The sequence below is a fragment of the Sorex fumeus genome, unplaced genomic scaffold, assembly GCF_029834395.1.
Source record: "Sorex fumeus unplaced genomic scaffold, SorFum_2.1 ptg000022l, whole genome shotgun sequence".
Lineage (NCBI taxonomy): Eukaryota > Metazoa > Chordata > Mammalia > Eulipotyphla > Soricidae > Sorex > Sorex fumeus.
Window position 1 is genome coordinate 2,930,444 of NW_026606079.1, and position 60,948 is coordinate 2,991,391.

At 62.4% G+C, this 60,948-nt stretch overlaps 1 protein-coding gene across 2 annotated transcripts; it reads right to left on the reverse strand.

The window, feature by feature from the left end:
* Positions 1–28,748: 28,748 nt before the first annotated feature.
* On the reverse strand, positions 28,749–57,271 carry TMEM179 (transmembrane protein 179). 2 transcript variants are annotated; one of them, XM_056113742.1, is made up of 5 exons: positions 57,182–57,271; positions 32,895–33,134; positions 29,927–30,064; positions 29,427–29,505; positions 28,749–28,949 (listed from the first exon to the last, which is right to left on the reverse strand). In XM_056113742.1, the coding sequence occupies exons 1-5, from the start codon at positions 57,208–57,210 to the stop codon at positions 28,770–28,772; spliced, it is 666 nt and encodes a 221-aa protein (XP_055969717.1). In that variant the 5' UTR covers positions 57,211–57,271; the 3' UTR covers positions 28,749–28,769. The 2 variants fall into 2 exon arrangements, with proteins under 2 accessions (XP_055969717.1, XP_055969716.1); XM_056113741.1 differs by lacking the exon at positions 57,182–57,271 and having other exon boundaries at positions 32,895–33,217.
* Positions 57,272–60,948: the final 3,677 nt, after the last annotated feature.

Below are 60,948 nucleotides of genomic sequence, written 5' to 3' on the forward strand. Positions count from 1 at the left end.
TGGCTGGAGCAATAGCACAGCGGGTAGGGCGTTCGCCTTACAAGCGGCCAACATGGCCGACCCGAGTTCGATTCCTCCGCCCCTCTCGGAGAGCCCGGCAAGCTACCGAGAGTATTCGATATGCCAGACACAGTAACAACAAAGTCTCCAATGGAGACGTTACTGGGCCCGCTCGAGCAAATCGACGATCAATGGGAGGGCCTTTTCATGGTGAAAACGTCGAGTGGCCAGGGCCCAAGGGAGTCCATTGAAGGGTCTGTGAACCCCTGTGTGCCGACACTGTCCCTGGCTCCGACCAGCCAGGTGCAAGGTGGGTCTGATCCTATGACATTGATGCTGTGGACCCGGAGGGAGTGCAGAGTTCAGCACAGGAGCGGGCAGAGCTGCAGAAGCCCCCCTGATGCCCCAGCCCCCTAGAACCAGCACACCGAGGCAAGAAGCACCCCCTCTCAGGCACCAAGACAGCGCCAGGCCAGGGCTGGGAGCGCCCCAGAGAGCAAACAGTAACCACTGGCCAGCGCAGTCGCCTAATGACGGACAGGATTGTTTGAAGCTTGACCATGGTGGCACCCGACCTGTAAATACATAAACAAAAGCCCGGCGCCTGGGAATAACAACTGAAAACTGGCTTTAAAAATAAACTTCAGGGGCTGGAGTGATAGTACATCAGATAGGGCATTTATCTTGCTTGTGGCAGACCTGTGTTCGGTCCACGGCATCCTATAGGGTCCCCCAAGCACCACCAAGAGTAATTCCTGAGTGCAGAGCCAGGAGTAACCCCTGAGCATCACCGGGTGTGACCCAAAAAGCAAAAAAGTAAATAAATAAGTCAGGGTGCTGAACAGCAGGGAGGATGCTTGCCTCACATGCAGCCAAGCTGGGTTCAATCCCCAGCACCCCGTGTGGTCCCCCCGAACCTCAGGAATGGTCCCTGAGCACAGAGCCAGGAGGAACAAGCCCTGAGCACAGTCCGGTATGACAAAAATAAATAATTGTTTTTTCCCTGGAAGGGTCAAAACTGCTTCACCCGCCCTTGCCTGTAGAGGATTTCCATGCTGCTCCGACCACTCTGGAAATGGGGAAAGATGAGAAAATGTGGCCTGAGAACAGAACACTAGAAACCGGATTGCTTGTGGGCAGAGGTCCGGAACAGTCTAATTGCCAACAGAGTGCAGAGGCATTTTGAGGGCTAGGGCACTTCCCTTGCAAGCAGTCAGCCCTGGTTCAGTCCCCGGCACCCCATAAGATCTCCCAAGCCCCCGCCCCAGGAGTGAGCCTTGAGCACAGAGCCAGGAGCCACCCCGAGCATCGCTGTCTTTGAGTGTGGCCCCAAAACAAGACCAGAAGCATCTTGAAACATCAGCCATGGCCAAGCTCAGCCTCTTTCAGGAACGTGGCCCAGCCCAGCACAGCATCGGGGGACGCTGGCCCCACCTGTCGTCGACCAGAGTGCCCTGGTGGCCAGGCGCCTGGCACCACCTGACAGAAACAGCCGCTTGCAAGGCACCATGAGGGAGTCAAGGAACAGCTGAGCCCGCGGCTGCCCCGGGGTGCTGGGCCCATCGGCTATCCCCGGCTACAGGGTGCTGCACCTGCAGGCTGCTACAGGGTGTTGGGCCCACAGGCTGCCCCCGGCTGTTGGGTGCTGGGCCCGCAGGCTTTGCCCGGCCGTGGAGTGCTGGGAGGGGCCTGGGAGCTGAGCGGCAGTGCTGGGCGGTGGCTTCACCTGCAGCATTTGTGCCAACCCCCCAGACACTCGTCATCCCTGGGGGTCCGCTGTGGAATGTCACAGAAAGAAGCCCCGAAACGCAGAGACAGAATCATGCGAGCACCTGCCAGCTGAACATTTCCACTGTCCTCCTTTGCTTCAAGGCTCAGAGGTTCCTGTGCTTCCCCCCACCCCTCAGGGATCGCCAGGAAGGCTGCAGACACCCCCCAGGGTCATCAGGAAGTCTGCAGACCCCTGCCACCCCCGGATCACCAGAAAGGCGCAGACCCCCCCCCTCGCTGGGTCGCCAGAAAGCGCAGATCCCACCATCTGATTACAGCCCCTCCAACAGCGTGCCTGGGAGGTGGGTGTGACTGTGTGATTCCCCTCTGTCCATGCGCCCAGGCACCCCTCCAAGGGTCCTCGTGGGGCTGCAGCAGCACCAATGTGGACCAGGCCAGAGCATCCACACCAGGATCTCACTGGGCCCCAGGGAGCGGCGTGAGAACAGAGACGCGTCACCCCACAGCACCGAGACTCGCTCGACAGAGACTGGACCTGAGCTCCACCTCCGAGTCAGAGCCCAGCTGACCAACCGGACACATGAAGCCGCAGCGGCCCAGCCTGGCCCGAGAGGTGGGGAGAGTGATGTGGTGGGGGTCTCCCAGGGGGCGTGTGCTACCTGCACCCATGCCCCCCTGCCACACCTGCGGAACCAGCTCCCTCCCAGCTCTGCCCGTCCCCGACCCGCGGCTGGGCCCAGTACAGCTTGGAGGAGGCAGCGGACCCTGGGCTGCCCCGGGACCAGGCTTGTCACAGCCTGGGTAAGGAGGGTGGGGCTGAGGTCGCCCCAGGGGCCCCTCCGGGCAGCCACTGCTGTCTGTCGGGGGGCTGAGGACACGGGGTCACACGTGCAGAGCCTCTCCCGGGCTCATGCGGGCACCTTCCCCCTCTCTTCTCTCCTCACATGACAAAGTGCAGCCGCGACTCGATTCCGGGCTGGATCAGAGAACAGGGAACCGGCTGTCCCCAGTCAGGCTGCCCCAGGTGGCCGCCGCATTCCTTCACCGTGGCACGGCCGTCTGGCAGGGCGGCTGCTGCTCGCACGCGCAATATGTCCCGCGGGCGTGCCAGGGCGGCTGGCTCCGGGCCCCTGCCTGGCACCGCCCGCTCTGCACCCAGCCAAAATGCGGCTCATGCTGCGCTCCCCAGAGGCCGCCGGGAGGGGCAGCCGCGCTCGGTCCACCCCGCCAGGCCCCTTGCGGTCCACATCCGCACACCCTCCGCTCCAGCCCCGGGCCGAGCGCCGGCCCCCCAACCCCGGCACACGTCCGCAGCTCCAGGCTGGACACACACCCGGGGGAGCTGGAGCCACTGACCTCAGCCTGCAGGTCCTGAAGGCTCCCACCCGGCCGGGCACAGGGACCTCCTGGGGAAGCGACGTAGCTCAGGCCAGACCTCCCCAAGTGGGGTCGGCGAGGCACAGGCCCCAGGGGGCCAGTGGAGGCGGGAGGAGCCACCGGGCAGCCCAGTGGGGTTGGCACACATGGGGCCACTGACCAGGGACTGAGAACAGAGACCCAGAGTGGCCAGGGGCGGGCCCGGATGGAGATGCAGCCTGGCCATGCCACGACACTGCGGGGGACAGGGCGGGGGCAGGGCTGCCGGGTCAGTGAGGACCCCTGGGAGTCTGCAGGGAGCACCCCTGCCCTAGACCTGGCTGCACTGCCCTGCACTGGCCCCTCCACTCTGGAAGCCAGAGACGGCATTAGGGGGCCTCACTGCAGGCTCTGAGCCCCCCACCCTCCAGGCACTCAGACACTCACTCACCAGCCTCCTCCCCCACCGCTGTCCCCGTTTGCCAGGGACCCCCCCACTCCAGGGCCCACATCAGCTACTGCGAGCGTGGGGCCCGCCTGGAAGGCGAGGGGTTAACCCGGCGGTGCCTTCACTGCTGACAGTCCCGGCAAGTGATTTATTGATTTCTTAAAAATAAAATATGTCGTCTTCTCTGGGGTGGGTAGAGACCAGCCGTGCGCACGGGCCAGCTGGACGGGCGCCACGTTCCCACAGATGCCAGCGAGGCCGAGCCAAGTGGGCGTGGGGCCACACTCCGAGGAATCCGGGCGAGCCGAGCGCCAGCCTGCCGTGCCCCGGGCCAGGCGCCCGCCACGTGCAGAGCACGCCAGCCCAGCCCCACGCCTGTGCCGGGGCAGAGAGCCCAAAGCGGGGCCCGAAGAGGAGGGCGTCGGCCACACTGGCCGTCGGGAGGCTGAGCGGGCGGGATAGGCAGGCACAGGGGCCAGGTGAAGAGCAGGGGGCGGGGCAGGCTTCCCGGGGGCAGCCCTTTCGTGGGGCCTTTAGGGGTGATGAGAGTCCCGGAACTAGAGAACTGCTCAGCCTGGTGGTGTGCTTGGCGTGGGGAGCAGGGCCCTGGAAGGACAGGCGGGGAGGGCGGGCAGGACACCTTCCTCGGGGGGGAGTAGGGGTGCGGGCAGCCACGGGAGACCCAGGGCCGCGGACCGGCTCAGCAACCCAGCGACTGAGAACAAGCACCGAGGGCAGGCACCGCCCTGACCGCATAGTCTGGGTCCCTGAGCAGAGCGCGAGGGACCCCAGGCGAGGTATGATGGGACTGGACCCGTGATACTAAGGTCACATTTACGCTGTCATAAGCCACGTATCACCGCCAGAAGCTTTAACAGGGTGTTAATAACTACAACGTCTCATACACGCCTCCGGTGACACAGGAGCCAGAGAGCACACTCAAAGCACGCGGAAATGAATGCTGTCACGGAGAACGGGAGCGAGAAACCCCGGGACTGAAGCGAGCCGTGGACTTGGCCCTCCTGCCACTGCCAATTACCTTCCAAACGGTTTGAATTCCCGATGGAGAGGCACAGCATGGCCGAGCGACCTTGAAAAACGTCTACGAGAGGTTTGCTCTGCTGCAAGGTCACACGGCCTCAAGATGAAAGAGCAGGAAAGAAATCCCCGCAAAGGACCCCAAAAGAATGGGGACGGGGTCCTGGGACCAAGACAGCGGAGAGGAAACCCAGGTGAAAACATGAAGGCCGCGCCCAGTGACGAAGGAGGGTCCAGCAACCACCGCAGACAGGCCCCCAGCCCGGCACAGGTAGTGGCAGGTGTGCAGGAGGGCGGCGTGCATGGGCAGGACCAGGAGGTGTGAGGGCGGGGCCAGGCTGTGTGGGGGCGGGGCCCAAGCAGCGTGAGGGCGGGGTCTAAACTGTGTGTGGGCGGAGCCAGGAGGTGTGAGGGTGGGGCCATGCTGTGTGGGGGCGGGACCCAGGCAGTGTGAGGGCGGGGTCTAGGCCTGTGAGGGCGGGGCCAGGCTGTGTGAGGGCGGGGCCAGGCTGTGTGAGGGCGGGACCCAGGCAGTGTGAGGGCGGGGTCTAGGCCTGTGGGGGCGGGGCCAGGCTTGTGAGGGCGGGGCCAGGCTTGTGAGGGCGGGACCCAGGCTGTGTGAGGGTGGGGTCTAGACCTGTGGGGGCGGGGCCAGGCTGTGTGAGGGCGGGGCCCAGGCTTGTGAGGGCAGGGCCAGGCATGGTCCAAGGACACACTGACTTTGAACTCCGTAGACATAAGCAATGCTCAGTGAAGGTCCTCAGGGGACAGCGCTGTAATCACTGAACAAGTCTTAACAAATTGTTCAAAGTATCTTTGTCAGAACCTAGAAACCAAACTACAGAAGCCACAGAAGGAAAAGAAACAAAGGCAAACCACACCCAACGCTACCTGCCAAGAACCATACAGAGCAGCCTTGAGTCCATCACCTCGCCCAGAGTGCGGAGGGCCAGCCCGGACACCCCCAGAGACACACACAGGCCAGTGGGTAGGCCACAGGTCAGCTCTGAGTGAGCAGACAGCCCGCGGCGCAATGTCGCAGCAGGAGAGAAGTGAGCCAGCTCTGCCGTGGGTGCCCAGGGAAATCAAAGCCTGTAGTGCAGCAATTCTCTGTATTGAAAGAAATAAAATCAGGACCTCCGAGTCCTTCCGGGGCTAGGCGCGCTGCTACATCACCGACAGCGAGAAGGGATGGGCCCAGGAGCGGAGTGTGGCTGTGGCTGTCTCCGGGCCCCCCACCCCCCGAGCCCCCCCACCCCCGCCAGACAGGCAAGGACAGGACGTGACGGGCAGAAAGTGAGTTCTGGGACCACATGGAGGGACGATGCATGTTAAACCCACATACCCCGTTTCCACATAAACGACAGGCCACCAAGTAATAAACAGATAAGGCAGGGAACAGCAGGAAATGTGAAAATTCTTTTAAATTAATGGGACTGCAGACAGGCCGTGCCGACAGAGGGCAGATGGCTAACGTGCCCAGAAAGACAGTCACAGACGCAGACACGTGTGAACATTGACACCGCACTGCGATGCGTGTTAATTAAACCCCGTTCGCGTGTGAACCACCGGGGGCATGCCCGGGCAGCAGCAAGGCGGGAAGTAGAGAATGAAGAAAGATCGCAACTCCACAACAGCTTCCCGAGTCAGGCGCTGGGGGACGCAGCAAAAGCAGGTCCCCACGCGAGAGGTCAAGCACCCGCCCTGCGTGGAGCAAGGGCCTGAGTGTCAGCCCTGACGTCACCCAGAAACGTTTTGAAAAAGGAAAAAGAAGTAGAAATCTTGGGGCCGGGAGAGAGCCGGGGACCAGGGCCGCTGCCCTGCCAGCTTAAGTCTCCGTGTTCTGTCCAGCACCCAGGCGTGTGTGAAGTCACCAAGGTGCCGGCTGAGGTGGCGGACCACAGCCGGCCGGCATCACAGAGCAAGGGTGAGTGGCCTGGAGGACACTGGGGCGGCCCCTACATAGGCACGGCCTTCGAGCAACAGATGCCGCGTGCCCCGCCAGCGGTGGGGCTCAGATGGGGCGTGCAGGTGAGCAGGGGACAGAGCTGGGAGCACTCAGGCCTGAGGGGAGCACAGTCTGGGATTCGGAGCACACAGCCACTCCCGCGCCTGACAGGGCACTCCGCCTCACGCTGCATGTCTGAAGACATTCTTTGACCACACCTCGAGGAAGCTGGCAACGAGGAAATCCAGTTCCCCGGGCACTGGCTGGCCCTAGGAGTCTCCCGCAGGCTCTCAGATTTCATCACCAGTTATCCAGGCACTGGTCCGTCCCCGCACCGAGGAGAGCTCGGCTCCATCCCTCCTGGCGCAGGACCAGACCTCACCAGCAGGTGCATCCCACTGCATTTCTCCTTCTCTTAGGAAGTCTTCTCGGAGGCCGCGGCCAGAGGCCCCCTCAGCCCCCTGCATCTCCCCAATTACTGAATGTGGGGCCTTAGTGAGGCACCTGCCGAAACTCTGGACCCCGGCAGCTCCCGGCTCATTGACATGGCGCTGGCACAGGCGCCCCTGTTAGGGCCAGCTAGGCGCTATGATCTCCCTTTGTCCTGGACTGCCGCCGGTCCGGGCATCAGGGTAAGGCCAGCGCCTCCCAACCTCCTGGGTGTGCTCACATCCCCTCATTTCTTCTTCCAGAGTGCTTGGCGGGATTCAGTCTGAAAGAAATCCAGGCACGGGGCTTCCTTGGGGGCGATTCTCAACTACAAATTCAGTTTCTCAGATCAACAATGGACTTTTTCCATGTTCTGTTTCCTTTTTTGTTTTCCTCTTTTTTTATTCTTTTTGGGTCACACCCAGAAATGCTCAGGGGCTCCTCCTGACTCTGCACTCAGGAATTACCCCTGGTGATGCTCAGGGGACCATATGGGATGCTGGGAATCGAACCCGGGTCGGCCGCGTGCAAGGCAAATGCCCTTCCCACTGTACTACCACTCCAGCCCCAATGTTTCACTCTTTTCTGTTTTGTTTTCTGTGCCACAGTGGCAGTGCTCAGGGAACCACATGGGGTGCCGGGGGTGGGACCCTGGTCAGCTGCACACAAGGCCAGTGCCCTACCCGCTCTGCTCTGGCTCTGGCTCCCGTTTCTCCCTGGGTCAGCTCTGTTCACATGCGTCTTTTGAGGACTCATCTGTGCTGTCAAGTGCATGGAGATGAAGCTGTTTCTTCATTCTTTTTTTCCCCCACCTGCTCTGTCCCTTCATTCATTCTTACCTTTTATTCTTTCTTATTATCCTTTTAATAGTACTTGTTATTTATTAATATTCTTTAAAGATTTATAAAATATGTCACAATGACTCCTTTCTTATTTTTTTGGGAGGGTCACACCAGGCGATGCTCAGGGGTTACTCCTGGCTCTGCACTCAGGAATTACTCCTGGCGGTGCTCAGGGGACCACATGGAATGCTGGGGATCGAACCCGGGTTGGCCACGTGCAAGACAAACGCCCTACCTGCTGTGCTATCTCTCCTGCCCCTCCCCCCTTTCTTATTCTTACTAATGATGATTTATGCCTTTTTTTTTCCTGAAATCCTGGCTAGAGGTATAGCAACTGTCAAGTAAACACCTCCAGTTACACTGATTTCAACTCAGGTTTTTCTTGGGGGGGTGGGGCAGACACCCACACCTGCTTAGGGTCACTCCTGGCCATCCTCAGGGGACCATGTGAGATGCGGGGGGTTGAACCCAGGTGAGCAGCTTGGAGGCAGCAGGTGCCCTGCCCCCGTGTAGCGCCCCACCCACCCCCGGCCCTGGTCTCAGCACACCCGTTCGTCTTTCTGCGTTGCTCTTTGCGGCTTCCGTGGGGAAGGGGCTCTCCCACAGGCCGAGCTCTGCTGGAGAGCCAGTTCTCAGGCTGTGGGTCTTGCCATGTGCAGCCCCAGCAGCACCCAAGGGCCGCAAGTTCTGATGCTGCGTCTCCTCCGAGGAAATCCAAACACTTCCTTGGCTCCTGCTAATCCCTTCGCCCCAGGAGCGTTTCTGAGCGCGCCGCGCGGTTGAGTATCTGTCAGCTTTCCGGGTTTTGTCCCTCTATCGATTTCTCGTGACGGTGGCCAGAGCGAGGCTGGCGAGCGAGGGAATCCCTGAGGCGTGGGAGTCTTCCTCCTCCTGGGCAGAGGCTCCGGCTGTGGGGGCCCCTGAGAGCTGCCGGTTCGGCTTGGCTGAGCCTCTTCAGATCTGCCTTTGGCTTGTTTCCTACCAATCAATAATTCATGTCTATCAATTATTGAGAAAGAAACGTAACCAGCAACTGCCCGGCCCCCCACCCCCTGTGGTCTGCACAGTTGGCGCGTCTGTCTCTCACGCGCTGGAGCCCAGAGGCTTGCTGTGCCTCCTGCAAAACCCACCCTGTCCCCCATGCCAGCAGCCATGAGACCCCGGAGTCCACTCTCCCGTGGGCTCCTCTCTCCTCCTCCTGCCAACCAAGCGTAGCTGGCAAGGAGTCCCTCACTGGTCAGCGGGCAGCTTCTCCCGCCTGTCAAACCTCCTGGCTCCATCCCGGCCCGTTCCCGCAGGCGGCGAGCACCCTCTCTCGCTCCCCCGAGCCCCTTCACCTCAGCCTGGGGGAGAGACCCCGGTCACTGGCGTGAGTGCTGGGTGGGCGTTGTCCTGTCCTCCTGCCTGCAGGAAGGAGAGAGAACAGGCATGAGGTGGGCACCCGCCCGCTGCAGCCCGCTGCCCACGGGACGTCTGAGGCTGCTCACATGATGTGGGGGGCGCAGTTCAAGCCGTGACATGCACACCCCCTGGCCCTCCCGTGCCTCCGTTTCCCCGCAAGAAACTGACGGCCACACCGATGCGTGCACCTGGGCTGTGCAGTTGCTCATCTGGGAAGGCCAGAGCAGAAGCCGCTGGCCACGCCGCCGGGCAGCGCCTGCAAAGGGAACCCCGGGGCCCTCCAGGCATGAACCCCAATTCAAAGATTCCGTCTGAGCAGAAATCCAGGCCCTGGGTGGCTCTGGGGCAGGCGGCGGGAAGGAAGAGGAAGGGCTGAGGAAAGGGCTCCGGGGACGGCCTTGCCACTCGAGCGCCTCAGATGCAAGCCGGGGTCAAGCGGACACTCAGTGCGCGTCCAGGCGAGAAACTCCGTCTCAGCCGAGCATCTGGGCAGACATTTGTTCCCGAGCTGGGGGTCCGGCAGGAGCAGGGGACCGGCCGGGAGAGTCGCAGAGCCCCCCAACCCAAGGGAAACTGACCCATGGCTACTCATTCCTGCCATGGGCAGAGCGTCCCGACGTGGAGACGCGACCAAGGGCGCCAGCGTCCCGGGACAGCCTGGGGGAGGCGCGGAGCGAGGGACCCGAGGAGGCGCGCTGGGGATGTCGGGGTCCCTGAGGGAGCCTTCGTGCAGGCATGGGCATGGGAGTGTCCGAGGAGGGCGCGGAAGTGCCGTCTCCCTTGGCTCTGAAGGAGCCTTGAGTGGAAGGCCACGAGCGTCCACCCGGCAGGTCACTTGGCCCGCTGGGTCCACCTCCAGGCACGGCACCGTGGACACTGGCCCAGAGAAGCCCCCAAGCCACGCGCTCAGCCCTCGGGCTGCGGCAGGGCGGGAGGGTCTGAAGCGTTTAGTGTCTTTTGACCAGCTTGGCTGGGGATGACAGGGCGCCTCCTTCCAGATGGTTCCGCCATGCATCTTCTCGTTAGCATGCTAATTTATTCTGACTCATCTGAGCCGCCACACAGGAGGCGCTGCGCCCCTCGGTCCCCGAGCAAGCCCCAGGCCCGCAGTCCCAGCTGGAGCAGCCCCGCCCTCTGTCGCACAGTGTGGGGGACCGCGAGAGGACAGCTGGGGGAGGGGGCACACACCCAGAGACAGCCCTGGAGCCGGGTGGGTTCTCGGAGCACACACCCAGCTGTGTGGAGACAGCCGTGGAGAGGCCTGGAGCATTGCCGATGTGGGGGAGCCTGTGTGTGGAGTGTGCGGAGGAACGTGTGTGTGAGGAGCATGTGAAGAAGCGTGTGTGTGGAGGAGCATGCGTGGGGGAGCATGTGTGTGAGGAGTGTGCATGTGAAGGAGCGTGCATGTGGAGGAGTGTGTGAGTGTATGTGTGGAGGAGCATGTGTGTGGAGGAGTGTGTATATGAGGAGCATGTGGAGGAGCATATAGGGGGAGTGTGTGTGTATGAGGAGTGTGTGTGTGTGAAGAGCATGTGTATATAGGGGCGGGTGTATAAAGAGCATGTGTGTGGAGAATCATGTGAGGAGTGTGTGTGGAGGAGAGTGTCTGAGGAGCCTGGGTGTGAGGACCATTCTGTGAAGGAGCATGTGTGTGAGGAGCATGTATGGAGGAGTGCGTATGTGAGGAGCCTGTGTGTGAGAAGGATGTGTGTGAGGAGCATGTGTGTGGAGGAATGTGTGTGAGAGAGTATATGTGGAGGAGAATGTGTGTGAAGAGCATGTATATGAGGAGTGTTCTATGGAGGAGCATGTGGAAGAGCATGTGTGTGAAGGAGCATGTGTGTGAGGAGAATATGTGGAGGAGAGTGTGTGGAGGAGCGTGTGGAGGCGTGTGTGTGTGAGGATCCTGTGTATGAGGAACATGCGTGTGTGGAGCACGTGTGTGGAGGAATGTGTGTGAGTGTATCTGTGGAGGAGAGTGTGTGTGAGGAGCATGTGTGTGAGGAGTGTTCTATGGAGGAGCATGTGTGTGAAGGTGTGTGTGTGTGTGTGTGTGTGTGAGGAGCATGTATAGAGGAGCATATGGAGAAGAATTGGGAGAGTGTGGAATAGTGTATGTGTGTGAGGAGCATGTGTGTGACGAGAATGTGTGGAGAAGAGTGTGTGGAGGAGTGTGTGTGTGTGTGAGGATCCTGTGTATGAGGAACATACGTGTGAGGAGCACATGTGTGGAGGAATGTGTGTGAGAGTTTATGTGTGGAGGAGAGTGTGTGTCAAGAGCATGTGTGTGAGGAGTGTTCTATGGAGGAGCATTGTGTGGAGGAGTGCGTGCGTGTGTGTGTGTATGAGGAGCATATATGGAGGAGCATATGGAGGAGTGTGTGGAGTAGTGTATGTGTGTGAGGAGCCTGTATGTGAGAAGCCTGTGTGTGAGGAGCACATGTGTAGAGGAATGTGGGTGAAAGTGTGTGTGAGGAGCATGTGTGTGAGGAGCATTCTGTGGAGGAGTATGTGCATGGAGGAGTGTGTGTGTGTGTGTGTGTGTGTGTGTGTGTGTGAGGAGCATGTATGGAGGAGCACATGGAGGAGTGTGTAGTGGACTGTGTGTGAGGAGTGTTATGTGGAGGAATATGTGTGAATAGTATTTGTGTGGAGAATGTGTATGAGGAAACTGTGTGTGAGGAATGTTCTGTGGAGGAGCATGTGGAAGAACATGTATATGAAGGAACATGTATGTGAGAAGCATGTGTGGAGGAATGTGTGTGTGGAGATCATGTGTGAAGGAGCATGTCTGTGGAGGAGGCATGTGTGTGGAGGAGCATGTGTGTGGAGGAATGTATGTGTGGAGGAGCGTGTGTGTGGAGCGTGTGTGGGTGGAGCATGTGTGTGAAGCATGTATGTGGAGCGTGTGTGAAGAACCGCGTGTGTAAGAGTGTGTGTGGAGGAGCATGTATGTGGAGGAGTGTGTGTGGAGGAGAGTGTGTGGAAGAGCATGTGGAGGAGTGTGTGTGTGAGGATCCTGTGTACGAGGAACATGCGTGTGAGGAGCATGTGTGTAGAGGAATGTGTGTGAGAGTGTATCTGTGGAGGAGAGTGTGTGTGAGGAGCATGTGGGTGAGGAGTGTTCTATTGAGGAGCATGTGTGTGGAGGAATGTGTGTGAGAGTGTATCTGTGGAGGAGAGTGTGTGTGAGGAGCATGTGGGTGAGGAGTGTTCTATTGAGGAGCATGTGTGTGGAGGAATGTGTGTGAGAGTGTATCTGTGGAGGAGAGTGTGTGTGAGGAGCATGTGGGTGAGGAGTGTTCTATTGAGGAGCATGTGTGTGGAGGAGCATGTATGAAGGAGCGTGTGTGTGAAGGAGTGTGTGCGTGGAGGAGCGTGTTTGGAGAAGTGTGTGTGTGTGGAGGAGCGTGTGTTTGTGGAGGAGCGCATGTGGAGGAGAGTGTGTGTGGAGTGTGTGTGTGTGGAGGAGCATGTGTGTGTGTGTGGAGGAGCTTGTGTGTGCGGAGTGTATGTGCGTGGAGGAGTGTGTGTGGAGGAGTGCGTGTGTGGAGGAGCTTGTGTGTGTGAAGTGTGTGTGCATGGAGGAGTGTGCGTGGAGGAGCGCGTGTGTGGAGGAGTGCGTGCGTGTGTGTGTGTGTGTGTGGACCGTGTGTGTGGAGGAGCGTGTCTGTGTGGAGGAGCATGTGTGTGTGTGGAGGAGCATGTGTGTGTGTGTGGAGGAGCTTGTGTGTGTGGAGTATGTGTGCATGGAGGAGTGTGCGTGAAGGAGCGCGTGTGTGGAGGAGTGTGTGTGTATGTGTGTGGATCGTGTGTGTGGAGGAGCGTGTGTGTGGAGTGTGTGTATGTGGAGGAATGTGTGTGTGTGTGTGGAGGAGTGTGCGTGGAGGGGCACGTGTGTGGAGTAGTGTGTGTGTGTGTGTGTGTGTGTGGACCGTGTGTGTGGAGGAGTGTGTGTGAAGGATTGTGGGAGAGGCCGTAGTACATGGAGGGAGGAGGCTTGGGGCGGGGGTCACCCTGAGCCTGGCTCTGCTGCCCCCCACACTGCAGCAGAGGGGCCCTGCCTCCTCCCCTGCACCCCTAGAGCTCGCTTCTAGAGCACAGGCGGGGCGCTGTGGAGGGTCGCCCTCCAGCAGGGTGGTGTGCGGCCAGGAGTGAGGCAGGGACCCCCGTCAGCCCTCCTGCTGTCCCCGACACACAACAGGTAAGTCCCCAGCCCCTGCCCTGGGCCACCTCTGGGAGCTGCCCATGACCGTTCGGAGACCCCGAGCACTACCGGGACCATGACGCTGAGACAGAAAACTGTTTGGAGCCGTCACACTTCTCAGGGAAGGACTGACCCCATCTGCTCCCCAAAGCTCAAGTTTGGGGGCTCCTGCTAGGGGTCAGTGAAGACAGGCCGCCTCCCTCCCACCCTCTAATGCTGCCCACGAGGCTGTGGTCTACGGGGGTCCCAGGCCCCCCTGTGCTCCGGGGAGTCGACAGGAGGCAGCTGCTGGGGCTCCCCAGCCCTCCCAGAACAGTGGGGTGAGGTGCAGAGCTGCCGGGCTTCTGGGGCTGGACACCCTTTCTGGACCCCCCTGCCAGCCCCACAGCGGAGCTGCGGGGGGATGCTCTGGTCCCCAAACCCCAGCCCCGACGGTGTGGCAAGGGGAGCCCATCTGGCCAGGACAGTGAGTCCCTGGGACCCAGCACCCAGTAGCCTTAGCCTGACCCTCCCACAGGACCCAGTCAGAGCCCAGCAGGCAAGCTGGGGGCGGCCCCCGAGAAGCAGGTTCCAGGGGAGGGGGGAGCCCCCAGGAGTCCAGGGCCTCAGTGGTCTGACGCACTCACGGCAGCACCGCCCCCAAAGAGCAAACCTGTGGAATTAGCAGTAGGTCCCCAAGTCAGAGGTGGGGTACAAGAGCCCGTCTCCCCACGTCGCAGAGGGTGCCACCCCCTGCCCTCTGGCTGCTGACAGGCCCCAGCAAAGCACCTCAGGGGCATGATGGGGACCCAGCTCCCCCAAGGCCGGTCCCCCAGGATGGCGGGAGTGTGTAGAGGGCCCACAGAGGAGGGTGCTGGGTGCAGGAGGCGGGCTGTCACCGGATCCTGTGTCGCTGGAGGGAGGGGCCAGCCGAGGGGTGAGCTGCTCAAGCTTCCCGGGTGCCGCGGGCCCGTGAGGGGCTCAGTGCAGGGTGACCGAGCCGGGCACTACAGTCGCCTACAAGGACAGTTGGTACTGTGCCTGGACATGCCTGACCACACATGACTGCCACCATGACTGACACACATGCCTGCATGTGACCACATATGACCACTGACACATCTGATCACACATGACCGCCAGAACCACACACGACCACATGACTTCATGGGATCATACGTGGCCCTTGGCATTATGCCTGACCTCCAGCACCAAGCCTGATCATTCCTGATCTCCAGCACCACACCTGACCACACATGCCTGTCGGCCCCCACAGCCTGTCAGCCCCCACTGCCCTTGCCCTGGGCGTGACCTAGGCCAGCGCTGGCCGTGGGACACTGAGGCTGCTGCTGAAACTGACGTACCGGAGAGTGCAATGGGGGTCCCAGAGGGAACGGGTGGACAGAGCGGGCAGATGTCCTCCCCTGGCCCCGCGTTCCAGTGGGAGAACGGGGGTCGCTGACCTGAGCCCCGGCACCCGGACACCTCCAGGCCACAGGCTCAGCCGGCCATCAGCAGCCAACTCCCTCAAAGCTTCTGGACAGACCAAAGTCGCAGACCTGGCCTCTGGGCAGCTCATGGGCCTGCACCCCCAGGGCCAGGACACTGCTCAGATCCCTCGTCTCCATGTCACCGCAAGAAAAGAGGGGACCTACCCGGTGGCCACACACACACGCGGGTAGGCACACAGGACAGTTCCTGTCCATAGACACGCCGCAGGCACACTTGAAGATAGGCAGGCAAGCATGCACACAGGACCACACACACACACACACACACACACACACACACAGAGGGACACACACACAGGGAAACACACACTGGGACACACACATAAGGGGACACACACAGGGACACACACACAGGGGAATACACACAGGGGGACACACAGGGACACACACACACAGATCCACACATACAAAGGTCCCCACACACCGGTGTGCATACGCAAAGGGTCACACGCACAGAGCCGCATCCCGGCCTGCAAGCTAAGCCTTCACATGCTGGAAGAGTCTCGGCACACACTCATGCCCCCCGCACAATGCTCACTGGGCCGCCCACCCCCAGGTCACTGCCTCTCCCTCAGGGGTGCCTGCTGGGGGCACGGCCGTGTGACCATCAGCACCCTGGGTCCCTCACAAGTTGGTGGGCACCATGAGAGGAACGGCTGGGGTCACACAGGCTGTCATCCTAAAGGCGGCAATCACTTCCTGGGTTAGAGTTCCCCCTCGTCGGAGCCACGCCCCCCCATCCAGTGAGGCAATAACTCACCGTCAAGGACGTGACCCTGGGTGCTTACAGACGATAATGAGACTGTCCGCGGCTCGATGTGACCGTAAATAAGCAGGAAACTGCTGAGTTTCATGCAATTCCCTGATTGCCTGGAAGGCGTCATTATTTTCATAAAAAAACTCATCAGCCCTTTTCCCAGCATGCTCCCTCTGTGTTAATTACAGGGGGCGGCACCATCCACTGTCAGGGGTCACAGTTGTCGTGGCGGCCGTCAGTGTCACAGGGGTCATAGCTGTCATGGGGCTATCAGCTGTCTTAGGAGTCATCAGCTGTCTTAGGGGTCATTGTCACAGGAGGCATCAGCTATCAAGGCATCATCAGTGTCATGAAGGTCGTAACCCATCATGGGATTGTCAGCTGTGTTGGGGGCCATTGTCACAGGGCTCATTGCTGTCATGGGGGTCACTGTCACAAGAGTCATGGATGTCAGGGGTCACTGTCACAAGGGGTCTTAACTGTGAGGGCTCATAACTGTCATAGGTGTCATCAGCTATTATAGAGAGTTATAAGTTGTCCTGGGGTCAACTGTTAGGGCTTATAGCTGTCATGGGGTCATAACTGTTAGGGTTCATAGCTGTCATGAGGTCATGGGGTCATGTGATATCATGGGGTCATGTGCTCCATGGATCATCTGTTGTTATGGAAGGTTATCTGCCATCATGAAGGTCACTGTCACAGGGCTCATTGCGATCATGGGGTCACCTGCTGCCATGGGGTCATCTGCTATCACTAGGGCTCATGGCTGTCCTTGGATCATCTGCTGTCATAGGGTCACCTATCATGGATTATCTACTACCATGGGGTCATCTGCTGTCATGCGGTCATCTGCTACTTTGGGTCATCTGCTGTCATGGGGTCATCTGATGTCACGGGGTCATCTGCTGTCACGGGGTCATCTGCTGCCATGGGGTCATCTGCTATCACTAGGGCTCATTGCTGTCCTGGAATCATCTGTTCTCACGGGGTCACCTATCATAGATTATCTACTACCATGGGATCATCTGCTGTCATGGGGTCATCTGCTATCATGGGATCACCTGCTGTCACAGGGTCATCTGCTACCATGGGGTCATCTGTTGTCACAGGGTCATCTGCTACCATGGGTTATCTACTACAATGGGGTCATCTACTATCATGGGGTCATCTGCTACCATGGGGTCATCTGCTACCATAGGGTCATCTGCTACCATAGGGTCATCTGCTGTCATGGGGTCATCTGCTATCACGGGGTCACTTGCTGTCAAGGGGTCATTGGCTATCATGGGTCACAGATGCCATGGTGTTATCAGTCTTCACGGGGAAGACATAACTGTCATGTCACCAGCTATCAGTCAGGGGCAATGACATGGGGTCACCAGCCGGGACAAGCTGCTTAGGCACAGAATGAGAAGCACCATCCCTTTATTGTACTTTCTGGTTTGGCACCAGACCCCATAGTGCTCAGGGCTAAGTCCTGACTCTGCTCTGGCCACGCCTGGCTCCCTGCCCACGTGTCTGCTGTCCACATGCTCCCTGTGCACGGGACAGATCAGAACATCTGCCCGCCCCATCTGGGCCAGGCCCAAGGATGCCCTCCTGGTTCCCGGGTGGAGAATCACGCAGATCGGCAGGGGCTGCGCCATGGTCTCCCCATACCAGGCGGCGTGTGGGCCAGCGGGAGCCTGGGGTCATCGGCGGCCAGACTCCCTCACGCTCCCCCAGGACGGCTGTTGCAGGCCAGGTGGGAACATCCTCCTTCACCCTGATCAGGGGCAGGCACTGCAGGGCTGGACCCAGCTCAGAGCTGCACCACCCCTGTGTCTGCTCCGAGACCGCCTACCCAGGGTCAGGTCAGCCCCACCCACGCTGCTCTGCCCATGTCCGGTCCGGGTGCCATCTGAGTCAGCGGGAGCAGCTGTGGAGCCTGGTGGAGGTGGGCGGAGTCAGGCGCCAAGCCCAGGGTCTTCCTGGCAAGGGTGGGGCCAGCACCAGCAGGGGTCACTCCGCATTGTCTCCTCAGCAGTGCCAGGGACTCCTCCTGGCTCTGCACTCAGGATTCTCTCCTGGCGGGGCTCCAGAGACCATGTGGGGTGCTGGGGATGGAACCCGGGGCGGTCGCGCGCCAGGCAAACGCCCTCCCCGCTGTGCCATTGCACTTCACGTGCAGTCTCAGGCCTGGGTGTTGAGCACCTGAGAGAGAGCACCTGGAGGGGAGAGGAGGCAGAGTGCAGGGGAGGGGGAGGGCTCAGAGCCGCAGCCCTGCTGTCCCGGCGTCATGGCCTATGGGGCTGCCTCTGAGACAAGAGACGCAGAGCCCAGAGCGGCCCTGCCTCCCGCCACCCCTCCGCTATCTGCACCCCCAGCTGAGCCCTCCTCAGAGGGGAGCAGCAAAGGGTCTCTGCCCGGGGATTGGGGGCCGCACGCGGGGCCAGCCTGCCCAGGCACTGCGCCCACTCACTGCCCACCCCTCCCACCCCCAGCAGGCGCGGGCCCGCCCGGCCACTGCGTAGCAGGCAGCTGGAGCAGGGATATTCTTAATAAAAATTAGGTACAAGCAGATACAGGGGATTAATCGCTGCATTATGATTTTATCGTTCTCCACATACAGCCGCTCGGAAAAGACAATCAGAGCAGAGCCATTTCAGGCAGATAAAATGGGACATTTATTTTTAATGGAAAGAGAATTTCAGGGCTCACCCAGCCGTGAGAGAGCACTGCGGGGGTGGGGGACGCGGCCGAGGCTGGAGGCCAGCGCGTGAAGCATCCCCGGGAGCCGCGGCTGACCCGCCATCTCCGGGCCTCGGTTTCCCTGCGGGCTGCCCTCATCTCTGCCGGAGACCTTTCCTGAGCTCTGCACAGAGGCTGGCACCGTGCCCGGCCCTGCTCAACACAGGCCCAACCAGGCCCCAGGGCCTGTGTGTGATCTGGAGCCCCAGGGCAGGCATCGGGGACGATCCTTCACCCCACAATCACGCTGACACTCTCAATCCTTCCACAACCCTTCGTCCCTGACACCCTCCACTCCGCCAACACCCTCGACACCCCAACAGGGGCTGGAGCGGTAGGACAGCAGGGAGGGCATTCCCTGTGCATGTGCCTACCCCGGGTTCATTCCCCGGGACCCCAAATGGTCCCCAAGCACCACCAAGAGTGATTCCTGAATGCAGAGCCAGGAGTGACCCCTGAGCACCACCGGATGTGGCCCCAAAACAAAAACAAAAATGAATCAATTCCCCCAACACCCTCCATCTGCCTGACACCCTCATCCTGTACACACACACATGCACAATGGTCACATGTGCACATGTCCTATACATACACACATGCTCACGTGTGCACACGTTCTTACACACATGCTTGCACACATGCTAGCATATGCTCACAGCCTGTGCATAAGCATGCATGCTTACAAGTGCACAGGTGTGTTCCTGCACATACGCACCAGCACAGAGAAACCCCGTGAGCTGCTGGCGGCTCCCCAAAGGGCCCCTTGGGAGAGACCCTGGGACATGGAACCCCTCGCGCTCAGATCTTCACAGTCTGGGGCAGAGGCAGGACTAAGGTTGGAAGGCGCTCGGCGTGGGCCGCACACCACATACAGACCCTACATTCTCCCATCCCGACACTAGCCACACCCATGACAGGGACACAGAGACTCAGTCGCGGCCCTGAACCCGCAGACAACGACTTCAAGAACCGGGGTGAGATAGGACGGTTCTCACAAATTCTCTTTGACCGAAGTATTTTTCGTAATTTCATTAGCCATTTAGTGTAACAAGAAATAGAAAGTAAATTATTCTTTGCCTGCTAAGGGAAAAGGCTTGCGGGTGGTCACGAAAATGGGGGCACTGGTGGAGAAAGGTCACTCTGGCAGAGGGACCGAGTTGGAACACTCACTGCCTGTGACAATTGTATTATGAACAACTTTGTAAAGCATGATGGGCTAAAGCGATAGCACAGCGGGTAGGGCGTCTGCCTTGCACGCAGCCAACATGGCCGACCCGAGTTCGATTCCTCCGCCCCTCTCGGAGAGCCCGGCAAGCTACCGAGAGTATTCGATATGCCAGACACAGTAACAACAAAGTCTCCAATGGAGACGTTACTGGGCCCGCTCGAGCAAATCGATGGTTAAGTGAAGGGAAAAATTCTAAATATTATCCTTAAAAAGAACTAGTCAAGCCAGCCTATTGAGATAGCTGGGGTGCTATCACTGTATCACTGTCACTGTCATCTCCTTGTTCATCAAATTACTCAAGCAGGCGCCAGTAACGTCTCTCTTCCTCCCAGCCCTGAGATTTTAGCAGCCTCCTCTTACTCATCTTTTCCCAACGATCGGAGGCTCTTTCAGGGTCAGGGGAATGAGACCTGGGCATATCGAACACACCACGGGGAACTTGCCAGGTTCTGGCCATGCGGGCAGGATACTCTCGGTAGCTTGCCAGGCTCTCCGAGAGGCAAATATATACATATATAAAAAGGTAAAAAGGTAAAGGCCCTCCCGTTGATCGTCGATTTGCTCGAGCGGACCCAGTAACGTCTCCATTGGAGACTTTGTTGTTACTGTGTCTGGCATATCGAATACTCTCGGTAGCTTGCCGGGCTCTCCGAGAAGGGCGGAGGAATCGAACTAGGGTCGGCCATGTTGGCTGCATGCAAGGCAGACGCCCTACCCGCTGTGCTATCGCTCCAGCCCTATATATGTATATATATATACATATATATATAGAAATATATATATGTATATATTTCTCTATTATTTGTTGCCTACTGTCTGAACCCCATCAGATATAGAGTGGTAATTATGGAAAATGGGTAGGAAGTGTCTGGGACGTGGCGGTGGTTCGGTAGTGGAGGTCGGTTGCTGGGGTTGGGTCTCTTGGGGCAGGGAGGGCTCTCACCCACCTCACTCTGGGGCGCCTGAAGTGAAAAACAGCCTGGCGCGGAGTCCACAGCTGGGGTGGTATGAGGTGGAAAGTGTGGGTGCAGGGTATTTGGTTTAGGGTACTAGGTACAGGGTACTGAGTACCAAGTACTTAGGACAGAATATAGGGTATTAGGTGTAGAGTACGAGGTACCATGTACAGAATACTGAGTACTGGGGACAGGGTACTGAGTATAGAGCACAGAGTACCGGGTACAGAGAGCAGAGGACTTGGTACAGAAGTAGGGTATTGAGTGCAGAGTGTAGAGTACTGAATGCACAGTACAGGGTACTGAGTACAGAGGACTGGGTACACAGTACAGGGTACGAATGCAGAGTACAGTGTATTGGGTGCAGAGTAAAGCTTCCTTGGTGCAGAGCACGGGATATTGGGTGCAGAGTACAGGGTACTGGGTGCAGAGTACAGGGTACTGGGTGCAGAAAACAGTATGCGGTGCTCAGAGTCCCAGCAGACACCCCCAGTCCTGCCTCCCGCGCCTCCTCCATAGCTGGGCCTAGAGCCCCCCATACGAGACCCCCTGGGCAGCCCCCAGCCCTGAACCCCAGCGTGGGGTGGAGCAGAGGGGGCGGTCCGAGCCCTGCGCCCCCGCGGAGCCGCCGCACGCGCGCGCCTTTGTGCTCACTTTGGAAAGTGTCAGCTCAGCAGTCTGCCTAACTACCTGCTCGCGGTGGCCTTAAAACTGTCCACACTCATAAATCACGGCGGGATTTAAGTAAGCGCGGCTGGCAGGCCATTACTCAGCCTCCCCTCCCGCGCGGGAGCGTGCTCCGGCGGGGTCGCGGCGTGCAGAGGACGGATTGAGACGGACGGCGTGGGGGCAGGCTGTCCCGGGGCCTGCGGGAGTGGGGACCCCAGAGGTGACGACACTGCCCAAGTGACATCAGAACCGAAGCTGTGTCCAGAAGCTCCCCGGGCCCCTCTGCCCACGCCCAGTGGCGCAACGTGGGGCACGGGCTGGAAAACGCCCTCAGACACCTTCAGGGACACGCCGGACAGCAGTGACAGGGAGAGCCGCCCTGCCCAGACCCGCTCGGCCCCGTCCCCTGGGCCCGCCCCCCTCAGGGTCCCGCCCCACCAAGGCCCCGCCCCCAACTCAGGGTCCCAACCCTCACTCCGGGTTCCCTCCCCACTTAGGGCCAGTTCCCCACTCAGGGCCCCCTCCCCACTCTTACTCAGCACAAACCCAGCCCTGCTGAGCCATGGCCTGGTTCTGGGAGGCCGAGGTCAGAACTGCATGTGGGCCTGGATCAGGATCGGTGCGGGTGGGGAATCAGGGGTGAGTATGGACAGGGATCCAGGATCAGTATGGGTAGGGATCAGGAATCAGTTCCAACAGGGATCAGGGATCAGTGCAGGCAGGGATCCGTGGTCAGTGTGGACAGGGATCAGGGATTAGTGTTTACAAGGATCAAAGGTCAGTATGGACAGGGATCAGGGATCAGTGTGTACAAGGATCAGGGATCAGTGTGTACAGAGATCCAGAATCAGTGTGGATAGGGATCACTGTGGACAGGGATCAGGTATCTGTGCAGGCAGGGATCCAGGATCAGTGTGGACAGGGATCAGTGTGTGTAAGGATCAGGGATCAGTGAGGGTAGGGATCAGGGATCAGTGTGGACAGGGATCTGGGATCAGTGTGGACAGGGATCAGGGATCTGTGTGGACAGGGATCAGGGATCTTTGCAGGTAGGATCCAGGATCAGTGTGGACAGGGATCAGTGTGGGTAGGGATCAGGGATCAGTGAGGGTAGGGATCAGGGATCAGTGTGTACAAGGATCTGAGGTCAGTGTGGACAGGAATCAGGGATCAGTGCGGGTAGGGATCAGGGGTCAGTATGCCAGGGATCAGGGATCAGGGATCAGTGCGGGTAGGGATCTGGGATCAGTGTGAACAGGGATCAGGGACCAGTGTGGGTAAGGATCAAGGATCAGTGTGGACAGGGATCAGTGTGGACAGGGATCAGGGATCTGTGTAGGCAGGGATCCAGGATCAGTGTAAATAGGGATCAGGGACCAGAGTGGGTAGGGATCAGGGATCAGTGTGGACAGGGATCAGGGATCTGAGGGTAGGGATCAGGGGTCAGTGTGGTCAGGGCTCAGGGGCCATTGCGGGTGGGGGTACATGCTGGTCCCCAGCCTGCTGGGCGCTGCCTTCCCAGGCCCCTTCCCTCCCACCTGCACTCCTGGACCCTGCCAGGCCAGTAGGCTGGTCACCAAGTCCCTAAGCCTGGTCATGCGCAAGGATTCTAGGTAGACACCTTAGACTGAGACCCCCCTGGGGGACCTAAGAGGACGCTGGGGGGCTTCCCACTGGGGCAGTGGTGGTGACCCCAAGCCATCCTGGGGCATGAGGTGACTGCCACCTCTCTGGGCGCTGCAGAGACCCAACCCCGCCACACACCCCAACCTGCGCCCCAGCAGGCAGGACAGTGTCTGGCACCCGCTGCCGGGCGCAGGGCAAGCGGAGGGCGCCGCCAGGTGCGGCGGGGCGGAGCGTGAGGGCTCCTGAGGGCCCCCCACCCCCACCCCCACGTGCGGACACGCCTGGGCTCCCGCTAGGAACGCTCCCCGGTCCCCGCCAGCCCCTGCGCGGCTCCTGGTGGTCCCGCAGCGCCACCTGGCGGCCACCGCCCCACGCCACGGCCGGCCCCCTCCTCCCCCTGCGCCCCTCGTTCACCGCGCACGCCCACCCGGGCTGAGCCCCAGTGCTGGCTGCGTCCCATCTGCAGTGCCCCCCTCCGGCACGGGCCGTGCAGGCGGGTGCGGTCGTCAGAGAGGCCCCAGCCAGGCGGAGGGGGCTGGGGGCGAGAAATCGGCGCCGGGGCCGCCTGCCTGAGCGAGCCCACCCTCAGGTCCCGCCAGCCTCCCTCCTGCCCCTCCTCCACACCCTCCCCGCCCTGCCATTGTCTCCCGAGAGCCGGCAGGAGCCCGTAAAACGACTTATAAAAATTCTAATCAACGCAGGCCCGGAGTCCCAGCGCCCCCGCCGACGGCTGCAGCCCGTCGCGGGCCCCTTCGTCTCCACGCCCCCTCTCTGCTGCCCCCGGGACCCCACCCCAGCCTGTGCCTCGCCTCCTGACCAGGAGACCTGTCGCGGCACCTTCTCGGGTTATTAGTCTCGGCCTCAGTTTCCCCGCCTGCGATCCCAGGGCGGGAGCATCTCCCCCAGCTCGGCTCTGGGGTCACGTGCGGACACGGCCGGTGACAGGAGCACATGCGGTCCCGGCTGGCACCGGTGACACGCCGGCCGGGTCTGCTCCCGGAGTCTCCCGACTCTCCTTTGGGTCAGGCGCAGGGTGCAGGGCCTGCGGGTTCCAGCCACGGTGCCCTCGGCAGGAGCGGGGGCACGGCACCCCCAGAGCCCGGCCAGCCCCCTCCTCAGCCTGCAGCTGCCCCACCTGCGGGACCCGGCAGCCCGCCCGCACCAACCCTTGGAGTCCCACAGCCCCGTCCATGCCACCCGAGCCCAGTGCACACCACCCGCGCCCCGCCCACACTCTCTCAGTCTGGCACCCCGCCCACACCACCCACCCAGACTGCGCAACCCCGCCCACATCCTGACGGCTCCGCCCACACCACCCATGCCCCGCCCACGCCCTCCTAGAGCCTGCACGGCCCCGCCCACACCCCCTAGAACCCGCGCGGCCCCGCCCACACCCTTCTAGAGCCCCCACGGCCCCGCCCACAACCCCTAGCGTCTGCACGGCCCCGCCCACACCCCCTAGAGCCCGCACGGCCCCGCCCACACCCCCTAGAGCCCGCACGGCCCCGCCCACACCCCCTTAGAGCCCGCACGGCCCCGCCCACACCCTCCTAGAGCCTGCACGGCCCCGCCCACACCCTCCCAGGGCCTGCACAGCCCCGCCCACACCCTTCTAGAGCCTGCACGGTCCCGCCCACACCCCCTAGAGTCTGCACGGCCCCGCCCACACCCCCTAGAGCCCAAGCCGCCCCCCACGCCCCCTAGGTCCTGCACGGCCCCGCCCACACCCCCTAGAGCCCAAGCCGCCCCCCATGCCCCCTAGGTCCTGCACGGCCCCGCCCACACCCTCCTAGATTCCGCACGGCCCCGCCCACACCCTCTAGAACCTGCACGGCTCCGCCCACACTATCCACGCCCTGCCCACACTCTCCCAGTCTCGAGGCCCCGCACACACTATCTACACCCTACCTATACTCTCCCACTGAGACCGCGCGGGCCCCATCCACACCCCCTAGTCTTCGTGACCCCACCCACACCACCCACCCACACCATCCCTTGAGGCCCCGCCCACACTCCCATGGAGACTTCGCGGCCCCGCCCACACCACCAAGCATCCGCGTGGTCCTGCCCACACCACCCGTCCACCATGCCCTGCCACACCCTCCCACAGCGCACCGTGCAGCCCCCTTCTGGGAGACCACACCCGCTCCACCAAGGGACCGGAGGCTCGACCGTCGCGGTCTCTGCTCCCACACTACCAACAGTCCACTCAGTGGTGGACAGGAGGGCGTTCCCCCCTCACCCACAGTCGCTGCAGGAGCAACAGGGACTCCACTGAGCTCGGCCACCCCTCGAACGCCCTCCCGCGCACGCCCTCCGGCACGCTCCCTGTCCATGCCGGGGCAGAGCTGCGGACCCAGGATGAGGCCCATCCTCTGACGGAGGCGAGGGCTGGAAGTGGGCAGGAAAGGGGGTTTTCAACAGGACTTTTAGGGCGCGATCCGTGTGCCCCACCCATCATGTGCTTCAAGGGAAAGACTTTTTAGGAAGCCCTGGGTACTGGGGAGGGGGTCTGTTGTACCCAGACCCATCCCCCACTGCTCCCAAGGAGCCTCCCCAAACCCCAGCTGCCCAGAGGCCCATTTGTCCAGACCTGAGCAGAAAGGATGGAGCCGGCAGAGATGCGGGGTGTGGGGGCGCTCCTTTCCATGCCCATAGGGGTAGGAGGACAGAACAGGACCTGGCAGCCCAGCACCAAGGCCTGGATGTCAGCAGCCCCAGTCCTGTGAGGTCAGTGCCTCAGCCTACACTGTCGGGGAGTTCCATCTGGCCATGAAAACAGCACCGGAATGTTCTAGACATGCCTGGGGCCCCGCAGACTCTGGAATAAGAATCTGTTTCCAGGAGGCCCTGGGCCACACCACCCCTGGACCCGGCAGAACCTGCACCCCATGGCATGGGGCTACCCTCTGGGCCTCCACTGTGGGATGCGCTGAGGCCACCTCCTTGAGGATGTGGGTGCCATAATGGCTACTCAGGTGCCATCGGCTGAGGGGTCGGCTTCTCAGTCCCACCCCCACAGGCTGTGGTGTCTGCTGGGGACGCCCCTTAGTTCTAAATAAAACCCCACAGGAAAAGGAAACTTTTGCCCTGAATTATTTCCTGTCAGCTTCAGTGCTGACATTTACCCTCCGTCTTACCCTGTGGGCACAGTGCGTGCCCCCTGTGCCGACCCCCTGCACCATGTGGAATCCACCCTGTTCCAGTCCGGCTGGTGCCTCCCAGGCCCCACAGAACTCACCTTCCTCAGTGCTTCGTTAGCCTGCAGCGGCATTTCTCAGCATGTGTAGTGTGCGTGTGCGTGTGTGTGTGTGCGTGTACATGTGTGCATACGTGTATGCGTATGCGCTTTTTGCAGAGGGCAGCAGCTGTGCTCCTAAAACCAGGGCCACGAGATGGCAGGGCCTCAAAGGCGGGGCTCAGTGCTCAGTGGCTGTCTCCTTGCAGGCTGACTCCCGTTCCTCTACTCCGCCCGGCGGCCCTTGCTTCCCGCCGTGGGTCTTTACTTCAGCTGGGCATGCGTGTGTGTGCATGGACATGGGTGCATGTATGTGCATACGTGTGTCTGCATGTACTTGCTTATGTGCCAGGCTAGTGGAAGGCCCAGGTGCTAATCCAGGAGCCTGCACCACAAACAGCATGGGCCCTGGGGGCACACACACGGCTTCCGGGTCAAGGCAGAGGCCACTCCAGACGCCACCCCACACTGTAGAGCAGGGCTGCGGAGAGCCAAAGAATGTGGGGAGCTAGGGGTGCAGCAGTAGGGGTGCGGGGAGCCGAGGGGCTGGGGTCCAGGGCTCAGGATCCTGCCCCTCCCTGCTGGGGTACAGGGCTCAAGGTCCTGGTTGTGGGTGCTACCCCCGCCCCTGCCCTTACACTGCCATGGCCAGGATTGGGGTCCGGCTCGTGCCCTTCTGGGAGACCAGCTCACCGTGTCCCCCTTCTTCAACCAAGCTGCCGTGCAGTGCAGGGTGGCCCTGGGGTGCTGGCCCGAGGCCCTGCTGGGCTGTAGTTGAAACTTCTAGACTCAGCTTGGGCCAGTCACAGTGGGTGGTATGGGTGGCTATCCCCAGAGAAGCCACGTGGCCTGTGTGCATATGTGTATGCAGATGTATGTATATGCATGTGTGCATATGTCCGTGTGCTTGTATGCATGTGTGCATTCATGTGTGCATGGGTGCACTGTGTACACGTGTGCGTGTGTTCGTGTATGTGCACGCATGTTTGCATGTATGTGTGCACTGTTCGTATGCGCATGCATGTGCATACATGTGTACACTGTGTGTGCATGTGTGTGCATTTGCATGTGTGCACTGTTTGCTTGAATTGGGCATGTGAGGATTGATGCTGTCTCCATGTGTGACACGAGTGTGTGTGTGTGTGGATGTGGGGGGGCTGGGCAGGGAGGGTGCCTGAGCCCCACCTCCATGGAGCCCCCAGAAGGGCCCCTAGTGGCGGGGTTGGGCATGTGCCTGAGCCCTTCCCTGGGGCCTCCTGTGGAAGAGGGGCACCTGCCCAGCAGGGTTCCGGCACGGTGGCCACGTCATGGGAGAGGAAAGAGGCGGTGATGGGAACGGCGGCCAGTGGGAGCAGCCAGGCCTTGGGCTGGCCTGGTCAGCACCAGCACTGGCACTGACACCAGCACCAGCACCAGCACTGACACCCAGGGTTAAAGCTGCACAGTGAGGGGCAGCTGGGCACCAGGTGACCCCCCCGCCACCATCTCCAGAGTCTGCCAGCTCTAAGACTCAGGATGTCGGGGGTCCGGGGGACTGTTTCCAGCTTTAGGACACGGGGTGTTGGGGGGCCTGTTTGCAGAGAAGCTGCTCCTGTGCAGACTGTTTGCCCACTTGCTCTCTGTGGGGAAACTGGGGCCCGACGGGTCAGGCCCTGTGTCTGAGCTTCCTGCGTCCTGCTCCAGGAGACTGCCTGAAGCAGGCACCCCAGTCTCAGTGAGAGGGGCCAGGAAGGAGGGGCCGGGTCATGACTCCACTGCTGGGAACAGCTGAATGTGTTTCTGCCAGGACCCGAAGTCTGAGACGCATCCTACAGGCTGCCAGGAGGTGGCACCCCAAGGGCACGCAGGCAGCTGATCGCATGTGTGGTTTTTATTGTGGCTCAAGACACACACGTGGCAAGGACTCATGCTCGGGGCAGCAGATGTGACTTACAAGGGGGTCAGACCCCGCGGTGGGGGAGCCGGTGACATGCTGGGGCCGGCACAGCGAGCACCAGCACCTGGCCCGCCCCGAGCTGGACTCTGGGGGCAACGCCCCGGAGAGCCCTGGACCCCTTCATGGGCAGACCCAGGCTGAGCGGCCCCTGGGAGTGGAGACTTGGACAGTGGCCCCCAACAGATGGGAACTCTGGAGGCCGGGGCCCAGAGCAGAGCCCCCTGAGACCAGAACCCCAGGGGTGCCTCCAGCCGGGCCAGGCCCTATGCTCGGCCCTTCCTGGGGCTCCCAGCAGCTCTCGGGGCTGAGGGACAAACCTTGCAGGGCTGGGCCGGGTCTCATGAGAAGGGTTAGGGGCCTTGGGGGGGTACCCCTGGGAACCTGGACATAGCCAGTGAGGGGTGCATACAAGCCATCCAACACAGGCTCCCCCACCCAAGAGGCCCTAACGACAGCCCGCCCGTCCCTGCCGCGTGCAGGCGTGGGCAGGCCCACAGCCAGTGAGCAACTGGGGCGAGCTGGGCTCCTCCAGTCCCCTCAGTGGCCACCCTCAGCGGCAGGCCGCCCCTTCGTCAGGGAGGGGACACTCGGCCCAGGTGAGAGAACACGCCAGAGCCTCCGGCACTCGGGACACACAGACAGGGTCGAGGGGCCATGGTGGGCACTGGGGTCACTCGGGACCATGCACAGACCAGGCACCCAGAGGTGGAGCCCAGCCCCGAGACGCGGCTGCCCCCGGCTAGACCACGGCGCTCTTCTCGCCCTGGAAGGATGGCCGCCCGGTGGCACGGCCCAGCAGCAGCTCCTTCTCGTGGGCCAGGCTGTCCAGCAGGTCCTCCTCCCGGTGGCTGCGGTACACCCTCAGGAACGCCAGCACGGTGAGGGCCAGCCAGGCCAGCCACGCAGCCCACAGGCCAAACTGCGGGGGAACAGGACAGGGTGAGGGATGCCGGCCCTGCCCCCTCCCCTGGGCCGCCTCACTTCCACTCTGCTCCCACTGGTCACCTGCAAAGTCCCTTGCCCAGGATCCCGCCTCCGGAGCCCTCCTCTAGGGAGCTGCTCCCACAACGTGGGTCTCAGCTCGCCCCCTGCGCGGCCTGGCACCACCTTGAACTACTAGTCGGTCTCCCCTCCCCCTCGGCTGGAGAGAAAGGAGGGTCAGCACTCAGACCTCTCCTGGTTCACAGCCCAGCCGTCACAGACCATGCAGGGCCGCCCCTTCCACCCGGGCCCCGCCCATTGGGGGGAAGACCACGCCCATAAGAGGCTCCACCCACTCTGGAGCCACGCCCATTTGGAAGACCACGCCCATACGAGGCTCCACCCACTGGAGAAGCCCCGCCCAGGACGTTCCCGCCCACTGGGAAGCCCCATCTGGCCCGGCAGCCCCGCCTACCTGGGCAACAGAAAACTGGTCATAGAAGGTCGAGTTGTCCACATTCAGCCCCAAGTCCGTGTCCTGGAACTCTTTGCAGCTGAGGTGTAAGACAGGGGTGGGAGGTGACTGCGGACCACCCATCCCCGCTCCCCGGGAGGGAGAGAGGAGACTGGCCTGACCCCAGGGCAGCGCTGCAGGGTCAGAGCCCCAAGTCAGACACTGCGTCTTCCTGTCCCAGGGTCTCCATCCCGAGGGGGTCACCGCCCTGCACGCCACGTCTCTCCTGCATAGCGCTGAATAGGAGCTTCTGGGAGTCTGATGGGTGTCTGGCAGCGGCGAGGGGCGGTTGACCTGACCTCCCGAGTGCCCACTCCACGCCCTCCCCCGGAATCCAGGTGTTCTTAGAGCGTCTGTGGCTCCTTGCCCGGGGCGTGGCATGGAGGTCCGGGCACAGACGGGGAGCATGGGTGAGCAGGTGCCCTTGGGGTCCCTAAGGAGCAGGGTGGGCGCAGGCGCACCTGTGGGTCACAGTGTCCTTGTCGATGAGGGCGTCACACCACATGGTAAAGCCCACGCTCACGATGGTACTGGCGATGAATACCACGAAGACCACCAAGGCGCTGACCAGCAGATTCACCAAGGCGCCCAGGACAGAGCTGCAGTGTGAGTAAAGGGAGCACTGAGCAAGCCCGGGAAGACCCCCATCGCACCACAGTCCCCACCCACCCACACAGGGAGTGCCCCAACCCCACAACCCCAGTCCAAACCCACCCCCATGCCCCCTTCAAGGCCCAGGCCCTTCAGATCCAGCAGTGGCTGCAATTTGGGCCCCAGAAGAGAGGCTGGTGGGGAGACAATGCTGCCCCATTCCCAGCAACTGGGACCCGCGCACATCCAAGCCCCAGTGCTGTGGGGCATCCATGTCACTATCCCATGGTGCCCACACCATACAATCCCCACCCACACTACAGTCCCCGCCCACAAGTCCCCGCCCACACCACTGTCCCCTCCCACAGTCCCCACCCACACCACACAGTCCCGCCCACACTACACAATCCCCGCCCACATCATAAGTCCCCGCCCATGCCACAAGTCCCCGCCCACACCAAGTCCCCACCCACACCATGGTCCCCACCCATACAGTCTCCGCCCACACCGCAGTCCCCGCCCACACCACACAGTCCCCGCCCACACACAGTTCCTCCCACACTACAGTCCTGCACCCCAATACCACAGTGCACAATCCCTTCAACCCACATGCCTTACTAGTGACCCCGTGTTTGGTGGTCAGGAGCTGTCTCCCCAGCATTTTAACACCCCATCCCTGCCCAGGACACTGACCCAGTTCCTGCTGGGGGGCGGGCACTTCATGCCCCTCCAAGGCTGTCCAGGCCCCCCAAAGTCCCTGATCCCCAACACATCAGCTCTCCCACGAACTCTCCCCTTCACAGCCCCCCACCACCGTGGGGCTTCCCATGAGCCCCCTGTGTCCAGTTAGGATCCTCGTGGGCCGGCTGACCCCTCGAGCTCAATGGGTCATGCTATGGCCCCCACCTCCAGGAGTACGGGGTGTCACCTCCCAGGTGTGTTCAGGATGGGCTTCAGGAGCGCCCTGCTTTCTGCGCCCCGGCCTGGGCGCGCAGGGGCACGGGTGGGACAGCGCAGCGGGTCGGATGGGGGCAAACGGGCTGCCCCCCGCCCGCCCCCAGGTGCCGCCCGGAGCCAGCCAGGAGAGGACGGGGTGGGCGGGGGCTGGGGGGGCCGCAGTGCTCAGTGCCCGGCCGGTCTCAGCGGTGTCCTGGGCAAGGACGGGCCCTCCCTTCTCCTCCCTCTCTCCAGCCAGCTCTGGGGGCTGCAGAATTAATTAGCTCGGGCGCCCCCGCACCCTCGCAGGGCCGTGCCGTCTCCATGGCGATGCGGCGGCGAGTGCGGGCAGATGGCTCCTCCCTGGGCTCCCTGACAAGCCGCAAGCGCCCCGGACACGCACGCACGGGGACCGCCGCCGGACAGTCCCCCGAGCCCGCGCCCGCCTCGCCTCGGTGCGGGCAGGATGGCAGTGGTCTGGGGGGGGCATCTCAACCCGCCTGCTGTCTCCCCTCCCGTGCTGTGGCACCTCCTGGGGGAGTCCCCACACACCTGGGTCCTTCTGCACGCTCTGGGCTCGGCCTCGCGCCTGAGGCCCAGGAACATGCTGCCTCGCTGCCTGGGAGCCTGGACGCCAGGATACTCTCCACCCCCAAACCACCCTTGCAGACCCTGCCCTCCCCTCCCCCTGCAGACCCTGCCCCTTGCCTCTCCCAGGCCCGGCCCCTCCCCTCCGTCTGACACTGCCCCTCCCTTCTCCCCAGAACACTTCTCCTACCTGTTCCTGCACAGGCTCCGCTGGTGCCCACACCCAACCCCAGTGCCCTGTGGGCTGCAGGAAGGAGGATGAGGCGGGCAGCAGGGCAGGATCTACCTCGGCTTGTTACCCCCACACCATACAGTCTGGTGTGACACATCCAGAGACCTGTCTGCTGTAGGCGTGGTGCTGGGGTCCCGCAGTCAGGGGCTTCATGACAAGGTTCTGACCCCGGGACACACCCCCCCCCAGGGCCAGGAAAGCCATATGGGCTGGAAAGAGCTTCAGACCAAGCCCTAGAGGTCAGCCTGGGCCCGGCAGCCCTGACATGCAGGGAGAGGCAGGACCAGGCTGGACAAGGTGGGGATCACACCCGGCGATGCACAGGGGTGTGATCTCCTGGCTCTGCACTCAGGAATGACTCCTGGCGGTGCTCGGGGGACCATATGGGATGCTGGGATTCGAACCCGGGTCGGCCGCGCACAAGGAAAACGCCCTCCCCGCTGTGCTATCGCTCCAGCCCCTGAGGAGACCGTATTAACACCTCTCACCACCTCTTTCCATGGGACACCTGGCTCGGGAGTCCCCGTCGGCACCTACTCCCCCAGAGACATGAAAGTCACTGAAAGTGCCACCGAATGATGGTAGGTGAGGTGGAGACAGTCCCGGGCTGGGGGGGTGGCATGTGACTGGCACTCCAGTAGGAGTTCCAGGATCTCCAGCGTGGCATGAGGCCTAACATCCCGGGGTGCAGGGACCCAAGGTTCTCCTAGGGGAGGCGGCTTAAGGACCCCGTGCCGCAGCCCAGCCAGCCTGCAGCGGCTCCCGGGACAGTGCCAGGCCGGGAACAGAGGCTGGGCGATGCGCAGGCCACAGCTGAGGTCTGGGCCGAGCTGGGCCTCGGCCACGGCTGTCCAGGACAAAGAGGGCCCGGGCCTGGACCCTGTCGCCGCCACCCGGAGCGCCGCAGGCCGGGCCGGGGTCTGTCCGTGGTGCTGACGGAAAGGGGCGCCCGGGTGGCGCGGAGCGAGGGGACGCGGGGCAGGGCCTGGCCGTGGCCCCGACCCTCGGCGCGGCCCGCGCGTCTGAGCCCCGGGGGACGGGCCCCACGGCCCTCGGCTGGGGGGGGCGGGGGCCCCACTTACCCCTCGTGGCCCTTGCAGAGGACGAAGAGCGAGCGCCAGGCGTGCGCGGCGGCCAGCAGCAGCGAGAGGAGCCCGGCGGAGAGGCCGAAGCGGCAGGCGGCGGGCGGGCCCCACTCCTGCACGGTGAAGCGCTCGTGGCCCCGCACCGACAGGTTGGCGAGCCACAGCCCGTCGGCGAAGAGCAGGCAGCGGCCGCCGAAGTCGTGGCCGTTCTCGGACAGCGGCACCACGGCCATGAAGCTGAAGAGGAAGGCCAGGAAGTAGCACACGCACTGCGCGAAGGCCAGGCTGCGGGGCGCCATGGCGCGGCCGGGGCGCGGGGCCGGGGCCGGGGCCTGGGTGCGGGGGGCGCGGGGGGCGCGGGATGTGCGGGGCGCGGGCCCGGGCGCGGGGGCCGGGGCGCGGGCCGGGGCCGAGGCGCGGGATGCTCGGGACGCGGGATGCGCGGGGCGTGGGCAGGGACCGGGATGTGGGGGATGCGCGGGGCGCGGGGCCCGGGGCCGGGGCCGGGTCTGGGCGCGGGGCGCGGGGGTCGGGTTCGGGCCGGGTTCGGGCCGGGTTCGGGCGGGTTCGGGCCGGGCGCGGCGCGGACCGGGCCGAGGCAGCGGCTCGCGAGGCTGCGCAGTGGCGGCGCCGGCGGCGGGTGCGCGCCCCTCCCGAGACGCGTGCGCGGCGGCGGCCCAAGGCGGGCGCGCGGCGGCCAGCACCCTGGCGGTCAGCACCGCGGCCAGCTCCTGGGGCCCCGCGGGAGGTGCAGTTTGCAGACCCCGGGAGGAAACAAACCCAGCTGCCGCTCGCCCCCCCCCCCCCGACTCCCTGCCGTTAGGGCACCCCGGGACCCCCAGAGTGGGTTCCGCATAGGCCAACTCCGGGTCCCGGCCCCCTCGACCTCACTTAGGGATGTGCCCGTGGGGCCGGGGAATGGCGAGGACGTGGTTTTCAGACCTGGGTAGTGAGCCCTTCGCAGGCCAGGGGCTACCAGTGCTGCGAACGGGGAGGGAGGCAGACTGGAGGAGGGGGGCGGTGGGGAGGGAGTGCCCCCCACCCCTGCGCCGTGCCCTCGGCGGGGACATCTGTTAGGTTACCCAGACAAGTGGTACCCGGGGTGATGTTTGTAAGATAAACAGTGCCTGCCCCCGGCACCTCATTAAGACATCCTGCGCGGAGAGGAATCTGCTGGTGCATTAATTAATAGGATTGATGCCTCTTCCCGCTCCCTTGAAGCCCCAGGCACGTCCGTCCAGTCCCCAGAGCCAGGGGAGCCTCGTGTCGCGCCTGCGAGAAACGCTGACTCCGCATGGCCATTTCTGGTGCGGCGCTGAAAGGGCATTTTGCTTCCTTGTCTAAGGGGTAGGTGTTTATTTTTAAAGCCAGGCCGTAGGTAAATGCATTCAATAAACAGAACGAAAGTCTCACTCCCGCCCTCCCCACCCCACCGCTAAGACCTTTGGCGCCCACCTTTGGGGGCCAAGAGCGGACAGCGCCCAGGCAGACACGTTCCTGCACACAGCCCGGGCTGCCGGCTGACGGTCGAGTCAACAACGCGGATCTGACTCCCTGTCTGCACTTGGAGAGCGAGTTTATTCTCCTCCGCGTCTGCAGAGCGCTCCCTAAGAACGCTGAGGCCGCGGCCACCCCACTTGCGGCAAATGCTTAATGACTTCCCCGGCCCGTTCCGGGGCTGGGGTGTGAATGTCCCGTGCAGGGAGCTCGTGCACTGAGCGGGGTCTCTGAGGCAGAAGCTGTGACCGGCATTGGGGGGGGGGGGGGCACATTTCAAAAGCGGACAGAACGGCCACCCTGGTCTCTGGACAGGTATCGACCCAGCCTCCTGTCCACTGCACAGTGGAGAGAGTGAGCCACGTCGTCATCTGACCGCCCTTGCCGGGAAAACCAGTGCTTCTCGGGTGTGTGAGCCGGGACCCTCCCGTTGCCCCACGGGGGTCTTCTCCTGGGCCTGGCCACTGTGCGCGGTGTCGCTGGAAAGTGCATGATCCCCTCTGCCGTCACTGCACAGTGCCTGTGGTGTCCAGCCAGCCACTGCTAATGTCACAGGCAATTCAGCCTTCAGGCTGGGCGGAAGTATAAAGCCCACCCAGGCACGCCCAGAGCACAGCCGGTGAGCACCCCCAGCCAGCCACATGCGGCACTGGCCAATCCCGGGCCTCCACACGCAAGAGCTGGCCAATCCCAGGCCTCCACACACAAGAGCTGGCCAATCCCGGGCCTCCACACACAAGAGCTGGCCAATCCCGGGCCTCCACACACAAGAGCTGGCCAATCCCAGGCCTCCACACACAAGAGCTGGCCAATCCCGGGCCTCCACACACAAGAGCTGGCCAATCCCAGGCCTCCACACACAAGAGCTGGCCAATCCCAGGCCTCCACACACAAGAGCTGGCCAATCCCGGGCCTCCACACACAAGAGCTGGCCAATCCCGGGCCTCCACACACAAGAGCTGGCCAATCCCAGGCCTCCACACACAAGAGCTGGCCAATCCCAGGCCTCCACACACAAGAGCTGGCCAATCCCAGGCCTCCACACACAAGAGCTGGCCAATCCCGGGCCTCCACACGCAAGAGCTGGCCAATCCCAGGCCTCCACACACAAGAGCTGGCCAATCCCAGGCCTCCACACACAAGAGCTGGCCAATCCCGGGCCTCCACACACAAGAGCTGGCCAATCCCGGGCCTCCACACCCAAGAGCTGGCCAATCCCAGGCCTCCACACACAAGAGCTGGCCAATCCCGGGCTTCCACACGGAAAAGCTGGCCTATCATGGGACGTGTAACAGCCGAGAGACAGGTGACCTGCTGGGACAGACAACCAGAAATATTCCTAAGCGTTCCCCTTTATAAAAGGGTAGGCAAGGACTTTGCTCTTTTAAAAGATGGGTTCTGTTCAGCCATCAAACGCATGAGAACTCCCTTGCTGCTGGTAGAAGTCTTATCTGTAAAAATAAGGAAAACGCAGGCGCCTGAGGGATAGTGGGGGGGGGGGGGGCGCGTTTGCCTTGCACGCCGCCGACCTGGGTTCGATCCCTGCCATCCCGTATGGTCCCCCGAGCACTGCCAGGAGTAATTCCTGTGTGCAGAGCCAGGAGTAACCCCTGAGTATTGCTGGGTGTGACCTACCGGAAAAAATAGGGAAAACGCCAAAATTCATTTTGTGTAAGGAAGGCCTGAGAGGCTGCATGACCGCTGCTCGGGGGACCACGTGGTGCCGGGAATCCAACCAGGTCGGGTGCACCCAGGCATGCACCCTAACCGTTGCTCTATCTCCCAGCCCCCCAAAAAATTTATTTTCAAGTCTATCACAAATGCTCAGGTCTTATGAGAATAGGAAAATATCATGTACAGATGTAAAAATAATCCAAGAAAATACCAGTAAATGGACAGTAAACCACTGCACTAAGGGAAGAACCCGGGAATCGAGCAGGGGTGGTGGCGGGCTGGAGTAAAGGCAGCAGCAACCACAACTGCGGCAAGGACAGGACAATTGCTGTACCCATTCGGTATTTATTTCCTTATTTCCTTATTTATTATTAAGAAGAAAAAACCGGGGACTGGAGCTATAGCACAGCGGGCAGGGTGTTTGCCTTGCATGTGGCCGACCCGGGTTTGATTCCCAACATCCCATATGGTCCCCCGAGCACTGCCAGGAGTAATTACTGAGTGCAAAGCCAGGAGGAACCCCTGTGCATCGCCAGGTGTGACCCCAAAAAGCAAAAAAAAATAATAATAATGTCGGGGCTGGAGAAATAGCACAGCGGCTAGGGTGTTTGCCTTGCACGCTGCCCACCCGGGTTCGATTCCCAACATCCCATATGGTCCCCCGAGCACTGCCAGGAGTAATTACTGAGTGCAAAGCCCGGAGTAACCCCTGTGCATCGCCAGGTGTGACTCAAAAAGCCGAAAAAAAAAAAAAGAGGGCCTGGAGCGATAGCACAGCGGGTAGTGTGTTCGCCTTGTACGCAGCCAACATGGCCTACCCGGGTTCGATTCCCAGCATCCCATATGATCCCTGAGCACCTCCAGGAGTAATTCCTGAGTGCATGAGCCAGGAGTAATCCCTGAGCATCGCCGGGTGTGACCCAAAAAGAAAAAAAAAAGAAGAAGAAAGCAACCTATTTAAATGTGACTCCAAAAACCTTCAAACAGTCACAGAAACCTGCACCAACTCAAAGCAGCGGGAACTCGCCAGCTCCCATCTCTGCTCCAAGCGCCTCAGAAACAAACTAAAGCAGAAGCTCATCCCGGGGCCGCAACTCGAGAGATGCTGGTGACAGGCTGACACCGGGGGCCGACAGCAGAGAAGGAAGCCTCGGCCCTGACAGTTTGGGTTCCAGTCAGAAGACAGGGACTATGGGCAGGAAACGTGCCAGGGATGGCTGGACAGAAGGAAGGATGGACCGGCTGACCGGCGCAGAGCAAGGGGCGAGCCTCACACAGCGCGTGCCCCCAACGCTGTGGACTCAGAGCTAAGCGGGGACAAGGACTTCAACCTTAGGGGCGCACAGATCCCTGCAGGCGCCCCTGCCTGAAGCTCTGGCCCTCTGGAAGGCAGGTGGCCACACCTGGTGCAGTGGGCCCAGGGCTCGCTCACACCGTGAGGCCACCCCTGCACACATGGGATGGACCCGCCTATAGGGTGGGCCAGGATTGGGTGCTGTGGGTCACTGGAGCAGGTTACATGCAGGTGCTGGGTGTGGGGGTGAAAGGGGAGTGGGTGGGTGAGTGGGTGGGTGAGGAATGGGTGAGGGGTGGGTGAAGGGTGACGGGTGAAGGGTGGGTGAGGAAGGGCGAGTGGGGGGCGGGGGGCGGTGTCCTGCAGAGTCTGAGCTCAGGCTAGAGGAGCCAGGGCTGGCCAGGCCAGTCTGTCCTGTGGCTTCTCTGCTCCGTGTTCCTCTGGATTCCTGGGCAAAGGCCTGAGTCCATCCGCCTCCTCGGCCGCTCTGGGGTCAGGCAGGCCGCGCACTCGCCTCCTTCCTGCTCCGGGCGTCACAGTTCTGGGCTCTGGGTCCTGGCCCTGCAGCGCAACTGGAGTGGCCTGTGCACCGCACATGGCCACTGCCCGCGAGTCCCTCCTGCATCCGTCCTCAGCTGTCACTGCCCCCAGACCTTGGCTGCACATTTCCAGTTCCTTCTGCCCTGACCCTAGCGACCCCGCGGTGGCCTTGCAAGTCCCAACATTGTGTTCTGGCCTGTGGGCTGTCCGGCTCCCGCCCTGACCGCTCTGGCTACAGTGCTCACTATCCCTCCGCAGGAACTGAGTGTGATGTGCTGATCCCAGCTGCCTCCTTATGGCCTTTAAGCCCAATTCCTTCATCTCAACGTTCCCCACGTGCCAGGTTCCTCTAGACGCCTCTGGGTGATGCCACAGCAGAGTCCAGCTTCCCTAGGGACCCGAGTCTGGCCAGCCATGCTGGCACAGACCGTGGCATTAATGCGACAGCTGCCGGTGCTCGCAGATTCCTCAGGACTCAGCCTGGGACTGGAGAGAAAGTTCTCGAACTGAGGCCAGTGGCGCACGCAGCTGCTACCAACCCGGCTGCTTCCGGCCGCCCAGGGCACCTATGGTCAGGGTCACTCAGACCCCGGCCACCTGGGGCTGCCCGCAGGATCAGGGTCACTCCTGAGCCAGGAGCAGGAACAGTCCTGAGCACTGCTGGGTGTGACCGAGAGGAAAATGGCATCTCGGCGTCTGTTTTCTGCTTCTCCCCCACTTTCCTTGAGCCCCAAGCCGCTGAGGGTTCCAGCTGCCCCTGCTGCACCTGGCTGCCGGCTGCCAGCAGAGCCTCCAGACCTCGGGCAGGGCCCCCAGCACTGACCCCAGGACTTGCTACTGCCTCGAGGACAGCGGGGCTCTGGGCCCCATTTCTGCCCCACTGCCCCCCATGGCATCTGGGGTTCCCTCAACTGTGCCCTCCACCTGCCTGGCACCCTTGGGCAGGGGCAGATTGGGACTGGAGCAGCTTCTCCTACCTGGCACCTTGGCGGGCTCCGTCGGGGGGCTGATGCCCACCCTTAGTTCTGAGAAAGCCCACAGGGAGCTGCTCTGTGCCCTCACCTGCTTCTTCCCTGCCCGGTGCGAGGGTCATCCAGCTGTCCACTGAAGTTCTGACCCCCACGTACTGGGAAGCCCTGTGGGCAAGCAGGTACCACACCCTCAGCACCCTCTTCCCGACTCGAATCCCACCCTGACGTGCCCCTTCCCTCTGTGTCCCCCTTTCCTTAGCTGGACCGGGTGTGGCCCTGGCACTACGTGGGTCAGCCCTGCGGCCCCAGGCGCTCAGCTGTACCCCCACCCCACACTGCCCCCTGCCTCGGCGGTCCCTTCTTCCCGCCTGGGTTGCAAGGAGCCCCCTCCTGGGGTACTGGCAAGGCCCGGGACAGTGTCTAAGGAAGCCTGAATCCTGCTGCATGCAAATGAGATGCTAATTGCTTTCTGCAAACAATATTTATGCAAATAGCCCCATAATGCAAAGCTGGGCTTGGGCTCCCCTCACAGCCCCTGCCGCCCCCTCCCCTGCCTCGAGCTGGCTAGACAGAGCCCACAGCACCCAGCCCAGGCTGATCCCACACAGGCCCACCTGCTTTCAGCGGCGCTGGGACCCTGGGGGGCCGCCCCAGAGGCCAGCCTGGCAACACCACACAGGAGACAGGGCAGGCACTGATGCACAGAACACCTCCCCACCGCCAGACAGTCCCAGCCGCGAGAAGGGGCTGTGAGCCCGTGAGCCGGCCCGAGCAGTCAGGCCCGATGGCTGTTCGCAGAGACCCGGCCGCCGTGCTCTCCAGTACCTGTGGGGCTCTCAGCCCTCAGGAGAGCACCCCAGCTCCCAGCAGCCCTGGAGAGGCGGGGCAGGGGCCGGGCGGAGGGGATGGAGAGCAGAAGCCGCTGGCCTGACTGCCCAAAGCATCCACGGAAGGAAGGCTCAGCGCCGGCAGCTTTGGAACCCCAGACAAGGACTTCGTGTCCTCGTGGTGAGATACAATTTTCCCAGTTTCTTTTACTGCAATAGTCTCCAGCGATCCCATTAGCCATCGAGTGGGAACGAGCAATATAAAATGAATCACTGTGGGCTTGCCACCGGGGCAGGCTGAGTGGGCTGCGGAAATGGAGACGATGGTGGAGAGACGGTGACAGTGGTGGCGGATTGGCCTGAATTGGCGAATGAATTGGCGAACGCCTGGGACACGTCGTCATGAACAACCTTGTCAGCACGGTGTTTCAATAAAGTGGGGGGAGAGAAGAAGAAAGGGGGAGTGGGCAGGACACCCCGTCACCTCAGAAAGGAGGGGTGCACTGCCCACAGCTGGGCCTGCGCCGGGCAGATGCAGGGGAGGGCAGGCTGGACATCCAGAGAACAATCAGAGGTCAGAGGTCATGGGCCAACTGGGAGCAGCAGCTGGGCAGGCGGCTCAGCGGCCACCCTGCCCCTGGCCAGTGCGAGACCGTGAGGCTGACCAGCCTGTCCTGCAGGCAGAGGTGCCGAACCCCGGCTCCCATCCAAGGGAACCAGGGAGACCCGCCCCTGAGGAAGCCAGAGACGCTGCTCTTGTCTGCATCAGCAACGCTTTGTTAGGCCAAGGGAAGAGAGCTTTTTTTCTTTAAAAGTTGTTTTTCTTAAGACACCAGTGATTTACAAAGTTACTAATAACTGTTGCTTCAGGAATACAATGTTCCAACAGCAGTCCCCCCACCAGGGTCCCCCTCCCTCCACCAATGTCCCCAGTTTCCCTCCCAGCCCCCAACCCCCCCCATCCTGCCCCTTTGGCAGGCATCTAAATTTCTTTCATTTATTTTTTTTCCTTGAATTTTTATTAGTGAAACACCATGAGGTACAGTTGTAGACTTACAAATTTTTGTGCTTGGGTTTCAATTATACAATGATCGAGTATCCATCCCACCACCAGTGCCCATTATCCACCACCACTGAACCCAGTATCCCTCCCACCCCCCTAATTTATTTCATTTCTTTAACTGAATCACTGTGAGGCCCTGTGGAGGGATGGGGGTTGGACACCGTAGGCCTGAAACCTAACCATGAACAGCTTTGTAAGGGAAGAGATTCTTAACACCGCAGAGAAGCTCCCAGAAGTGATCAGAGCTGCAACACAGCAGAGGCCAAACGGGATAAGAGAAACCCACCACGGGAAGCGGAAAAGAGGACGATGAATCAGGAAATGAAACCCTGGAAACAAACCTGGTCCCTCCAGAGACACGTGCGGCCTGGACGTGCTCGAAAGTCAGATGAAGGTTTGACTAAGTCCAGTGATAACCCCCCCCAAGAGATTCTCCTGAGATGGGAGACCGTTGGAAATTCTTATTTCAAAGAGAGTAAAACTTAATTTAGCAGATATTACTTTATTTTCTAAATGTTTGTAAAGCTTTATTAATAGCAGACAAAGATAGATTTCAATCAAAAAAGCATTGCTGCGGATTGAAAAAATCCTATAGAATACTGAGCATCGCCTTGAATATGTAGCAATAAAAAATCTCCAGGATCACTAGGAAAGGTGACAGAGTGGGACATGCCAGCTTAACTTTGCATATACGCCGCAAAAACTGACAAGAATGGGGGGAATACCGAGCACAGCTGAGCAGCAGGATCTGGTGGATAGAGAAATCTGCTGGGATCTAGTGATCTGGCAGAGAAATCTCCAAGGATCTAGTGATCCCACAGGTACAGTGATGCGATACAAAGTGATCTGGTCAGTAGTGAAATCTGCTGGGATCTTGTGATCCCGCTGGGGCGGTGATGCAATGACAATGCCATCTGGTCCTGGGAAAAGTAGTAATGACCTAAAATAATGGGGCAGTGATCCGGGGTCCAGTAGGGCACAGTCACATAACCGGTGACATAAAGCACAGCAGGCCCCAACAGTGATCAGGCGATGGGGGGGGCGGGGCAAGACAGGACTCAGGGGATGGAGAAAGTAATCAGGACACAGGGGACAGGGACAGGGGGAGACAGGCCAGGACAGAGGCCTAGGGAGAGGAACCCTAATGCGGATGTTTGCAGGGAAGCCAGCTCACACACCCCAAATTCTGCAGGCACCCCTCTCCAGGGTTCATGTGGAAGCTGCATTTCCTTGCCCAGACACTAGGCTTTCTAGGGAAGTACCTGAGCCCGAGCCCCCAGGTAGCCCCCACCTTCCTGGACACCCTGAGCCCCGCCTTCCGGAACACACAGGCCCCGCCTCCCCGACACATAGGCCCCGCCTCCGCAACACAGGCCCCGCCTCCCCGGACACACAGGCCCTGCCTTCCGGGACACATAGGCCCCGCCTCCCCGACACACAGGCCCCGCCTTCACAGACACCCCAGGTCCTGCCTTCAAGGACACCCCAGGACCCACCTTCCGGACACCCAGACCTCGCCCTCTCAGACACCCCAGGGCCCGCCTCCCTGGACTTGGGTGCTCACATGCTGCTGGTCCTGGGGGCCTGGCCGGTGTGACTGTTGCCCTCCCAGACTCTCCCCACAATAGGGCACACTGTCATAGGACAAGGGTCTCTGCGGGTCCGCAGTCACCAGCTGGCCACACCCTTCCCCACACTCCCCAGGCCGCCCCAAGACCCCCCTCTCCTCTGGAGCCCTAGGTCCCCACAGCGCTCTCCAAGATACTGTCGCCCCTCAGTCACCTTTTCATGTGGTAACGAAAACTGGGTGCAGGCAGGAGAGAAAGGAGCCGGGAGGCCAGCTCCCAGGCACCAGGTCAACGTGAAGAAGGGTGTGCTCAGCACCAGGGTGGGGGGCAGGGTGGGGACAGCGGGGCAGGAAACCACCCACCAAACAGGTTCTACAGGGCAGGGTGGGAGAAAGGGAGCAGGAGAGGGACCGCGTGTCCACAGCAGTGAGGGACCGCGTGTGTCCACAGCAGTGAGGGACTGTGCGTGCCCACAGCAGTGACCGCGCGTGCCCAGTCCTTTCACGGGCTGAGGCTGTCTGGGCTCAGAGCCCGGGCACTGCGATGTGTCCGATCTCTTGCTCCACAGATGCACTTCACTGACAAGGGAAGCATGAGAAGAGATGAGACCGCTGTCCCCACAATGCCACACGAGCGTGCCCTCCGCGTAGGGCTGGCCTGGAAATCGCCATGTGCAAGGGGCCCGGCATGGGCTAGTGTGGGCATGGCCTGCCGGAGCTTGCAGGATGGGGCCTCGTGGGGCTCCTGTGCTGGCGCAGGCCGCGGGAAACGCACCTGCAACCCCTTCCCCGCAGCCTTTGTCCTCCAGGCGCGCGTGGGCAGGGCCCTGCTGGCTGAGCACACGCACAGCCAGGAACAGGCACCAAAGAGCCAGCGCAGGACAGGGACAGAGGAGGAGGATGGACCCGAGCAGACCCCTGGGCAGAATGGTGCAGAGGAAGTGTCCTGTGTCTGTGGTGAGGGGCCCCCCACGGCCCTTCAGAGGGCGCCCACTGACCCGGGGCCTGCAGCCTCAGGCCGGTCACGGCCTCCCGCACCCCGCATCTGCTGGGGGACCCCATGGAGCTCCCAGTGCCTGCCAGCCCAGGAGGACCACATCTTACGGCTGAGTGCCCCCCTCCATCCAGCCCCGCCCCGCCCCAGCCCACACACAGAGAGAAAAGTGAGGCTGGAAGGTCGTGGGAGCACCCACAGGAACGTGACCGGACCCCAAAGTGCACGGCGTCACAGGAGAAGAATTCACAAGGGATGGGGGGGACACCGGGGGGACGTGGCTGCATCACGAGGCCCCCTTCTGCCCAGCACCCCTGCCAATCCGGCACAACCACGAGAGGAGTGAGACCCTGGGATATGAGCCCCCCCCCCGCAGACAGACCAAGGGACATGCCATGGGGTGGGGCTCCCCCCATGCCCCACTGCCGCACCCAGACAGCAGGTCCCACCACAGGGACGCCGAGCAGGGACACCGAGCGTCCGGGGCGAGGTCCCAGGGGTGCCCCCAGACAGAACACGGCTGCCTGATCCTCAGCGAGAGCCCACATCTCCAGTCTGAAGGACAGGCCTGCGTGGGGGTGACCTGGCCTGTGCTGCACCCACTGTATGGTCCGGACCGACCAGCGGGGCACTCTGGGTCTCGGGGGCTGGGAACAGGCACAGCCCCAGGCCGGGGCCCCAGGCCACAGTGCGGACCCCCCATAAGCCCCAACCCACCGCCAGCCCATGGCCAGCAGGCGCCGCTTCAAACGGGTCCTCTGAGAGGAGACGCCATCTCCAGCCATCAGCGTTTAATTGGGAATTAATATTTATGAGGCCTTGAGGACTGCCGGTCTGATAAATATTCACAAGAACAGAGTTCGCTCGACATGCATTATTCAGCTCAGCCGGCCACAGCAGCCCGCGGGGGGCTGACCTCCTGGGGGGCTTCAGGGCAAGGGCGCCCCCGCAGTGGCCATCTCCTCCACTGGCCTCCGTCAGCACCTCCCCTTCCCAGTCCCCTTCCCCAACAGTCCAGAGACGGGACACTCCAAAAATGCCGCTAAAATACCCAGGCAGACCCCCGCTCTCCACTCTGCACCGTGGCGATGTCTTGTCTGAGCACAGACACCCCCAAGCCTGTCCTCCCAAGGCAGCCGGAGGGTGTCCAGCCGCTGTGGTGGAGCATGAGCGTCCCCGTGTGGTCAGTATGAGCATAGCGCAGCCCTGCAAACCCAGGTCTCCACTGAGACTGAAGCAGGGAGACCCCACTCACTAAAATGGGGGGGCGGGGAGAGGGAGATCGCACTCACTCAGTCAGAGCCAGTCACCAGGAGCCAGTCTGAGACCCCCACCGTCTTTCTGGAGCCATCTTTGCTCTGAGAGTGTTGGGAGTGGAGCCTCGGCTGCCCAGTCCCAAGCTGACCGCCACATGACTAGGCACTGTGGACACCCCCGTTCATGGCAGGGAAGGCCCCTGTGGCCGGGCCAGACCCCCAAAGTCATAGCTGCCACCTGGGGGCTGAGTCCAGCTGTGCAGTTAGAGGACACCATGACACAGGAAAGACAGGAAGATGCCAGCAGAAACAAGGGGACACCTCTGCACCATCACTCCTGCACGTGCACACCTGCACACGCACAGCTGTACACTCGCGCCTGCACACACACACACCTGTATACTCACACCTGCACATGGCCCTGCACACACACACTTGTATACTCAAACCTGCACACACATCTGTGCACACACGCCTGTATACTCACATCTGGGCACACATCTGCATACTCAAACCTGCACACATCTGCACACACATACCTGTATACTTGCACCTGCGTGTACCTGTATACTCACACCTGTACATACCTGCACACGCACACCTGCCCTAACACTGCTGTATCACACTTGCACATATGCACACTGCATACACCTGTGCTCACACCTGTACCTTCACACTCACAACTATATACTCACACCTGCACACACAGCTGCACACACGCCTGTATACTCACATCTGTGCACACACCTGCATACTCAAACCTGCACACATCTGCACACACATACATGTATACTTGCACCTGCGCACACCTGTATATTCACACCTGTACACACATGCCCATCTGCATATGCACACCTGCTCTAACACTTCTGTACTCACACTTGCACACACGCACATCTGCATACACCTGTGCTCACACCTGTACCTTCACTCACAACTATATACTCGCACCTGCACACACACCTGCAGGTGCACACCTGTACACATGCCACTGTCGCAGTCACACCTGCACATGCAAGTGCACACTCTCACCTGCACTCTAGAGCCAGTGAGGAGAGGGCTGGCTCAGGTCCCCTGCGTTGGGTTCCGTGGGGAAGGAGGGAAGAGGTTCACAGCTTGGGGCTGGGCTGATTGCCTGTACATGTGTGGGCTCATGTATGTGCCTATGCATGTGTGCTCGGGCTGCCCGTGGGCAGTGTCACCTCTGGTATTCACCTCCAGGGGCTGCTCACCCAAGCCCGTGGCCCACTCGGGAGTCCCCAGTGGGGGTCTGGGGGCTCTCCGGGACTCCAGGCAGGAAGTCGGCACACACTGTCTCCACCCCTCTCCCAGCTTGTTCTGTGCAGCCAGGCCCTGCCTCCTGCTACTGGGCCGCTGAGAGAGATGCGGAACCCAGACGAGGGGAGGCCGCTGGGGCCAGGGATGGGGGGCAGGCAAGAAAGAGGGTGATGGTCCCTGAGGCCCACCCCACCTCCTCTGGAGCCCTGCCCTGCGCCCACTCCAGGGTGCAAATTTAAGCTCCTAAACTCTGAGGGTGCCTTGAGCACTGCCCAGGGCTGTTTGGTCATTGACCACCGAGGAGAATCAGGGTGGGTTCTCCCTGCACCCCCAGTCTGTAAGGCTCTTCAGAGCAGATGGGATTAACACTGCCCCTGTGATGGGCTCGCCAGGTTGCCCCTGTCCCTGCCCGCTGTGGTGGTCTGTGGTGATGGGCATGTGGCCTGGCAGTGTGAGGGGAGGGGCCTGTCCCCTCAGCCTGAGTGCTCCCTGCACCCCTGCACCAGGAAGCCCCACAGGCCACCCCTTCCCCAAAGCCCGTAGACCCACGGCCCCACGTGGGCCCCCACAAACAGATGGGGTCTGAGACCTGACTGCCCCCACCATCCACAGCGTGTCTGGCTGCGCCAGGCCGGGGAGAGGCCCAACAGCCACGCTCACCCTGGCCCGCTGTTTAGCCCTTCTTTTGTTATTTGTAAACTTTTTATCAAATCCCTGTGGTTTATAATGTCGTGCATGATTGAGTTTCAGACATGTAGTTTCCATCACCAATCCCTTCTCCCGTGTCCACATTCCTCCATCAACACCCCCAGTTTCTCTCCCACCCCCCAGCCTGCCTCTATAGCAGGTGACTCTTTTGCTCTTTAATGTTTATGTCTTTAAAAAATACGTATCCGGGGCCTGAGCAATAGCACGGCGGGTAGGACATTTGCCTTGCACGCAGACAACCCAGGTGCGATCCCCAGCATCCCATATGGTCCCCCAAGCACCACCAGGAGTAATTCCTGAGCGCAGAGCCAGGAGTGACCCCTAAGCATCGCTGGGTGTGACCCAAAAAGGCTATATATATATATATATACATATATATATATATATATATGCTGGAGCGATAGCACAGTGGTAGGGCGTTTGCCTTGCACGCAGCCAACATGGCCGACCCGAGTTCGATTCCTCCGCCCCTCTCGGAGAGCCCGGCAAGCTGCAGAGAGTATCTCGCACACACGGCAGAGCCTGGCAAGCTCCCCATGATGTCTTCGATATGCCAGACACAGTAACAACAAAGTCTCCAATGGAGACGTTACTGGGCCCGCTCGAGCAAATCGACGATCAACGGGAGGGCCTTTACCTTTACCTTTATTGAATCACTGTTGGCTAGAGCGATAGCACAGCGGTAGGGCGTTTGCCTTGCACGCAGCCAACATGGCCGACCCGAGTTCGATTCCTCCGCCCTTCTCGGAGAGCCCGGCAAGCTACCGAGAGTATCTCGCCCGCACGGCAGAGCCTGGCAAGCTCCCCATGATGTCTTCGATATGCCAGACACAGTAACAACAAAGTCTCCAATGGAGACGTTACTGGGCCTGCTTGAGCAAATCGATGAACAACAGTGACAGTGATATATATATATATATATATATATATATATATATATATATATCCAGGGCTGGAGTGATAGCACAGAGAGTAGGACGTTTTCCTTACATGTGCCTGACTCATGTTCGATCCCCAGCATCCCATATGGTCCCCCGAGCACCACCGGGAGTAATTCCTGAGCACAAAGCCAGGAGTAACCCCTGAGCATTGCTGGTTATGACTCCCAAAAAAAAAGCACAAAAAAATACATACCCCCCACAAATCTGGTATTGAAACAGGTGCGAGATTCTCAGCTTGATAATGTTCTCCCAAAACCAACACAAACAGGTTCCATTGAGGCCCAGTGAGGATTGCACATTCGCCCCGCGTCCCTTCACTCCAGGGACAGCCACAGAGTTGGGGGAGAACCCCTAGAATTCCCGCAGACCCACAAGCCCTCACCTCTGCACATTTGAAATCCTTCCAAGGGGCTAGAGTGTCCTTGTGTGTAACTCAGCATGTGTCACCAGCATCTTCACGGGTGACAGCCTCATGTGGGGGGGGAGAGGGAGGGGACAGCCTAGAAACAAGTGCTGGCCTCAGCCCAGCCGGTCAGTGCCCAGACGGTGCTTCCACAGTGCACCCAGCAGCTGGGGTCCTCTCCCCAGGAAGACTGAGGGGGCAGCCACCACCAAAGCCTCCAGACTCGCAGGGCACGTGGGTCAGGGACATAGAAGACATCGGCATGGAATTGCTTCAGCAGCAAGCACACACGTGGCCCCATGGAAACACGCATGTATGTACACATGCAAGTCCACACACGTGCGTGCACACACTTGCCGGGGACCAGCCTTGGGTGAACAGACCTGAGGCAGGGGCACCTCAAGGTTAAGAAAAGAGCCAGGGGAGGGGGGTGGAGGGAGTGGCGGGAGGAATACTGGGAGCACTGGTGGTGGAGAATGGGCACTGGGGGAGGGATGGGACCCGATCATTGTCTGACTGAAACGTGAGCATGACTATAAGTCTGTAACTGTACCTCAGGGTGATTCATTAAAAATATTTTTTTTTTGCTTTTTGGGTCACATCCGGCGATGCACAGGGGTTACTCCTGGCTCTACACTCAGGAATTACCTCTGGCAGTGCTCAGGGGACCATATGGGATGTTGGGAATCAAACCCGGGTCAGCCGCGCACAAGGCAAATGCCCTACGAGCTGTGCTATTGCTCCAGTCCCAAAAATAAATTTTTTTAAATAATAATTTTAAAAAGAGCCAGAAATAAGAGAGACAAAGCCTGGGGCGGGGCTCGAGGCCTCGGGGACTGAGCCCACTGTCCTCCATGAACAGTATTTATTGTTTCCAATCAATCCCACTGACAGGAGCAGCACAGCGGACAGGGCTGGGGCCTTCCAATCGAATCCACCCGGATTTGACTGAGGCCATCTCCCTTGGGATGAACAGGAGTGTAAAAGGTTTTCTGAAGGGGAAGTTCCTCCAGGCAGGGGAGCAGACGGGCTCCCAGCGGGGTCGGCACTCCAGGCGCTCCAGAGCTGGACCCCAGCAGTGTGGTCCCTGGTCCCAGCACACACTCATCTGTACAGCCTTGTGGACACACAATGCCACGTGTGCACACGCTAACCCTTCCTGGCTCTCACACAGTGACCGCCCCGCCCTGGGTCCAGGTCTCGAAATCCCAGGGTCCCCTCACTGGTGGTGGCAACCACAGCCACAGGGAGGAGAAGCAGATGCTCCCTGGGCCCAGCAGGGCCACACACGGAGCCTGGTGCTGTGTCAGCCAGAGGGACCCAGCACTCAGCACACCGGCCAACGAGGACACGGGTGCAAGAGCCGACCCAGGCCTCCGCAGTCCCCTGCGTGCTCAGCGGCGCAGCGCTGAGCTGCAGCTGGCGTGTGGCCCTCACAGGTCCCAACAGAGGGCACAGGGGCCAGTCACCAAGCAGCGGGAGAGCAGACAGCCCCGTGCACGGGACCCTGGACCCTCGGTGATGCCCCTCAGGAGGGTGAGGCCCGGGGAGGGTGGGCAGAGCCATTGCCTCCAGGGGGCGCCCCAACTCTCCATCCTGCAGCCGGAAGGGGAAAGCAAAAAGGTGGGACCACTACAGGACTATGACCACCTCCAGCATATTCAGATACACACCAACACAGAGACTCTCATGACTATGCCCACATACTCACAAGACTCGTGTGTACACACACACATACTTCTATGCACGAGCACACACAAATACACATGGTACGCTCGCAAATACACCCACATATAAGACTCGGACACACTCCCCGTGCCTGTTCACAGGAGCACATGCATACACAAGTGGCACTCCCACAAATTACAACCACATACTCTCATATGTACGCAGGCATACAGTCACACTCACACCTGCTCTCAGTCTCACAACAGGTACTCTCCCACCGGGGTTCCCAGTGGGATTGTCCGGGCAGAACCCAGGACAGCTCCAGGTGACCATCAGTCTAACAAACTAGGAAGCTGGGGCCACTAAATTCTCCCCTGGGCAGGCCCCGCCCCTCGAGCGGGCCCCGCCCCTCCGACAGGCCCCGCCTGCCAACCCTCCCCTGTGCAGGCCCCGCCCCTCCGACAGGCCCCGCCTTCCACCTGCCCCAGTGTAGGCGCCCCTCCGGCAGGCCCCGCCTCTCCCATGGATCCCGCCTTTCATCCGCCCCCTGTGCAGGCCCCGCCCTTCGGGAAGGCCCCATCCCCCAAAGCCTCCGCCTTCCATCTCTCCCCTGTGCCAACCCGTTCCTCCCACAGACCCCGCCCCTCTCAAGGTCCCACCCCTCCCACAGCCTCCGCCTTCCATCCACCCCTTGCAGGCCCCGCCCCTCGAGCAGACCCCGCCCCTCCCACAGGCTCCACCCGCCATCCCTTCCCTGTGCAGGCCCAGGCAGGCCCCGCCCCTCAAGCAGACTCTGCCTGCCATTCCTCCCCTGTGCAGGCCCCGCCCCTCCGACAAGCCCCGCCCCTCCGACAGGCCCCGCCTGCCACCCCTCCCCTGTGCAGGCCCCGCCCCACCATCAGGCCACGCCTCCATCCCGCCCCTTTCAGGCCCCGCCCCTGGGACAGGCCCCACCTTCCACCTGCCCCAGTGTGGGCACCCCTCCAGCAGGCCCTGCCTTCCATTTCTCCCCTGTGCAGGCCCAGGCATGCCCCGCCCCGCCAGCAGACCCCGCCTCCATCCCGCCCCTTTCAGGCTCCGCCCCTCCAGCAGGCCCCACCTTCCACCTGCCCCAGTGTGGGCACCCCTCCAGCAGGCCCTGCCTTCCATTTCTCCCCTGTGCAGGCCCAGGCATGCCCCGCCCCGCCAGCAGACCCCGCCTCCATCCCGCCCCTTTCAGGCTCCGCCCCTCCAGCAGGCCCCACCTTCCACCTGCCCCAGTGTGGGCACCCCTCCAGCAGGCCCTACCTTCCATTTCTCCCCTGTGCAGGCCCAGGCATGCCCCGCCCCGCCAGCAGGCCCCGCCTCCATCCCGCCCCTTTCAGGCTCCGCCCCTCCAGCAGGCCCCGCCTTCCACCTGCCCCAGTGTGGGCACCCCTCCAGCAGGCCCTGCCTTCCATTTCTCCCCTGTGCAGGCCCAGGCATGCCCCGCCCCGCCAGCAGGCCCCGCCTCCATCCCCCTCCCCTTTCAGGCTCCGCCCCTCCAGCAGGCCCCGCCTTCCACCTACCCCAGTGTGGGCACCCCTCCAGCAGGCCCTGCCTTCCATTTCTCCCCTGTGCAGGCCCAGGCATGCCCCGCCCTGCCAGCAGGCCCCGCCTCCATCCCGCCCCTTCAGGCTCCGCCCCCCAGCAGGCCCCGCCTTCCACCTGCCCCAGTGTGGGCGCCCCTCCGGCAGGCCCCGCCTGCCATCCCTCCCCTGTGCAGACCCCAGCCTGGCAGATCCGCCCACACTGACCGGTGCTGAGTCACCGCTGGGCTATTTAATAGATGCAGAGGCTGGGCGGGCAGAACCAGAAGGAGGAGCAGGATGTGGCATTCCCTGGAGAGGGTGGTGAGAGGCGAGCGGGGTGACAGGACACTGTTGCTTGGAGCACGCTGTCCCCACCGAGGGAGAGCCGAGCAGTACCTCTAGGGTCCTGGGGCGCACCTCCTGGTCCCAGGGCTCTGCAGCATCATCCCAGGCTGACTGTGCCCAGGACCAGGCCTGCACCCCGGGCTCCTCCCCGTAGTCCCTGCCCAGTGCTGAGGCCAGGCCAGGAGGGCCCTGCCCCTCCCCCAGGCCCATTTCCACAAGGCGGACAAAGGCCCTTCTGTCTCAGCCACGTAGCCCGGAGGTGAGCCAGCAGCTGGAATGGTCTGGAGGGTGACACAGCGCCCCACCCTTGGCTCCCTCCTGCCCAGCAGTTCTCGTCCTGCCGGGCTGGAGGCACTCAGCAAGGAGGAGGGTGTCCAGAGCCTGGCCAGCAGCGCCCCAAGCTCCTGGCCCCACAGGCCCAGGCAGTTGGCTCTAGGGTGAAGGCCCTGGGGCCTTGCAGGGAGAGAGATGCGGTAGAGAGCGCACCCAGGAGGGAGGCCCAGGTCCTGCAGGGCAAGTCAGCCCCCAGCCCCTCCGCTCACAGGCCGCAGAATGGGGGTCTCACTCCTGGGCCCCTCCAGCACTGAGAAAGCGGCATGGGGGGTAAGGCAGCATGGGGTGGCCAGAGCTGGCGCCCGCAGAAGTGGGTGCCCGACTTGGGAAACGCTCTTCTCAGCAACACTTCACCGAGAGAGGCTGGCCCAGTGCCAACTGCCACAGCAGGTGGGACCAGGGGCAGTGAGTGAACCACCATCAGAGGCTGTGACCGACAGTGGCGCTGTTCCAAGAGCCCGGGCGGTGAGTTGCACAACTGTTAGCACAGCACAGTCTGTGACGCCACCGACACGGTCACTAACCCTGTGAACCACAAAGGTCGTCTGCTTCCGGAGTCTGGCCACGCACCAGCGTCCCCGCCACCACATGCCTGTCCCGCAGCCCTGACGGGGACCCCAGTGCCAGCTCTCATCTCATCCCGAGAGCATATCCACTCCTTTCTCAACTCCAGCCATCTTCTTGGGGGAGGGGGGCATTTCGGCCCTGGCCGAGCCCTGAGCTCCAGTGAGACCCACTGAGGCATAGTCCCGGGGCAGCGTCCATAAGTGGGGGTTGAGGGGGGCAGTGACACAGGGCCACATGCTAAGGGCTGCTGTCCTGGCTCCCATTGGCAGCCCTTAAACCACCACAAATCCAGCTGTCCCCAGCAGTGGCCAACCCAGGAGTAAGCCCTAGCACCAAAATCGCCAGTGTGGCCCCAGACCCACGAAGCAAGTCCCCACGGATCAACATCGCATCTGCTAAAGTCTAATCTTACAGGAGCCTTCCTGCACCTTCTGCTTATTTGAGGGGTGCAGGAGGAAAGACTGGGTCACACCCGGTAGTGCTCAAGGCTTACTCCTGGCTCTGTACTCAGAGATCTTTCCTGGCGGGGCTCAGGGGACCATATGTGGAGCCGGCGATTGAATCAGGGTTGGCTGCGTCCAAGGCGGGCGGGAGAGAACCCCCTGTACTGCCTCCCGGCAGATCTGGGGGAAATGTTCGCATTTTCAGCTATTTTAAGCTCAGGGAACAAAGCTGTTCTGCAGGGCTCTGCCTGAGCTGCCCCAGCTGGGTGGCGTTCAGGCCTGATGTCGCCTCTCTGAGACTCACTCACTGTTCGTGACTCTCACCCGCGGGTGCCAGAGAGCCAGGCCTCAGGCGTCAGGCTTCATGGCAAGCCACCGGCCAGCATCGCCGTCACCGGCACAGCTGCCTCCGGAGTTGGCCCGGGTCTGGCCGGACCGGTAGTCGTGCCCTGGGGCAGGAGCAGAGAGACTGTTGGCTGGGACACGGCAGCCATGGGCAGCAGGAGGGACACGGACAGACACACAGCGCTGCCACACTCCACACTGGCCACCGCCTGGGGCAGCTGAGTCCTCTGTGCTGGATGTCCTGGAGATGGTCAGTCTCGCTCCATGACCTTGGTAACCTGGGGACATCTCTGCATGTGCGCGTGTCCTTCAGGTGCCCAGACCATGCCTGGGAGCTTCTGCGAACACCCCGTCCGTGAGACAGTCTGGAACGGCCCCGCCCTGGGGTCCAGCTCCGGAGCACGGGCACTCGGGTCTGCAAGCACCACGCAAGAGCCCCCTTCTCCGCCATGCTGCTTGCTTTGCCTCTGGCTTTGGGTGGAATTCTGCAGCATCGGACAGAGGGACCCCACGGGGCTGCCCGAACTCAGGGAAGCCCCAGAGAGGGCTGAGGAAAGCTCAGGGCCCTGGCTGAGGCCTCGTGGTCAGCTTCCATGGCTGCCACTAAAGATGCAGGACCCCAGTAGCCGCTGTCACATGAGCGACCACACGCTTCCTTGTCCATCCCCAAGAGCCCTGTGCTCACGTCAGCTCAACACTGCCGGACAGATTTCATGCCAGTGGCATTCACTGTCTGTCTGAAACTCAGGCTCCGTTTGCTCTGCAGTGCCAGAGACTCGATCCAGAGCCTCAACGTGGCAGAAATGCACTCGAGCACCGAACCACAGCCCTCAAGTCGAACTCGCTGTCCGGTGTTCTTATTTGCTAAAGCCAATAACACTACTCAAGGGGAAGCCTGGGCCTTTGCTAAGCTGGCCTCATCAGCACCACATGCCCAGGAGCCTTTCGGAAGATTTTACAGAGCGGAGTGGGTAAATGGGTGGGTGGGGGGGTGGGGGGTGGGTGGATGGGTGGATGGGGGAGTGAGTGAATGGGTGAATAGAGGGATGGATGGATGGGTGCTTGGATGGGTGGGTGAAGGGTATGTGGACGGGAGAAGGATGGGTCAATGGACAGTTAGATGAAGGAACTGAGGCCAAACTAAACAGAATCTAGGCTGGGAACATTTCCTGCCTTTTGTTTAAGCTCCCCCATCCTGAGTGTTGTTGCTAACAGAAGATTAAGTTGTTTTGCCGGATGCAAAGCCAGACATATGCAGGCACCAGAGGAACCAGAATTCACCGGTATGCACCAGCAGATGCAAAATACCAGAAACTTAGCGGCAGAGCGTGAGATCCCGTTGACTTTATATGAACTGCCTCAAGATCCACAAATCAATTTTACCCAGGTCACTCAAATCCCTTGATCCCATTCCCCCCTGCCCCAGGCCTAAGGTCCGAGACTGGTTTCAGCCTGGCCTCCAGTGCCCCTGCCAGTTCGTCCCCCAGCGAGGCCACTTCTCGTCTCAGAAGCTGGCACCGCAGTGCTGGCCCCTGAATGTGTAGGTGGCGACCCTTAGCTGGTAACGGGATGAACGGATGGATGGATGGGTGGCGGGTGGGTGGAGGGGTGGGTGGACTGATAGAGGGGTCGATTGATGAGTGGGCTGAGGGCGGCAGAGGAGCAGCTGGATTCTGTGAGGCCTGAGCCCTGAGGCAGGGTCTGTGTGTGCTGACCCATCCCGGCCCTCCCCATCGCCCTCTCGGCCTCGTCTGCACGACAGGCTCTTACTCCAGAGCACAGCAGTGGCTTGTGTCCAGCCAAGCATCGCTCTACAGAACAGCAGAACGTTTCCTCACTTTCTGTGGACTGCAGCAGCCCTGATCTAAGCGGGTCCAGGAGAAAAACAGGGTGCCGATGCCCCAGAACCCCCAAATGCAGGAGGAATCTGACTCCAAGGAGGAATCTAAAATTCAAGCTTATGAAAAAGAAAGTGAGGGGCTGACGAGATAGACGGAGGTGACCTTACTGGCGTGCGGCCAACTTCGGTTCAGTCTGGGTACGTGTGGTCCCCTGAGCACTGAGCCACGAGCAGCCCCCAAGCAGCACTGCATGTGACTCAACTGCCCCTCCAGCACCACCACCACACACACACACACACACACACACACACACACACACACACACGGAAAGGAGAGAAATGGCCAAGTCTGTCTGCAGACCAAAGGCGGCGGTGTGCTGGGCCGCGGTGCTGTGTCCCCATGTCACTGGCTGCAGATTCCAGCTAGGGTCCCCACAGAAGAAGCCGCTTCGTTCCCAGCCTTCCCTTCCTGCTTTTGGGGACCCTGCCCTGCCTCTGCCCAGTGCCAGCTCGCCCCACCCCACCCCTCCCTGTCCAGGTGTTCGTCCAAGACTGGGTGTGGGGCGCCTTGTTCCCTGCGGCCATCACAAGATTCACGAGGCTGGGGCAGCGTCTCACCAGAGGCTGGGTGTGGAGCAGTGAGTCACTGCTGGGGGCAGCCAGCGTCAGCCTGAAGCAACGCGTGGCATGGTCAGGGCTGGGCCGGGCCAAGCCGAGCGGCATCTTACCTCCGGGCCCCTCACCACCAGGTGGGGCCTGGTCCGCCTCCAGCCACTGGGTCACCGGTCCGTGCTGGGTCCCCACACGCCTGGAGCCACACTCTGCCAGGTATGACCCGCACCACAAGCCCCACAGGGAGCAGTGTCGCAAGCCTGGCTTATCTGAAGAGAAGGTGCCCCAGGGCCTGGCTCACACCCCCAACGGCCCCCATGTTGCTCCAGAGCCTTCAGGGTCCCCTGCAGCCCGACCTTACGCCTTCTGCAACTGCTGGGCTCGTAGCCGGCCCGTCCCAGGGGAAGGCTGTGCAGCCTGGGCTCTCCCCTGCAGACAAGGGGACCCCTGCCCGCTCCTGCACCCCGTGGTGGGTGACACAGCAAGGGTGGGCCTGCTGGCACCGGCACCCACCCACCCACCCAGCCCCTCCCCGCAGCCCCGTGCTGGCGTCTGGAGCCCATGTCTGTGCCCCCAGTGCCCTGCTCCCTCCTGCCCTGCCCCCCGGGAGGCAGATGGTGGAAACAGCTTCCTCCATTCCCCGAGTGATTCAGACACAGCTGCTTCCCCCCCACGCGGCCTGGAGGGGAGGGCGGCCGGCACCCCGCACGGCACCCGAGCCGCCTCCCACGCCCACCCTGGGACACCACAGGAGGGTCCCAGGTGGGGGGGGGGTCCTGGGACATGGGCCAGAGGGGCAGAGCCCTCCCGAACAGGGGGGTGCCGGGGAAAGCAGCAGCTGAGACCCCACCTCAGCCCAGGAAGCTGCAGGGCAGAGGGGTGACCGGGGAGGGCGCCCGGCTCCCCAGGGGGACACTAGGACTCTGGGCGACCTAACCTGGGCCCTGCGTCCAGTGCGGCGGCCCCCTCCTGCGCGTGGGCACAGCCAAGCGGGCACGTGAGCCACACAGCAGTCCTGCACCGCCCGTGGACGCGTGCCCTGCGCCCACTTGACGCCACTCCGAGCAGCAAGGGCTGGACCACTGAGCCACACTGCCCACGTCCACGGGATGAAACTGTCCTCGAAGGGTCCCCACCCAGGCAGCCCAGGCCGGGACCCCAACACGCAGCCCAGCCTGCCCCTCCCCCACCGTCAAGCCCCAAGGCTCAACCGGGGCAGTGCACAAGGGGGTCCCCAAAAGGTCCAGACCCTTTAAGGAGACTCAGCAGAGCCCCCCTGGCCAGGGCTGACCCACACCCACCCGCGGGCTCCCACCGCTCCTTTGGGGTTCACAGCCCACCCGCGGGTGCCAAAGCCACGCCCACAGCCGACCCGCCCCCAGGCCACGCCTGAAGGAGAGGCGGGGCGTCCCGTGCCCAGAGCCCCGCCAGGCCCGCCCCGCCCTCCCCGGGCGCCCGCGCTCCGGCCCAGAAACGCGGCGTGGTGGGGTCGCCGGCCACGACCCGCACCCGCGACGGGGACACCCGCTAGTCTGCGCCCCGCGCCCTGCCGCTGGGAACCATCTCACCTGCACGTGCTCTTTGAGGACACTTTCATCACCTCCTTTCCAGCTAGGGAAACTGAGGCTCATCCCCTCTTCCTGCACCCCGTCCCCGGGAGCTGCAGTGAGCGGCCTGTCCCTCCCCCCCCCCGCCCGCCTCCTCTGGGTTCCTGTGCGGGGCGCGCGGAGACACCCCCAGGTGACAGGCGACCCTCCTGGCCACGGCACCAGGCCCGGTGCCGCCCGGGAGGGCTGCTCGGAGGCGGCGGCAGGGCAGGGCCCCGCGTGCCGGGGCGGCCAGGCTGGGTTTCCCCGGCGTCCCCCTCCCAGGGACAGCCCGGGACGGCGCCGGGGCGGGGCGGGGCGGGGCGGCGCGCCCCCCGGCTCCACCCCTCGCCCCCGGCGCGGGCCCACGTGGCCGGGTGGGGCGGCGCCTCCCCTTCCTCCCGCCGACCGCGGCCCGAGCCCCGCCAAGCCGGAGCCCCGGACCCGCGCCCGCTGCGCCCCCGCCCGGTAAGTCCGAGCGCCGCGAGGGAAACTGAGTCCGGGCGGGCGGGCGCGCGGGCGGGGCGGGGACCGAGGTCGCGCTGCGGAGCGCGGGGGCCGCGGGAAGCCCCATCGCGGCTGGAAAACAAACTTCCACTCGCGCCCCTGCGGTGCCACGCCGCCCGCCCGGCCGCAGGTGGCCCCGGGACCCCGTCCGTCCCCGCCGCGCCCCCCGGACCCGCGCCCCCAGCTCCGCGCTGCGCCAGCCGGGCCCTGGGACCCGGGCTGGCGCGGACACACCCGCCCGGGGTGACGGCGCGGCCCGGACCCGGTCCCGTGACCGGCCCGGGACCCGGCTTTGGGGAAGAAGAGACCGGGCCGGAGGTCACGGCCGGCGCTGGAGGCGGACACTCTCCCCGCGGCCCCGCCCCTGCCCGGCAGGAGCCCGAGACCCCGGCCTTTCGTGTGCCTCAGTTTCCCCATCTGAGCTCCCGCGGGCGGGCTGTCCAGTCACCCTGTGGTGGAAGGGGGTCTCTGCGCCAGGGTCTGGGTGGGACTTGCGCCCTGAGCCCACCCCGCCCACCGACTCTCGGGCCGGCTTTCTTCTTGGGGTGGGGGTTGTTGGCGTTGGCTGGGGATCCCCGCTGCTGCTCCGGACCAGTCCTGACAGGTGCCAGGGATGGAACCAGGTCAGCGGCGCGCCAGGCAAGCGCCCTGGCGGCCCTACTGTCTCCAGACCCCGCGCCAACTTTCTGAGAAGCTGGGGGCACAGCTGGTGCAGCCCCCCTCCTCCAGGGCCTGGGCCCAGTGGGTGCTGCGGGGGGCAGGGCCGAGGTGAGCCCCCGTGGGTGTTGATGAGCTGTCAGCTCCCGGCACTGTGAATAGACCCGCTCCCTCCCGGCCGTGTTCCTGCAGAGGTGCAGGGGTGGGGGGGGCCCTGCAGCCCGTGCTTCCCACTGCGCCCCCGTGCTCGCCCCCGCCCGGGGCACCTGGGGGTGCCGGGTCCCTCTGCAGGGTCCCGGGCTCTGGCTGCTTCTGCCTATGAGGGGGCTCCTCCCCGACAGCCATCCAGGGCCCCCTGTCGCCCAGGGGCTGCTTGGAGGTCCGGGGGCTGTCCCACAGTGGCAAGGTGCAGAGACCCCCACGCACATGCAGCTGCTCCTGGGGCCTGGTGTGGAGTGTCCAGCAGCCCCCCAGGAGCGCCTGACCACGGGAACCACCCTGCTCGCCTTTCCTTCTCCTGGCCCCAGCACCCCTGCAGCCTCCAGGCTGCCCCACCCCTCCCTGGGAGCTGGGTGGTCTGATCCCTGGACCCCATGAGAGCAGAGGGTGGGAAGGGAGATGGGGGTGGTCATCCGGGGTGCAGGCCCGGGAGGGGCCCCCTAGTCTCTTGGGGGTCCTGCAGCTCATGGCCTTAGTGGGACGGAGGACACACAGGGCCCCCCCGGGGGTCCCTCCAGACCCTGCATGGCCCTGGCCATACTGTCCCTTTTCTGCTCCAGGCACCGCCGCCCACACAGCCTCGGAGGGGAGACATCTGTCACCCGGCCTGGGGGTGTCCTGCCCCCGCAGGCGCAGGCGAGGCCCAGACCCCGGGGGTGCGTTCAGACAGGCGTGGGGGTGAGAGGCAGCTCGCGGGTGGGAGAGGCAACGTGGACAGCTGGACACGGGGAGCTGGAGCGCCTGTCAGGGTCCGGGTCAGGGGGTCAGGCAGGGCAGAGCAGAGTGGGGGTGTCAGACCAGAGCCTGGCACGGCCAGGAGGGGGGGGGCCTCACCATCAATCTGTCTCTTTGTCCCCATTTCCTGACTCCAGCAGGAGCCCTGCTGGGCCAAGGGACAGGGCAGGGGCAGGGGTAGGGGCAGCAGTGCCAGAGACCCTCAGGGCTGCATCTGATCAGGAAGCCAGAGAAGCAGCCCGTGGGTTCCGTGGGGACCCCCAGCCGAGGGTCATGGCTGTGAGGGTGGGGGCGGCTGGGGGCAGGGGCTGTGGCGGGCTGGGGGCTGAGCCCCCCCAACACAGGTGGAGGCGGTTTCGGGGCGCCCCACCCTTCCTGTGCCCCCAGCCTGCTGACCTGAGCGGGAGGGAAGCGCCCTGCCCCCGCCCTTCCCAGGAGCCCAGCCCGGGCCCAGCCGCCGTGTTTCCTGTTGCCAGCCCGCACCGCCCGCGGAGCCTTCTGTTCCCCTTGTGTTCCGGAGTGGGCCCAGGGCACCCGTGGCACAGGCCCCCTGGCCCGGCCCAGGCTGCCCTCTCCGAGTCCCCGTGTCCCGGGAGCTCTCGGGCCCAGTCCTCTGGCCGCAGTGCGGGGCAGGGCCCCTGGGCAGGCGCCAGGGGTCCTGCAGATACTGTTCCTGACCCCCGCGGGTGCTGCTCTTCATCTGCCCCGCAGAGCGCACGCAGCCCAGGGGGTTCCTCTTTCCTGGGTTGGCTCGGGAGGCCGGGACAGCAGGACACGGCCCGACCAGCTCTGCCCCTTCCCAGCCGGCCCACCGGCCCCTCGGAGCGGGCCAGCGGGGGACGCATGGAGAGGGCGTCCCGGGAAGGAGCGATGGGGACCGCAGTGGATCGACTCGCTCCCCCCCAGGGCCTGGGCTGCCCCCGAGCTCCAGGCGCTGCCATCCGAGAGTTGCCAGGCAGTCGGGAAATCTGGGTCCTGGAAGAGCTAAAAATACTGCTCGCAGCCCCCGCCCGCAGTTCCGGAATCCCGCGCCCGGCTCCGCGCCGCCCCCGCCTGCTGGCTCGGGCCCAGGAGCACGCAGCCCCCCTGCCCCCCTCACGCCGGCGTCTCCCGGGGGTAGGAGTGGACAGAGGCACCCCCAAACCTCCCACGCCACGCGGGGGCAGGACACCACCTCTGCCCACGGATTGCTGCCAAGGCGGATGTCAGCGTGACGGGGCTGCGGGCCGCGTGGATCCGCTGCACACGTACAGATGCGTGCGCACGCGGACCCGCAGACTGACAGATGTCAGTTGGGGTAGGCTCTGGCCGCCAGGGAAGTGTCCTGCTAAGAGAGGGCCGGAGGGAGGCCCCCACAGAGCTGCCCCCACCCCGGCAGTGGCCAGGGCCTCACTGGACTGGCATCCCCTCCCCGCAGCCTGTGTTGGCAGGGAGCGTGTCCCCACGCCCGGGGACAGCCCGCTCTGGAGCCCTCGCGGGGATACTGCAAGGGACTCCTGGCCCGAGGAGGCCACTGGGACGGCACCGGAGCCCCGAGTGCCCACCCAGACCTCTGAGCTGGCAAATTCCTGAACAGGCCAGACCCCCGCGGGGGCGTGAACGTGCCTGGGCTGGCCACGCCCCCGCAGGAG

Excerpts from the sequence above, each read along its gene's own strand:
- TMEM179 (XM_056113741.1), bottom strand. The coding sequence starts at position 33,196 with ATGGCGCCCCGCAGCCTGGCCTTCGCGCAGTGCGTGTGCTACTTCCTG. Across the intron at positions 29,506-29,926 it reads AAGGACACTGTGACCCACAG|CTGCAAAGAGTTCCAGGACA; the intron begins GTGCGCCTGCGC and ends CTTACACCTCAG. Across the intron at positions 28,950-29,426 it reads ACCAGTTTTCTGTTGCCCAG|TTTGGCCTGTGGGCTGCGTG; the intron begins GTAGGCGGGGCT and ends GTTCCCCCGCAG.